The sequence below is a fragment of the Hyperolius riggenbachi genome, chromosome 11 (assembly GCF_040937935.1).
Source record: "Hyperolius riggenbachi isolate aHypRig1 chromosome 11, aHypRig1.pri, whole genome shotgun sequence".
NCBI classification, from domain to species: Eukaryota; Metazoa; Chordata; class Amphibia; order Anura; family Hyperoliidae; genus Hyperolius; species Hyperolius riggenbachi.
The window spans coordinates 25,848,722-25,920,810 of record NC_090656.1 but is presented as its reverse complement, the minus strand read 5'-3'; the positions used below and the strand labels follow the sequence as shown (position 1 = coordinate 25,920,810).

General features: G+C 45.0%; 1 long non-coding RNA gene across 1 annotated transcript; it reads right to left on the bottom strand.

Moving 5' to 3' along the window:
- Nucleotides 1-26,960: 26,960 nt before the first annotated feature.
- Nucleotides 26,961-43,149, bottom strand: LOC137537687 (uncharacterized). The gene is made up of 4 exons (XR_011024657.1): nt 43,069-43,149; nt 38,065-38,229; nt 36,577-36,648; nt 26,961-27,025 (listed from the first exon to the last, which is right to left on the bottom strand). It is a non-coding gene; the product is annotated as an uncharacterized lncRNA (long non-coding RNA).
- Between the last annotated feature and the right edge of the window lie 28,940 nt (nt 43,150-72,089).

The following is a 72,089-nucleotide window of genomic DNA, read 5'->3' as shown; positions in this document are numbered from 1 at the left end:
AGCTTCCATATACCCCTCACTACAGGTCTCCTTTAAGGTCTCGCTGCAGGGCCGTACAACTCAGAGCACACATGTGATTTCTCCCCCCCCCCCCCCCCCTCCCCTTTCTGCCCATCAACAGAGTTGGTGAGCTATGATCGCTCCCAGGATGTTTATTTTTATTTTTTTAAGAAATATTTATATCTTTATTTTTGAAATTAAAATTACCTTTTTTTTTTTTTTTTTTTGTATACACCCCTCACTCCCTCCCCCCGCCAGCCAATCACTGTGATCAGCTGTCATAGGCTTCAGCCTATGACAGTGGATCACCACTGAGCGAGCTAGGGGGACAGCCGTGTCATACGGCTGTCCCCGGTACAGCGCTACCTTAGATCGCAGATTCGCAGTGCTGTACGGAGTAAATAGACGGCGGTTTTCTAACAGTCTCCAGTCGCTGGAAGATTGATGGCAGAGCGGAAGTCCGTCATCCAAGCGGATGCGCGCGCAATCTCCTGCAAAACATGCCCCTAGGACTTTTACGCCAATTGGCGTTGTGGTCCTGGGGCTGGCGCTGCGTCCACACCCATCGGCGTGATGCGGTCGCCAAGAGGTAAATGTATGCTTTGACTTCGGCTCTGAAAATGAGTCACCACCTTGGCAGCTCTTGTATTTCTGCACCGACTGGTCCTCTATAAAATCCAGGAACATGATTCACAGAGCACTCCAGCCCTGTAGAAGGCGGTGGAGATGTATGGCAATGGTTGTACAGGATGTCACACACGCGGTGGAATGTGTAACGGTGATTGCACATATAGTGGTTGAGATGGAAATGGAACATCGAGGAACCTGGGCTCACATTTAAGATGATGTTGGGAATAAAGAGAAGAAGTGATGTACATCTCTCACGGGCTTCATCACAGCTGCTATGATCCGTCACTTTCATCTACTACACATGCGGATCCTCTACATCAACGCTCTGCTTGCCTTGTACGCTTTAAGGGTGTGAAGAGACTCTCACGTTTTCCTGTATTTTATTTTATGTTTTTTTTCACCTATTTTGCTTCCGGCAATCCTCGGGAGAAACTGGCAGGAGGTGCTGTCATGTGTCCATTCCTAGCAGAGGCGATCTTTGCTTTCATTACAGCTCTTAATTAAGCAACATTTCTTGTTTTATTTTTTCTTCAAAATAAGCATTTTATCAAAATGTAATGTTAATGACGTAATAACTAAAACCATTTTCTATTAAAATCAGAACAAAACAAAACAAAAAAAATAACCCCGGTGTCTACTTACTCCCAGTCCATGTAAATTCCCTGCCCCTAGCAAGCAGAGAGGGGAGTGGTTACCTGCTGTCCCCTTTAACTGATACAGTAGGTTATCATTACTGTCCCTATTTGAGATGTGTGGCTTCAGACTGATGAGGGTAATCAATTGAGCAGGCATTTGGATGTTGCTGAGGATCTATGAATTAGTGCCACAGGTCGTTCATTTTCTTTTTTAACGTTACATATTTATTGACCTTTTTTGAAAAGGCAGATTCAGTGGGGTAACTAGAAATCACTGGGCCCCCCTGCAAAACTTTTGATGGGGCCCCTTAGCCCACATTTTGTGCATACAATGCATTCAGAAAACAGACAGACAAGTGATTTCCCAGCCTCAGCTTATTATACTCACTCTGTCCATCTCTGATGGAGCAGAACTGGCTCTGCAGACTCCTCCAGCATCACTACAGCACACAGCACTTGGGGAGGGGCAGAGAGGCTGGGGGCGGGGCTCTGCAGACTCCTCCAGCATCACTACAGCACACAGCACTTGGGGAGGGGGTGGAGAGGCTGGGGGCGGGGCTCTGCAGACTCCTCCAGCATCACTACAGTACACAGCACTTGGGGAGGGGCAGAGAGGCTGGGGGCGGGCTCTGCAGACTCCTCCAGCATCACTACAGTACACAGCACTTGGGGAGGGGTAGAGAGGCTGGGGGCGGGGCTCTGCAGACTCCTCCAGCATCACTACAGTACACAGCACTTGGGGAGGGGTAGAGAGGCTGGGGGCGGGGCTCTGCAGACTCCTCCAGCATCACTACAGTACACAGCACTTGGGGAGGGGCAGAGAGGCTGGGGGCGGGCTCTGCAGACTCCTCCAGCATCACTACAGTACACAGCACTTGGGGAGGGGTAGAGAGGTTGGGAGCTGGGCGCACTGAATAGGACTGTCTGATTTGTTATCAGTGGCTGAGCAGATGCAGTCATTAGAACAATTGTGCAGAGAATAGAAGAAGTTTTTTCTCTCCATGCCCTTAGTTGTCAGTTGTCTCAGGATGGGGCCCCCTGTGGCTTCTGGGCCCCCCTGCAGCTGCATCCCTTCCAGGGTCTATTGTTACGCCCCTGGGCAGATTACAAGCATGTCAAACAATTTGTCTAAAATAAAGTGGACCTGAACTCTTGCACAGGACAGAAGGAAAACATAGAGAAATGCACCCTGTATGTATTTAGAGAGTTTAGCCTGTCTAATTACCTGTCATTTGTGTCTAATCACAAATTGTAATTTGACCTCTCCCCCGTGTCACATGACTGCCACGACAGAGATGGCAGATAAGCTCATTTGAAAGCACAGGATGTTAGCAATATGTCTGCTTCCATAAATCAGGAAGTAGAAACAGTGAAGATTTGTTTTAGGATTTGTATCAGATGTAACAAAGAATTTTTTTTCTTTAAAGGTTATTATGTGTGTGTCTTTTAGAGCAGAGAGGAAGTTCTGAGTTCAGGTCCGCTTTAAGACAGAGTTATAGAAGATATTATTACAGCAGAGCAATACATATATAGAATGAAAGATCATAACCAAGACCATACTAACAGAAATTTCAAATAGGAATGGTGAACAGTTAAAGATAAAAAAAGAAATGTTCAGAGGAAAACAGGATAAGTTAGGATTAATCATTAAATTATAGACATTGATAATCTAATTAAAAGAAAACTTAAACCCAAGTGGAATGGTCTAACTAAACCAAGTAGTTAGACAAAATGTTTAGTACAAATGTGTTGCACTCAACCACTAGGAGTGTATTATGCATACCTCCCAACTTTTTGAGATGAGAAAAAGGGACACTTAGGCCATGCCCCTGCCACACTCTTGAACACGCCCCCACCATGCCCCTAGTCGGACATACCATAAAGATTTCATAAGAAAAATATGTTGTTTTATAATTCAAACCACACTGGTCCTTTCTATCCTGCTTCATTTTCCTTCATAGTAACATTTTAAAATTAGTAATCTATAAATTTAAAGGATGGGAATAAAGTTTAGTATATAAGCATTTTTTAGTATATAAATATATATATATGTATATAGAAAGAGGGACATAGTCCTGAAAGAGGGACAAATGAGGAGGAAAGAGGGACAGAAGGACAGGGCTCCCGAAAAGGGACTGTCCCTCCGAAAGAGGGACAGTTGGGAGCTATGGGTGCGTAAAGAGGCAATGCACACGACCAGGGCCGGCCCGCTCATGAGGCGGGGTGAAACATTTGCCTCAGGCGGCATTTGTGGGGGGGCGGCACCCACCTGTCTATGGGTGCGGGGGGGCCGCCCGCCGAGCTGGAGGGGTAGCGGGCAGAAAGGGGGTATTGGGCCTAGCGGTGGGGAGGGGGGGTCTGACCCCCCCTCCCTCGCCTGGGTCCCCCGATCTGCGCTCCCCTCCAGCTTTAAAAAGTGAAGTACCAGCTCTATGATTAAGAGGCAACGAGCGGGGATCACTCACCTCTTCCGCGTTCCAGCGTGCGCTCCACTGACGTCACTTCCTGCAACGCCGCCCACTGTATTGTAAGTGGACGGTGTTGCAGGAAGTGACGTCAGTGGAGCGCATGCTGGAAACCGGAAGAGGTGAGTGATCCCCACTCGTTGCCTCTTAATCATAGAGCTGGTACTTCACTTTTTAAAGCTGGAGGGGAGCGCAGATCGGGGGACCCAGGCGAGGGAGGGGGGGTCAGACCCCCTCCCCACCGCTAGGCCCAATACCACCTTCCTGCCAGCTACCCCTCCAGCTCGGTGCCCCCCCCCCCCCCCCACCACCCATGGAGGGGGGGGGGCGGCGATTTTTTTCTAATTTTTCCTCAGGCGGGAAAAAAGTCTAGGGCCGGCCCTGCACACAACAAGAAAAGTCCTCCCATATATGAACAGGTGCTATGCACCTAAATGCTGTTTGCAAAAAGTGTATTAACGTTTTGCTTTAGCCAGAGACCATATGGTCTTTTGTGAACTTGTGTTCCACGCTTTTTGTTTATTTCCAGAAGCTTTACACTTACTACGTGGCCAGAAGTACATGTATTTGGTTTCTTTTGCGCTCCACACATTGCTAGGTTCACGCAGCCAGGAGTATGCGTTCACGTCGCGTCCGGGTGGTCACCTGACCGCCGCATCCTTCATTTAAAAGGGAACCTTAACTCTAAAAAAAAAAAAAAATTTGTTTCACTTACCTGGGGAATCTACAAGCCCCCTGCAGTCATCCTGTGCCCTCGCAGTCACTCATAGCTCCTCTGGTCCCCCACCACCAGCTGGTTTCGTTTTTGCCGACTCGGAGTCGGCGGGCTGCCACGCATACCTGTGCATGCATTTCCGCTGGTGCAGGAAGCTAACATGGACATTAACACAGACATTTTACGCATTGCAGGTGCAACGCTTAAAAATGTACGTGTCCGGGGTTGTGAAAGTGCAAGGCAGAGCGATGGAGGAGGAGTCTGGGGTTTTAAAGGAGCAAGGCAGAGCAATGGAGGAGGAGTCTGGGGTTGTGAAGGAGCAGGGCAGAGCAATGGAGGAGGAGTCTGGGGTTGTGAAGGAGCAGGGCAAAGCAATGGAGGAGGAGTCTGGGGTCTTGAAGGAGCAGGGAAGAGCAATGAAGGAGGAGTCTGGTGTCGTGAAGGAGCAGGGAAGAACAATAAAGGAGGAGTCTGGTGTTGTGAAGGAGCAGGGAAGAGCAATGAAGGAAGAGTCTGGGGTTGTGAAGGAGCAGGGCACAGCAATGAAGGAAGAGTCTGGTGTCATGAAGGAGGAGGGCAGAGCAATGAAGGAAGAGTCTGGTGTCATGAAGGAGGAGGGCAGAGCAATGAAGGAGGAGTCTGGGGTTGTGAAGGAGCAGGGCACAGCAATGAAGGAAGAGTCTGGGGTTGTGAAGGAGCAGGGCACAGCAATGAAGGAGGAGTCTGGTGTCATGAAGGAGGAGGGCAGAGCAATGAAGGAGGAGTCTGGGGTTGTGAAGGAGCAGGGCACAGCAATGAAGGAGGAGTCTGGTGTCATGAAGGAGGAGGGCAGAGCAATGAAGGAAGAGTCTGGTGTCATGAAGGAGGAGGGCAGAGCAATGAAGGAGGAGTCTGGGGTTGTGAAGGAGCAGGGCACAGCAATGAAGGAAGAGTCTGGTGTCATGAAGGAGGAGGGCAGAGCAATGAAGGAGGAGTCTGGGGTTGTGAAGGAGCAGGGCACAGCAATGAAGGAGGAGTCTGATGTTGTGAAGGAGCAGGGCACAGCAATGAAGGAAGAGTCTGGTGTCATGAAGGAGGAGGGCAGAGCAATGAAGGAGGAGTCTGGGGTTGTGAAGGAGCAGGGCACAGCAATGAAGGAGGAGTCTGATGTTGTGAAGGAGCAGGGCACAGCAATGAAGGAAGAGTCTGGTGTCATGAAGGAGGAGGGCAGAGCAATGAAGGAAGAGTCTGGTGTCATGAAGGAGGAGGGCAGAGCAATGAAGGAGGAGTCTGATGTTGTGAAGGAGCAGGGCACAGCAATGAAGAAGGGGTCTGATGTTGTGAAGGAGCAGAGCAGAGCAATGATGGAGGGCAGAAGGCTGTTGTTGAGTTGTGATGAATTAGAGCAGGGTAGCGAAGGATAAAAGCAGGGCACTGAAGGACTGTGAAGAAGGGCAGCAAGCTGGGAAGGAAGAGATCAGAGTGAGGAAATGTAGTGAGACGGACCCTGAAGAAGAGCAGGTCCATGAAGAGAGCAGGTTAGGAGAATAGCTTTGGAGGAGAGGAAAGTTGTGAAGGTTTGAGCAGTACAATAATGGAGCACTGGCGGGGTAGAGAGAGTGAAGAGGGAGGGAGATAGATGGAGGGGAATGAGTTGTGGGAGAACAGAGAGAGAGAGTGTGTGTGTGTGTGTCGGGGGGGGGGGGGTGGAAGGATTAGATAGATAGATAGATAGATAGATAGATAGATAGATATTGTTAGTGGTGGAAAGAGAGAATTTTCTACCTTACATTTTTTTGCCAGTGGTAAGAGGGCCAAACACGCTAAATAAATACCAATTATGAATATTATACTCATTTTCATACATGTTCTTCTTTATTTTCTGTTCCTATTTCACCATTTTGTGAAAGTGACATAACCTTCGTCTTAATGAATAGCGGCCAGCATTTGGATAAATACGATTATTATCAGGATAATCGGGGGGCCTACAGAGCGAGATTTGGTGACACAAAATGCTTCAAATCAAAAAAATATACAAATAACTGTAATTAGGAAAGCATAAATGCTGTATTTACCACACAGGGTCCAGCCGAACTCGTGTCCTCGGCAAACGTTTGTACTCAGCATGGAGACCATTTATTTTCACATACCAAATCATCGCCGCATTCACAGAGAAAAGCTCACCATTCTCTGGGCTCAGCTGGTTGCACATCACCGCCAGAGACAGAGACAATTTATACCTCCATTATTCCGATTATACAACTTCTTTTCCGGTATATTTACTTATACAATATATTTAAAGGAAAACTAAAGTAAAAATAAACTTCTGAGATAATGAGTTGTAAGCGGGGGTGCCTGGTTCACCAGGCCGTCTAGACGGTCGCCTGGGGCGCTGTGTGGGTTGGGGGTGTGCTGCCGTGTGGGGGGCGTGTCCACTTGCGTGTCCACCTGCCCAACAGAATGTGGGACCCCCAGGTGGTGAACTGGCTTGTGGTGTTGCCAGTTCACTCCCCGCAACCCGCATCTCACCTACAGGAAGATTCCGTCCGAAGCCCTGCACTGGAGACTATTTGTGTCTCCAGTACAGGGCTTCAGGCGCCATCTTCCCATAGCCCTGCTCTCTGCCTCTGTCAGCACAGAAGTTTTGTAGCTGTTGGCTGCGAGAAGATCATCAGGGGAGCTGCACGCCAGGAGAGAAGTCTTCTGCAGTTGAGTAAATGCTTTATGTTTTACAGGTGCACATTATTTTCTAGTGAAACACTGCCCACATTACGATTATTTTCTAATGAAACATTGCTGCATTCAATTATTTTCTGGTGAAACGCTGCCTACATTATGATTATTTTCTGGTGAAACATTGCTGCATTACAATTATTTTCGGGTGAAAAATTGCTGCATTACGATTATTTTCATGGGGGGGGGGGGGGGGGGGGAGGGGGGCACAAAAGTTTTTCTCACCTGGAGTGAGAAAATGGCTGGAGGCGCCCCTGATTGAATGTGTAGATGAGGCTACGATGTGCCTTATCAATCGAGCTCGATTGATAAGATCCGACAGGTCAGATCTCTCCACCGTCTATTCCCTGCTCATTCCCCACGAGGAGACAATGGCAGGGAATCGAGCGTAAGATAAGCGGCGCCGGGCGGGGACGAGGGCTGATCGAATGCGACGCACGCGCGGGCGAGCGGTGACGCGGCGAGTACGCGCGGGGATGCGGAAGAGGCGATCCGGCGGCTAAACGAGCCGCCGGATCGCTCCGATGTAGCTCCGTGTAGATGGGGCTTAATAATAGAATGTTAGCAGTAAACATATTAGTCTCATATTGTTTCCAATACAGGAAGAGTTAAAGGGGATCGTCAGCCTGAACAAACATACTGTCAATTGTTAATTAAAATAGATACAAACAGTAGCAGATAAGCGCTCAAAGTAGTCCAGTCCTATATTATTCACTGGGGTACCCCTTAGGGCTCGGCTGTTCATAAGTAATTAATCATCCAGGGATAATAGACACACAAGGGTCTCCCCCCTAATCCTTAACGACTCACCGGATGGTGCGGCCTACAGGGCCCGTCCTCGCAGCAGGGGTATCGACCACCCCTCAGCCTCTCTGGCAAGTCTCCACAGCTGGGTCCGTCACAGGATAGATGCACCTCCAGGAAAAAATATAAAAGACGCTTCACATAGCGTAAAAGGGATTACTCCCGTGGTTTATTAAAAGTTTAAAAATGAGCAATGCTCAATACAGAGTTCTAGTACAGTTGGGGCTTGAAGCTATGCATGCAGCCCGTCAACCAATGATGGCGCCCGTCAACCAATCACCGCGTCCGGTGACGTCACCGGACGCGGTGATTGGTTGACGGGCGCCATCTTTGTTTTTGATCTAGCGGCGGGGATCTTTTTTGCTTTGCGGAGGACACTCCGGCGGCTGCCTTTGAGCTTTAGGCTGCATGCATAGCTTCAAGCCCCAACCGTACTAGAACTCTGTATTGAGCATTGCTCATTTTTAAACTTTTAATAAACCACGGGAGTAATCCCTTTTACGCTATGTGAAGCGTCTTTTATATTTTTTCCTGGAGGTGCATCTATCCTGTGACGGACCCAGCTGTGGAGACTTGCCAGAGAGGCTGAGGGGTGGCCAATACCCCTGCTGCGAGGACGGGCCCTGTAGGCCGCACCATCCGGTGAGTCGTTAAGGATTAGGGGGGAGACCCTTGTGTGTCTATTATCCCTGGATGATTAATTACTTATGAACTGCCGAGCCCTAAGGGGTACCCCCAGTGAATAATATAGGACTGGACTACTTTGAGCGCTTATCTGCTACTGTTTGTTTTTATTTCTTTTACTGATAGCGCTCCACCTTACATTTATGGTGTATTGGTTGGCCAGTTTTTGATGACCATTTATTCTGTTTTAATTGTTAAGCGCTTATATACTTGTGTATTTGAATTAAAATAGATAGGTAATATAATCTCTTACCCACCTTGTTTTAAAAGAACAGGCAAATGTTTGTGATTTCATGGGGACGGCTATCTTTTTAATGGGGTCAGCCATCTTTTTGGTTGAAAGGAGGTGACAGGGAGCATGAGACACTGTTCTAACTGTCCTGTGTGGCTTCAAATCTCAAATTCAAAATAACAAAATTTCACCAAAACAGCAGAACGAGAACAACAACATCAGAAATCTCATCATGCTTTGCACAGCATCAGGGGAAAAATGCCCAGGCAGTTTTCTTCCGTGCAGCTAAAAATGAGGCTTGGGTAAAAATAAACAAAGTTCTGATACTGTGAAACTGTTAAAGAAACACCAAGACTTTTCAGTGCTGCTGAGTAGATTTTTGGTCTGGAGGTTCTCAGACCCAATAAAGGGAGGGGGGACACCAAGAGCCCAATAGTGTGATATTGTATAGATGATAATTAATAATGAGTAATATAACAATTTAATACTCACAAACCAGGGTTACCATTAGGCAACCACTGTGAAGGCAGGTGGGGAGATTAACCTGACCCCACTCAGGATTAAAAGTTGCTCTCTGTAGATGGGAAGAAGATGGGTACAACCCTCCACCAAGGGTGGACTTATCAAAATGTAGAAGCTTTCCAGAGGCGCCAATAGAATAAAAGTCACTTAAACGAGCTTAAAACCGATGGGGCAGTGGTGGGCCTATCCCATCCATGCAGACAAAGCAAACAAAGGAAGGACTGTGGCATCAACAGTCAGAACAATTTTATTTATACTCCACAGTAAAAATAGGCAACGCGTTTCACGGGCTTAATCCCGCTTCATCAGGCCAATCAAAAAGGAGCATACAGCTTAACAGCATCAAAACCACACTGAGCGCCTCTGTCTGTCTGTCTCTGTCTATGCTGTTAAGCTGTATGCTCCTTTTTGATTGGCCTGATGAAGCGGGATTAAGCCCGTGAAACGCGTTGCCTATTTTTACTGTGGAGTATAAATAAAATTGTTCTGACTGTTGATGCCACAGTCATTCCTTTGTTTGCTTTGTCTGCATGGATGGGATAGGCCCACCACTGCCCCATCGGTTTTAAGCTCGTTTAAGTGACTTTTATTCTATTGGCGCCTCTGGAAAGCTTCTACATTTTTCTCAGACCCAAGTTGGGTCAGCTACAGTGTTGTTTTCTGAAGCACTTATACATCAAAGAAACAGTGAAAGGCAACTTCAGATAAGGATTTACTGCAGGAAAGTTCAAAGGTTCATTAGCTCTGCTCTCTTTCCTAGTTTAACCACTTCACCCCAAGGTGGTTTTTACCCTAACGGACAAGAGCAATTTTCACCTTTCAGTGCTCATCCCTGTCATTTGCCATTAGCTTAATCACTACTAATCACAATGAAATGATCTATATCTTGTTTTTTTCATCACAAATTGGGCTTTTTGGGGTTGATATTTGTTTTCAGTAACTACTTTATTTTCTATGCATTTTAAAGGGAAATACAAGGAAAAAATGAAAAAATACACTATTTCTCCAAATTTCATCCCCTATGGTTTTAATATAAACACTGTGCATAAAACCCACACATTTTATCTGCCTATTTGTTCTTGTTATCACAAGATTTTAATTATGTCCCTAGTACAAAGTATGGTGACAATATGTTGTTTGGAAATAAAGGTGTATTTATTTTTTTTTTTTTGGTGTTTTTTTTTCACAATTTTCACATGCGCGGGGATGCTCGTGCACCCGCGGGAGCGCGCACGCGCACAGCGGCAGCAGCACTGTGTGACTTATAAAAACGTCCTGGAGCCATTAAGAGGCTCTAGCAGGACTTTTTTATAAGTCAACTTGTCATTAAGTGGTTAAAATACAGAGTGTGACTTCTAAACTGCAAATATTAGAGAATGATGCAATGTAATACAAAACCGCTATATAACTGAAAATAAAAATGTGAGACTCTTTTCTTTGCTACTTATGTTCTATTAATTATCCGTACTACCCACACAGTTCATTATATGATAATTTTTTTTTCTGCTTCTGTGTCTCTGTAATCACTTTTCCTTTTCAAGACACAAATGTTTCCCAGGCCCTGTGCAGACATTGAGTGGCAGGGCCTATTTTATCTACCTAGTGTTAGGCTTGGTGGGCTTATTCTCCACCGTCAGCATACAACACATAAGCTGACGTGAAGGAGGTACACACACCAGCACAAGGAATCAGGATATCCCCAGTTTAGTGGAGGAGAGGACTGACTCCAATAGGAGATTGTGGCGCACAGAGCTGGTGCAGATCTGAACAGCCACAAACAATACTTCGTGATAACGTCTCAGCGCAAAGTAGCGCTGAGCGCATAAACCAGGACTGAGGAGATCAGGACAGGTAGACAGAATGAACGCTTGCTTAACTAGCCACTACTTAGTGACAGCAAGCGTCCACAACAAGACAGACTGAAATGAGGCAGCCAATGCGTTGCAGCGATGGCGTGCCTCACAGGACAAGATAGTCAGGAAATAGGAGGATCAAGATAGATGAACGTAACACAGACTAATATACAATAAGTATGTTTTCCTAGCGTATTACAATTACAGCTATCAATGAAACTATTTGTAACGTCTGACTAACATATGTATATATCGGCAATGAACCGATATATGACATAAGCAGGAACACTGACTAGGACTGGAGCAATACAGGGAACAGGACTCAGAAGGATTCGCTATCTCTTCGCAGAGATGAACGCAATCCACAAACAGAACCAGGAGCAGGATAACTAACTCAGCACGGGTGATCACGATACGCGCAAACTACCAAAACGTGCTGGAAAGCTGACTAACTGAACACAGGATATAAACAGTTCGTGTACGTATACATCAGCGACACTGATGTATCAACGTAACACGAATACAAGGAAAATAACAAAACGTGCAAGTATGCGTATATATTGGCGATGAACCAATATATGACACAACACAAGCAAAGTAACAACTTCTAGAAACAAGAGCAGAACTAGGAGGACTCGCTGACCCCTTCGCAGGAGTCAGCGCAGTCCACACAGACTAGGAACGAGGTGGGAGCCGCACAGAGTAACAGACAGAATCTGAGACTATGGTAGCCCATGGAGCATTGCAGGAAGCAGTTCTTTATACTGAGGTCATCCAATGGGAGCAGACATGCAGATTCCCACACAAGTGAATGGTAATTAATCACAGGCTGACAGCAGGAAAAGGCAGACAATGATATGCAACCTGCAGGAAAGGGATTGCCACTCCATTGCAGCAGACAATGTTTGTTTTCACAAAAGCATATTAAACTGTCATTAACTTCAGAGCGACTGCAGATGGAATCAGCAACTAGTTTAAGTGCAAACCAAACTATGCAAGCAAATTCATGTAATGACATCAGAACTGCTTCGGTTGCAATACCACTGCAGCCAGCAGACAGTAAACGCTGCAGAAGCGATCGTAACACCTAGAAGCTCCTTGATTAGCTGATGTCAGATAAATCCATGTTAAAGTGCCTCTACTCACCTATCTGGGACCTGTTATCTGATGACACATTTTGTCTAATCTTCTCTGCTCTTCTCAACCAATCCCTTTGTATATCCGTCCTTATATTATCTGTTTCCAGACATGATGTGCAGATCACAGATATGTGAAGGCTCCTGTCACACTCTGCTATGGGCAACCGGACAATAGGGAATGGCAAGGGAAGCAGGCAGAAATGCGGCATCACTGATGTACAGTGGTGGACAAGTACAGAGTACTGTCAATACGGACATTGAGCTGTGCAAAATTGTAAGATTTTGTCTTCTAAAGGTGAACTTACACTACTCGAATTGGCGGCCTATCGACCGTCCAATTTGATAATCAATATCGAATCAGGTGTAAAACTATGCAGCCAAGAGCATGTCATCGACGATGCAACTAATTTCAGGTCAAAATTGGTCATGTGTATAGATCAGACATACTACAAGATATCGGGCTGTTGTGGTCAATTGGGAGCGAGGCGGTTACAGCGATCGTTATCGGGATGAGCGACAAACTTGACGAGCTGTCAGCAGCTCATGGAAAAGAGGTCTAGCAATAAAAATAAAGTGTTAAAGATAAGAATTCTAATAACGGATGCAGGAAATATTTCACACCTTCATTAGCGCGAGTTTCAGAGAGTTTACAGCGGCAGATAGCCACGGAGGAAGGTCCGGAGTAGTAAATATAAGGCATTTAATGAGTCTGCATTTATTGAAGAGAAAAGAACCTGTCCTGGAAATACATGTGCTTCCCTCCTCCTCCCCACCCCCAGCTGAATCTTCCGGAGCCTAAAAAAACTTTTTGTATATTTTGGTAATTGCTTCTGCTGTTTCTCCGTAGCAGATCATGCCACAGTAACAAGAAATCAAGTTTTGCTAATTAGACTGTCTCATCCGGAGAACATTTATATGGAGGTAGAACAAAGAAGAAAGATTCACAAAGATAAAATTAAAACAGAAAAAGGGATTAATGTATTAGTTAAGGCTCCATACAGAGTCCTGTGTATGGAAATGTTTCTGCAGGCAGATAGCTTTCTGTGGTGAATAATTAAGTTTTTTGCTAAACCAATGGTTTGATGCTAGGGAGGGTAGAAAATGTACCCCTCCAGGAGCATAACCAGAGTGGCATCATTCACAAGGCAACCTAGGCAAGTGCCTGGGGCCTAGAGGGCATCAAGGGGTCCACCTGGCATTTTTGTTTGATGCCTCTTTACCTCAGCTTATGATAGGGGCCATAGGGGGCCCCAACGCTACTACATTGCCTAGGGCCCAACTTCATATTAATCGATCTCTGTGACTAACTATAGTCTGAGCAACTTCTATTGGGCCCAGTGGTAAAGGTAGAACCATTTCACTGAAAGGGCGCTTCCCCTAAAGCTGGCCACACACTATTCAACTATCACTTGGTTTTGTTATCGATCGATATTATAATTCATACAAATATTTCAATTGGTAACAAGCTGAGAGGGCATGGCAGAAAATCTTGGTTGCAAAAGCTGATCGGGTGCACAGCGCTTATCTGGGACAGACGGGGATTAGTCGATGGTCGGATGAGTGCGCTTTCTGGTTGCTTAAAGGAACACTATCAAACCAAGTGTTCTAAAATGACAATGTACAAATAACAAGTAGCTGTATAAACATTTTCCTACTTTTCATGTTAAATTAAATATCAGAGGCAAAAGCTTTAATTCATTGTGTGTAGGATTTAGCTCTATTGGGGAAATTTTCAAAAGGAGTGTCTGCATTAATGCACAGCCAGTGTTCTCTCTGAAAGCAAAAAAAAAGTATGAAAAGCTGTGGTGTCACAGACAATTACACATGTTTATAACAAGTTACATTTCATCTGCTCTCCTCAGACAGTTAAAGCGGACCTAAACCAAACATTTTTTAAATTAAAAATATTTAGTTGCACCACTCTGACACATACAAACATAAATAAACACTCCTTCAAACCTATGATCATTTCAGTGCATGCTTTTCACCCTTCTCTGTTCATAACTAGGGTTATACTGGGGGAAGCCATTAGCAATTCCTCCATTGCCAGACACCATCTACTCCACCAGTTTGCCGGAAAAATTCCGGCAATTTGAAAGGAAGGGAGGGGTTCCTCCAATAAATGTAAAATATTTTATATTTGTCATCATGCAGCTGAAAAAAGGCTGCTATTTATTATTATAATTTAGAAAATAGATTTTATTTCTGAAATCTTGTATTTTTAATTTGGGTCCACTTTAAGTCAGAGCTTTCTCACACACACACAGGGTTAACAGATGCACTGTGAGGGAATTCCCCCTCCCTTCATGGTTAACTCTCCCGTCAGATAAGAGCAGTTTTCAGTAAGTTTAGCGTGAAAGGAATTTGATACAGTAAACAAAAGAGATGAGCAAGCAAATTGTATACATCATTATTTACTAGCACTTCAGTAACTCCCTTAATCCCAGGTTAAAAAAAAAATGTTAATCAATGGTGCACCTTTAAGGCTAGTGTCACACTTACCATATTTTGTAGCGTCTCGGTACTCTCCTTGTCCACAGCTTGTCCCAAGGGCAATGTAAGTCCATGGAGATTTACACACTATCCCGAAGCGATACGGAGGTAGCAAAATCGACACAAGCATGCCGCAAAATCCGCAGTGTGTTGCCCCATGATCCGTGCCTACCGCACGGATTATGCAGCAATGCAAGTCTATGGCGATTTGGTAAGTGTGCACAAGCGATCAGGGTAGAGGCGCGGCATGCATGCTCAGAGCGATGGTAATCAAGTGACTTCCTGTCCAGCAGGATGTACATCACTAAGAGGGGGGCAGCGGTACACATATTAGGCGGCATTACACATATTATTCTATTGGATTAGTGACTATAGAGGCGGTCATGCTCCTAACATAGTTATTGTACAGGCACTTGTTTTTTTCTATTGACCTGAGGAAGCAGGCAGTGCCCCGTGAAATGCATTGCCTTTTTCTAATCGTGCTTGAAGTCCTATCCAAAGAAAACCTCTGTTTCTGGGTTTTACATTTTGAGATGTAAGATACTTCTCTTTCTAATTCATTTTATACTATTTTTATACCTCAAAACTTTTGGTTGCCTCCACCCCCAGTGTTTGCTTACCACACCCTCTCAGGAGGTGTTAGTTTTTGGTGTGGTGTTATCCACAACTACAAGAACCCTAGGAGAGCGACCATCCAGTGCCATCAGGATTTGGAACACTGAGCAGGGATAGTTATTCTCCTGCAGGCCATACATGGTGGTTGCAGGGACTGCAACCTACCTTTGTGAGTATAATTCACCTTTGAATACAGAGCAACGCTAAATACCCAAACTATACTGCACCATCAGGCTCCTGGTCTCTCTTTGTTATACAGCTGACCGTGACCCCTCCCCCTTCGGAGAGACAACCACCAGTGACCTTTACTACCATGTATGTCCAGAGGTAAGGCCACCAGGTGCCCCCTTGGGCTGCAGCCACCCAAAGCTGGGGCCTTTGTGATTATAGCAGAAATCTGTCCCTCAGAGCAGAGACACTCATTAATACTGTATCTGAAGCCTCATGCACACACTGGTTCTCTTGGTTTACGTTCTGTAGCTCCTTTACATGAGGAATGTGATTGTCATCTTCAGAAACACTCTAAAATCATGCCGGTGTCTGGTGATGAGTACAAATAATCTCGGGTAGTGCTCGTTGCTGAGGCACGGGGTGCGCCAGTGAATAAACAGTTGGAAACAGGGCCCATTATACCGAGTTTTCCGCAGTTGTTCCGGCTTTTGTGCGATTCCTGTGCTCTCAGAACAAAATCTACTGTAATTACAGATTACCGGCAGCAGCAAAACTATACATTATCTGCCATTCAAGTTCTCCCCGCATTGTTAAGTGAACGCAGGACCTGCATCTCTTTACCGAGGAAACCAAACATAGAATTATCCAGTGCATGCTTCTAAAGCACGAATACTGTTTTATACCTCTGATCTGAAGTGCACTTCATTTTTTACAGGGCTGTAATTTCATTTTTCTTTTTTTAGTTTGCATTAAGGCTTCTTTTGCTATGTACTGTAACATAACTCAACATCATCCTTATACAATGCCACCACAGCTATTGGCTGTTGAGTATTGCTGTTGGCAAACGTCTTTACGCTAACCTAAAGTCCTGTACACTTGCTAGCCCACTCAGTTGATCAAACCAGGCTTGTGTACAGCAGCCCCCAACCATAGCCCTGACCAGCAATTAGCCAAGTGGGTCAACTCAGCCTTGTTGTCGCCGCTCGGCCCGTCCATCGTGTGACGTCATGTCTGCACTGATTAGTTGGCCCTCCGCCTCCCCGCCTTACAGCAGAATGCGTAGTAAGCAGGACAGTACAGACTCAGCTCAGTGGTTCCAATCCCTGTTGGGCAACATGAATTCAGCGTGTGTACGGAACCTTTAGGCCTATCACTAACCTCTTTTGACACAGAATATTACTAATCTTTCCAACCTCCAGGATTGCCATACCATAATTAGCATGTCCCGATAATCACAGTGGTGTACTCAGTGGGGGAGCAGGCCATGCAGGCGCTGGGGAGCTCAGAGGCTAGGGGTGTCCGCTTCGCCCTCCCTCTATCAGGGCCAGTTAAACTCCAATGGGGCCCAGGGGCAAAGGTAACCTGGGGCCCCAATCCCACCCCGCGACAGAGCCCCGACCTCCCCCCTAATGTACTGTCTCGGCTGCTGTGCTGGAGCTGCTTGCCCGTATTCACTCCACTTCCTGTGTGAACCGACGCATCATAAGATCACTACTTTGTGGGGCTTTAGCAACACTGTAAAGATGAACTTCAAATTCATTAAATATGAGCCCAAAGACTATGCCTACAGATCCAAAATTGTGAGAGTTGTAGGGAGTAGGGACCCCCGAAGCTACTTCCCTGCAGACTTCCAACCCAAAGACTCTTAAATATATGAGAACAATTCTTGGGAACCAAAAAGGCTGGGGGTCTGCAATTTGGCATGGAAGTAGCTTGGATGCTCAAATTGGGCTGCATCTATTTATCCTTTCGATATGCACGCCATAAGTCTGTTCAGTGTTATCTGAGCTGCCTGGGGTTCTGGCCAAAAGGGACAAAGAGCAGCGCTAGCTCATAAAAATGTCCCTAGTACACATCTCCAAAAACAGCTGATCCTCAGCCAGTTTGGAGAACTGGAAAAAATGGAGTATGCAAAAAATGACCATAACAAAAAACTCCTCGGAAAACAGAAATCAGCAGTATCGGTAATTGGCATTAGCCGAAATAGGTACTTCCACGGAATTGGAAATCTGTGTTTTTCTGACTATCCCCATTGAATAGCTCAATGTAGACACCCACCCAGTAAAAATAAACAAGAGTTGGCACTCAGCTATATAAGCCCCGGGCACCCAGTGCCACTGAATAGCAATTCTCCATTGGGCTCCAGCGCCCAGTTTAAGCTGAAGAGCATGGGCTTAAATCATATGCTTTGGTGCTGAGGTTCTGACTCACAGAACCTGCTATTTGAATCCATGAGGATCCGTTACTCATTTCACAATTTCCACCACAATCAATGAGGAGATGTAGCTTAGTATGGATGGACAAAGTCATATTGAGACTAAATAGTGCATACCGCCTAAGAATAGTGTTTAGTAAACATGTTGATGTAGCTAATCAAGATGAGATAATGGAGCATACTGTGGCTTCCAGCCAAGTTTGGCAAACACATCAGGGAACTGTCAATATGAAGGAGGGAGATTTCCGTAGTTTTGGACTTTCGTGCCATCCATCTTCCTTACCTGAAGGGGCAATCCATATTCCTGGGGCCATCATTATTTACTGCTAGGTTCAGGTCATTACACATACCTGACACAATAATGTCCTCCATGGTTCATGTGACCTCCATCTCCTGTTGATTGATCATTGGAACCAAATAACAAAGCATGCATTGATTTAGCATGGATTCTTGGTGGTCTCTCCATTATTGCCAACAAGAAGTTCTTTCTTGAGGCATGGAAGCTAATAAGTTGTGCTCAATATATTTCTGTGAAAGAATACAGTAGGTAAATGACCTGTGAAGAAAGGGAACATTATATATAAGGAAGTAGTCTATAAAACAAGAAAGGCACACCAGACTTAAGGGTTCCACAGGTTGACCTCACATGTTTTTGCTTTATACAGTGCGTAGTGTAGCTGAATCCTGAATGGGATGACTTCAGGTGGCCAATGTAGTTACCTACTGACTTCACTGGTAACATTTCCTGAACAGAGAGCAGTTGTGCCTAATAGAGTTGGGCCGAACCTCCGATTTTAGGTTCGTGAACCGGGTTCGCGAACTTTCGCGAAAGGTTCGGTTCGCGTTAAAGTTCGCGAACCGCAATAGACTTCAATGGGGATGCGAACTTTGAAAAAAAAAAAAATTATGCTGGCCACAAAAGTGATGGAAAAGATGTTTCAAGGGGTCTAACACCTGGAGGGGGGCATGGCGGAGTGGGATACACGCCAAAAGTCCCCGGGAAAAATCTGGATTTGACGCAAAGCAGCGTTTTAAGGGCAGAAATCATATTGAATGCTAAATGACAGGCCTAAAGTGCTTTAAAACATCTTGCATGTGTATACATCAATCAGGTAGTGTAATTAAGGTACTGCTTCACACTGACACACCAAACTGTTCACTGAACAGAACAGGTATACAGTGGCGGGTTCACTGAACAGAACAGGTATGCAGTGGCGGGTTCACTGAACAAAACAGGTATACAGTGGCGGGTTCACTGAACAGAACAGGTATGCAGTGGCGGGTTCACTGAACAGAACAGGTATACAGTGGCGGGTTCACTGAACAGAACAGATATGCAGTGGCGGGTTCACTGAACAGAACAGGTATACAGTGGTGGGTTCACTGAACAGAACAGGTATACAGTGGCGGGTTCACTGAACAGAACAGGTATGCAGTGGTGGGTTCACTGAACAGAACAGGTATACAGTGGCGGGTTCACTAAACAGAACAGGTATGCAGTGGCGGGTTCACTGAACAGAACAGGTATACAGTGGTGGGTTCACTGAACAGAACAGGTATGCAGTGGCGGGTTCACTGAACAGAACAGGTATACAGTGGCGGGTTCACTGAACAGAACAGGTATGCAGTGGCGGGTTCACTGAACAGAACAGGTATACAGTGGCGGATTCACTGAACAGAACAGGTATGCAGTGGTGGGTTCACTGAACAGTACAGGTATGCAGTGGCGGGTTCACTGAACAGAACAGGTATGCAGTGGCGTGTTCACTGAACAGTACAGGTATGCAGTGGCAGGTTCACTGAACAGGTATGCAGTGGCAGGTTCGCTGAACAGGTATGCAGTGGTGGGTTCACAGAACAGGTATGCAGTGGTGGGTTCACTGAACAGGTATGCAGTGGTGGGTTCACAGAACAGGTATGCAGTGGTGGGTTCACAGAACAGGTATGCAGTGGTGGGTTCACAGAACAGGTATGCAGTGGTGGGTTCACAGAACAGATATGCAGTGGTGGGTTCAAAGAACAGGTATGCAGTGGTGGGTTCAAAGAACAGGTATGCAGTGGTGGGTTCACAGAACAGGTATGCAGTGGTGGGTTCACAGAACAGGTATGCAGTGGTGGGTTCACAGAACAGGTATGCAGTGGTGGGTTCACAGAACAGGTATGCAGTGGTGGGTTCACAGAACAGGTATGCAGCCAGGGACAAGCTAAGCCTAACTAATCTTTCCCTATGAGAGACAGTCTGCAGCAGCTCGCCCTACTCTCACTAATGCAGGCACACGACCGTAAAGGTCGCCGCTGCCTGCCTTTTAGTAGGGGGGGAGTGGCTCCAGGGGCTAGTGTAGCCTAATTGGCTACACTGGGCCTGCTGACTGTGATGTAGAGGGTCAAAGTTGACCCTCATGGTGCATTATGGGGCGAACCGAACTTCCGCAAAAGTTCGCCTGCGGGACGCGAACGCGAACCACGGAAGTTCGCATGGAACCGTTCACAGGCGTACCGTTTGGCCCAACTCTAGTGCCTAACTTGAAGAAAAAGTCTCCCACCAGTGCCCTAACTCCTGGTTACTAATAACTTTTTGTTCTCTGTAGCTTTACTACACTACAGTAAAACTATTTTAAAACATTTAAAGAAAAGGCTGAAGCCACCTAAAAACAAAATTAGATACCTTTGGAGAGGGACGGCTCTAGATCCCATATAGAGCCTTCCAGTTCTCTCCATGCCCTCGGTCCCGCTGTCCCTCCCCATTGCAGTTACTCAACTTACTGGTCAAATATGCCTTTGGGAGTCCTCAGAAGGCTTTGAAAGCACTTTGGCACCTGAGTGTTTCTAAAGAAGAGCTGGTTCATACTGGGCAGTGTGGACACAAGCAAATGCGTGCTCAGGCATACTCAGAACACAGCTGTCTATCTTCAGAAACACAAGTGCTTCTGAAGCCTTCCAAGGACTTCTGAAGGCGTGGAATTTCAATGGGGACAGTGGTGGACCAAGGGCTCGGAGAGAAGATGGGTAAGGCTCTTATTATTATTATTTACAGTATATAGCGCCAACATATTCCACAGCGCTTTACAAAGCACAGTAAGACAACACAGGGAGCATAGGTACAACCAAAAAAATTACAGCAGAGTCTCAAGCAGCACAAATATTGCAACAAAAACAGTAAAGATTAGTAGGATGACTCTGCCCGTGCGAGCTTACAATCTAAAGGGAAGTGGGAGACACACTAGGTAAGGAGACGTGTGTGTGTGTGTGGGGGGGGGGGGGGGATGGATGAGACAGTGAGCCTTTGCCTCTGATTACATTGTGAACAGATAAGTAAACAGGGGCTAAAAAAATGTTCTAAGCTTGTCTGAAAAGGTGTGTTTTAAGGCCCTCTTCGGGATCCAGGGCCTTCCCTCTACATATGTGGGCATGTGGGTTTTACAGCCCGCTGCACATTTGCTTTAATATATTCCACAGTCAACTCAGCAGGCAAGCAAACGTACAAATGTTCACTTGTGATATTTATTATTTTCCTTTTTTAAAGCAGCAGGGACAGCCATACTATTCCAGGAAGATAAGTAGATGCATACTTGTTCTACTTACATAAGTATTGTACTGTCCAAGTTTTGATTTCAGTGAATTTTATTTTGTAAATAAAGAGAAAACTGTTCCAGGCATTTTCCATCTTCACTGCCTTTAACTGAAGCCAATCCTGATGTCATTTCCTCCCTTACTCTTTTTTTTCTCTCCAAGAAACCTCACTATAAACTCTAGCTTGCTTTGTAAACACATGTGAGCACAATATCGATTGTATTTCGGCAGCTTCTGCAGAGGGGTGAGGTGTATTATGTCACACTGAACTTCCCTCAGCCAATCAGTGAGGAGCAGGAATGTGGGAGGGGAGATACCAAGCTTCCCTCTCCTAGTATCAAGTAGAGACAGGCTGACTGAGATCATATTTATTACAGCATAAACATTTATGGTTATACTGGAGTGCTTGCAATGCAGCGTCAGGTTGTAGACTGCATCATAAACACAGAGCAGTGGGTAAATGGAATTTGATTTTATGGCTGACAATCACACTTTAAGAAATCTATCTATCTATCTATCTATCTATCTATCTATCTATCTATCTATCTATCTATCTATCTATCTATCTATCTTGTGTGTTTTAGCACTATAATTAAAATAAATAAATAAATAAAACAAAGGCAGAAATACAAAAAATAACTATGTATTCCCCTTAAGATGTTCACATTTCCATTTGTTCATTGTTAAGCAAAAACAGAGATGTCTATTTGGCAGACGAGAGGAAGTGTGGCTACCGCTGAGCGGAGCATCATAATGCCGACTTTCCTGGGTGTTTCTTGTTAACAAATCGTCTGGAATGCAAACAGCAGAAGATGGGAAGCGGCGTGTCTCTCTAAACAATCATCATCGCCTCTCAAACACCCCGAGTACATCTTTCCTGCTCGTTAAATATTTACACAGGGCTGCAGGTCCGGTGTCAGGGAATATTGATGACCAGTACGATGGCGGCCAGCACTTGTTTTGGCTGCAGTTGCTTTGAAATGCCAAATGGTTATTTAGGGAAGTCTGGAGTTAATTTGCTGGGTTTTTTTTTACTGCTTATTTGCTTATTTTCAGCGTTATTTTAATTATTTTAATTGCAATGTGAGAATAAGGTGAAACAAAATCTGGGAAGAATAATCCCGCTAAGGAGGTTAAGGCTGGTTTCACTCTAGAAACAAGCGTCAGCGTCAAATAAAAAAAACCAGCGTCATCGTCAAAAACAGGCCTTCAGGGAACACGGCACTGTTGCGTGGTGTTCCCTGTCTGGCCACCGTCCAAGCAGGAAGTGACGCATGTGTGACGTGCGCTTGCTGTCATTTCCTGCTTCGGGTATGCGTAAGTGCACGGAAGCTTATTGTTACAATATGCTTCCGCATATGCATGCCAAGATGTCGCGTTGGTGAATTTTTACAAATCCACGCATCGCCATAGACTAACATGACTTCCGGGCCAACACAGATCACAGCACGTCAACGCAGATGCCGCAGCATAATTCTTGACCTGTGTTGGGTCAGCTTTAAAGAGACACTGAAGCGAAAAAAAATGATGATATTATGATTTGTATGTGTAGCACAGCTAAGAAATAAAACATTAAGATCAGATAAATCAGTGTAATTGTTTCCAGTACAGGAAGAGTTAAGAAACTCCAGCTGTTATCTCTATGCAAAAAAAGCCATTAATCTCTTTTAAAGTAGTGGAGAGGGCTGTCTTCTGACTTTTATTCTCTCAACTGTAAGTAAACAGTTTTCTTTTTATCTGCCAGAGGAGAGGTCATTAGTTCACAGACTGCTCTGAAAGAATCATTTTGAATGCTGAGTGTTGGTAATCTGCACATATTAGAGAATGATGCAATGTTAGAAAACACACTATGGCCTCGATTCATCATTGTCTTTGAGATAACTTTTTCCAGTTTGTTAAATTACCGAATTCGAAGTTTAGCGATTTCTAGTTGTATTCATCAAGGTTTTTCGGCATTCGGTGTGAATTCGATAACAATTCGGTAACCATTCGGTAACGTGTCGATATTTCCATTTTACAGCGGTAATTTAACACAAGGCCATAAGATTCCCATGGAATTGTGGGTAAAAGGCAGTCCTTTGAGCACTACATAGCAACATTCTGAATAGGGCTTAACACCTGGACCAGGATTCTGGAAGTGGTTGGGACAATCCCACAATTTGATAGGAGCCTTTTCTAAAAAATTATAGTGCAGCTAGCAAAATTAGTTAACCCTGGCACTGCCTGTGTTCTCTTACAAGATGATTCAAGAGAAATGCAGATGTCGTGTTATAGCAAATAAATCTATTCTCTTACAAATGTATATGTTTGCAGACCTTATTCTTGCCCTTCTGCGCCTTTGAATCACTCTCAGCTGATACATAACCACTTCAAATGGCTCCATCTTCTCTGTCAGCAATGATCTGACAGGAATAACGACAGAGCAGTGAAGGAGATAACTAATCCTAAATGTAACGCTAAACCACGCCCACTTTCTTTTTCATGAATTGCACTTTCTTCCGTTTTAGCGAATCGTTACCGAATCGTTAACGAATGTTCGCTAACAGCTGTAGATAACTTTGATGAATCCTGAAATGAAGTTAACAAATTCGGTATTTTACCAAACTGTTGTTAACAAATTTGCTAAGTGTTGATGAATCGAGGCCTATATACCTGAAAATAAAAATATAAGAATATTTTCTTTGCTGCTAATCGTCTAGTAATTATTCATAGTACACAACCAATTCATTATATCATACATTTTTTTTCGCTTCAGTGTCTCTTTAAATCTATATATATAAAATTGTACATGTGTATGTATTTCCGATTTGAACGAAACTTGGTATACAGATCCCTTACTACCTGGGATGATATGTTCTGGGGGTCTCGTGTCCCCCCTGCACACCTGGGCGGAGCTACAAACAGCCAATCAGATTTCACCCATTCATGTCAATAAAAAAAAATGTAAAAGGCTGCCATTCTCACAGCAATGAAGTCAGAGTCCTCAAACTTGGCACAGTTGATCACTTGGTGACCAAGGTAAAAAAATTCAGGGGAAGTGGGCGGGGCTAATCAAATTTCAGCAATTAGGGATTGGTGATTGGGATTAACCACTTTACCCCCGCGCGTACGTATTTCTCCGCCCCTTTTTCCATCCTTTAAAAACCAGGGACGGAGAAACACGTACTTTCCGCGTTCCCGACGCTGCCCGCGCTCCCGCTCGTAAACACGCCGCCCGCCGCTAGTAAACACGCCGCCGCCCGCTCGCCCAGAGATCAATGAACGGGAAAATCCATTCCCGTTCGTTGATCTAAGCCCCGCAATGATCAGCTGCTCTCCTATGGGCAGCGCGATCATTGTGAGAAAAAACTCACGTGTCCAGCCTCCTTATTCTTCCTCCAAGCTTCCGGAAGGAAGCTTGGAGGTCGCATTAAAACAAAAAGTTACTGTGGCCATCTTGTGGCCAAATAGTAAACTACACCCTACACATTTTTCACATACAAATAAATGACTTTTACACATAAAATTAACTAATTACCTCCCACACTCCCCATTTTTTTTTTTTTGTAATTAAAAAAAAATTAAAAAATTTACAATTAAAAAAAATACATAAATAGTTACCTTAGGGACTGAACTTTTTAAATATTTATGTCAAGAGGGTATAACACTGTTACTTTATAAACTATGGGCTTGTAATTAGGGATGGACGCAAAACTGAAAAAAATGCACCTTTATTTCCAAATAAAATATTGGCGCCAAACATTGTGATAGGGACATAATTTAAATGGTTTTATAACCGGGACAAAAGGGCAAATACGTTTCATGGGTTTTAATTACAGTAGCATGCATTATTTAAAAACTATAATGGCCGAAAACTGAAAAATAATTATTTTTTTCCCCACATTTTTCCTATTTTCCCATTAAAACACATTTAGAAAAAAATAATTCTTGGCATAATGTCCCACCTAAAGAAAGCCTAATTGGTGGCGAAAAAAACAAGATATAGTTCATTTCATTGCGATAAGTAATAATAAAGTTATAGACGAATGAATGGAAGGAGCGCTGAAAGGTGAAAATTGCTCTGGTGCTCAGGGGGTAAAACCCCTCAGTGGTGAAGTGGTTAATATTCAGGAAAGTGGGTGGAGTCAATCAAAATTGACCTATTGACTTTCAAGGACAGTAGTTAAACTGCAACCATTCTTACACTGTTAACAGCAGAGGCCTCAAACCTGCTACAGTTCATTGGGGGACTGGGGTTAAAATTCACTAAAGGGGTGGATCCACAAACAGCCAATCAGATATATTTGCTGGATAAACTGCTTCCATTAACACATTTTTGATGCTAGGAACCCAAAAGCTCACTAACTTGGTCACTAAGTGACTGTGTGTCAAGGTTAGAAAAAGTGGGTGGAGCCAAAAACAAATTTCACTGGGAAAATATAAACTGCAGCCATTCTTACACTGCTAATGACAGGGTTCTCAAACTTCACACAGTTGGCCAATGGTTGACTGAGATAAATATTCAGGAAAATGGGAGGAGCCTACAACAGCCAATCAAAATGCACCTGTTCATTTTCAAGGGGAATGTTTTGAATTGCTGCCATTCTTGCATTCTGGAAAAGGGACGGAGCCACAAACAGCCAATCAGATTTTTTTTTTATTTCAATGGGAAAATGCAAATGATTGATGCCAAGGAAACGAAAGCTCATAAACTTGGTCACTGAGTGACTGTATGTCAAGGTTAGAAACCGTGAGCAGAGCCAAAAACAGCTAACTTTTTATATGGGAAAATATAAACTGCAGCCATTCTTACACTGTTAATGGCAGAGTTCTCAAACTTGGCACAGTTGGCCACTGGGGGACTGGAATTGATATTCAGAAAAGTGAATATTCATTAAAGTTCGCGTTTCGATGCAAACGCAAACCACCAGCGTTCATGCGGATAAGTCCGTGGCAGAACCGTTCTGGACAACTCTATCTACAACAGCCAATCAAAATTCCCCTATTGATTTTCAAAGGAAATAATTAAATTGCTGCCATTCTTACACTCTTAATGGCAGAGGCCTCAAACCTGGTACAGTTGGTCACTGGGTGACTGGGATTCAAATTCTGAAAAGGGGGAGGGGCCATAAACAGCCAATCAAATTTGTGTTCATTTCAATGTGTAAATTTAAATTATTGATGCCAAGGACCACAAAGCTCATAAACATAGTCATTGAGTGACTGTGTGTCAAGGTTAGAAACAGTGGGCGGAGCCAACAACCAAATGCATATGCGGGCAATGCGGGGTCATCAGCTAGTAAGATAATATAATGTAAATGTCAGTGCAAACCGAAGAAAGAAAATCAATATAAAAAATAAAATAAAATGTAATCGTCCCCTTTAAAAATAATAGTAATAATATTTAGATCAATAGGAGTTATACATTTCATACAGTACCTTTAAATGAACCTTAGCTGGTAAAATAGTTTGATCCAGTTTGACTTTTCTTTCTGTATTACTTTATTATATTTATTTTTCATTCTTTCCTTTCTTACTTTCCTTTTTTTTTTTTTCTTCTTTTCAGTTTCAGTTCAGAGAAAAGTAATTAGCTAACGGAAAGAACACAAGACATAAGTGTCGAACATCCAAAGGTATTATCCACGGCAGGGAAGCCGAACATAAATAATATGAAAAAAAAAAAATTCCCTGAACTTCCGCTTAAATATAAATAGCAAATGGATGATAATTATCCAATAATTGTGCTCACAGCAGGGCAAATAAAACAAAAAGTCCAAAACAGAGATGTAATAATTATACTCCGTGAGTGGCGACAATGGCCATTATACGCCGTGTCTGAATCTGTCGCCTTCTTGGGAGACAATAAAGGTTGACACCAGGACTGGGAGAAATTCATTATTTACGTCGGGTTCAATAAAGTTTTCAGCCTTGAAATAATGATGGAATTTGTGGAAAACAAACTTCACAGAAATTAGTCACAGCGGAAGTTGATAATGACATCGCCCCTTTGTATTTTGCCCCTTTCTGTTCTTCAAGATTCAAAAACGGGCTCATTTCAAAAGCATTTGAAAAAAATGGTACATTGTACAGGATGTCAGTCACTAGTGAGGAAAAGCTTTAGGCTGGGTTCACATATGACATAGCGGGAAAGGCTGCGTTTTATGTCATGTTTTATGTTAATGTTGTGTGTTTTTTTACTGTGTTTTTGGAGTGTTTGAATGCGTTTGCGGTTCGCATATACTGCCCCGTTTCGGTCAAATACCGCTGTTTCCCCGCTGAAGGGAGGCTTTGGAAATGCTTTGGGAGCTCGAGTGCTCCTGAAGACGGGCCGCTCTGCACTGCGCACGTGTGAGCGCCCTCTATGACGCACTCGCGCATGCGCAGTGTGGAGCCGCCTGTCTTCGGGAGGACTCGGCTCCCGAAGACTTCCCCGCGGCGGGGGATTTAACCGGGGGAGCCAGCGCAGCACCGAAGGCATGGGGGAGGAGAGGGAAGGCTCATTAGGACACGAGCCTTCCCTCTCCTTAGGTGAGTATCTGACTTTTTTGTATTTAAATATGGATTCCCATTAGCTTTAAGCCTGTGGCAGGGTGTCACTTACAAGCCAGCGTGGCTGCAGAAGGCAAGAAGCCTAAGATAGAGTTGATAGAGACTCAGAAGGTTGTATATTTTGTGCTGTGCCTACAGTGGGATTACTAATACCCAGAGTGGTGTATTTTGTTGCTGTTTATGGACACTGTTTTCACTGACAATACAGCTGGATTGTTTTGTTTTAACCCTAAAAAGACTCACTAGCCAGTATATTGTGACCCTTGATGATGCTGACCTACTCTATCAATGAGCTAAAATCCCCAGAATATCACAGTACCTACAATGGACTCTCTGGCTATCTAAACTGAGGGCTCTCTAGTTACTTACACTGGTGGATGTGGCTCTTTAACTACCTATATTGGAGATGTGGGTGTTATTTTTCTGGCTACCCCTACTGTGGGGGCTTTCAGGCTACCTAAACTGGGGACTCTTAGGCTAGCTGTACTGGGGGTTGCTGTCTGGATACCTATACTGGCAGGGAGGGGTGGGCTGCATCTGGTTGGTTACCTAAAATTGGAGTCTCCTCTGGTGACCTATACTGGGGGGGGGGAGAGGGGCATTGCATCTTGCTACCTAATACTGGAGCCTCCTGTGGCTGGTCATATTGGGCAGCACCTCTGGCTACCTACTGCTGTGGGCTCCTCTAGCTGCTCCTTATGGGCAACACCTCTGGCTACCTAATACTGGGGGGGGGGGGGGGGGAACCTAATACTGGGGGGCTATCACAGTGTGTCCAAGTCTATGAGGGAGGGATTTTTACACCACCGCTGTGGGAGCTCCATATCTTACAACCTGCCCTACTTGTCTGTTATGGACAATCATTGGACATTTGTGTAGATAACAGATTGAAGATATGTGAAAATTGTGAATGATTCTGTCCCAGCACTCAGCCATGTACTATCCAATCCAGCGCTGGTAGTGTTATCTATTCTACTGAGATTCTCACCTCCAGGTCTTCTTCTGCAAATTGTGCCGCTGCTCTTAGGATTACACTAAGCATCTTCCCCATTGACAAATATGCTTTTAATTAATTAGTACATGAGGAACCAGGGATATTTGGCAGGTGTCCACAATAAACATTTACGTGCAGGATGAAAAGATTCATTCAGCCCAGGTGTGTCAGATCAGTATTATTATCATTACTATTATTATCTGGCTCACAAATGACTGTCTATGCAGACAGCTTAGGCTCTCTCAGATTCAGTAATTGGTAGTAGGATGAAGTATTCACACAACAAGAGTTATATTTCTGCAAATGCCAAACTGAACAGGTGGGTTTTCAGTCTGGATTTAAACACGTCCAGGGATGGAGCTGTCCTGATGAGATAAGGAGTTCCAAAACGTAGGGGCAGCATGACAGAAGGCTCTTGGACCAACAGACCAACAGCTAGATCCAAATTTGTTCACGTAGAATGGTAGTAAAAGGAACTAAAGCAGTCAACTGTGGGGCCTCCAATCCTAGCCGAAGACTGGTGTGTAAATCATATACATACAAGAACTTCAGTAAAAAACTGTTCCTTGCCAGGGCCAGATTTGCCACAGATGCTGTCATCATATACCAAGTGGGAGAGATGCAGGGATCTCTGGGATTCAGGCAATACAAAAGCAAAGCAGGAAACTTTGACATGGGACCCTTTTATCTTGCCAAGACCAACGCCCTTCTGCTTTTTCCCAGAAATATGGTCCTTCTCCTTGCAACAATATGAAAGAATGGGCAAGCATAACATCACAAAAAAATTAATATATAAAGAAGAAATGACTATCCCCTACTGCTAGTGATGACCGTAATTTACTAATTATGATTACGCAAAATGTTGCATACATTTTTGCAATTACGAGCACACGTAATTACAATTTGGACATTTACCAGATTTTGTGTAATCCATTTGTATTTCACCTAATTTTCACCTAATTTTGCACCAACTTAAAGGGAAGGTTCGCGCAGGATATAAAAAACAAACTGCACTTACCTGGGGCTTCTTCCAGCTCCTGGCAGTTGATCGGTGCCCTCGCCGCAGCTCGCCAGGTTGGCTTCCGGGTCGGCTTCATATGCGCTCCACGGCGGGGGGTCACGTGGTGTAGGGACGTCATCGGGTCTCTACTGCGCAGGCCGATGACGTCACTTCCACCACGTAACCCGTGCCATGGAGCGGACATGAAGCCAACCTGGAAGCCGACCTGGTGAGGTTGGCTTCTTCACCGCTGGACGCCGGGAGGGAGAGGAGCTGCGGCGAGGGCACCGAACGACTGCCAGGAGCTGGAAGAAGCCCCAGGTAAGTGCAGTTTGTTTTTTATACCATGTGCAGCTCTTCCCTTAAGGGGTTAAAGCCCGCCATACATGCAATTATCACCAAAACTGCTACGTATGTTAATGGAGAAGGGTAGGAACTAGGCAAAAACATTTTTCCAAAAAGACAATTTTTCCATTTGTATTTTTTAAATCAATTTTCGAAAAAAACTATTTTTTGAAAAATTCTTTTTAACCTTGTTCCCATTAACCCCTTAACATACGTAGCAATTTTGGTGATGATGGCATGTACGGGGACTTTACTATGAACTGCCAAAGTCAGAACGAAAGTATGTGAAAATTATGCAAAATTGAGAAATTACGGTTCCTGATTTCATTTACAAAGGAAATTAGGATTTTATCTGAAATTTCACATTACGATTTTGCATTGCAGTAGTAGCAAAGCATTATGCATTACCTATTTCCGATGGTGGGGCAGGTCCTCCTCATTCTTCTGCAGTGCAGCAGCGCAACGTGCAGCCAATCACCACGCGGCTCCCATCTCTGCCTGTCATGTGACAGGGATCATGAGCTGTATGGTGATTGGTTGCCAGTCATGTGGCTATGCTGGAGAGGGGGGAAGAGGACCTATTCCACCAGCGGAAGCAGGTAATGCATAACTGATCTATGCTGCCACCAATATGCATTTAACGTTGCATTTGCCCTGCCACAAATGATGATCATAATCTGTTAATTATGGTTACGCAAAAGTTTGCATACATATTTGCAATTATGGCTATGCATAATTATGTTGTGGACATTCAACTGATTTTGTGTAATGTAATTTTACATAATTTTGCATAATTTTCATGTATTTATGTGTTGATTTCACTGGTTAGTAGCAAAGGCCCCACACAAGGCATCGTCATAAAAATTGCTATGTATGTTAATAAGAAGGGTGGGAATAAGTAAAAGAAAAAAAATTTCAAAAAGAAATGCAGTTTTGGAGAAAGTCGATTCTAAAAATGCAAAGGAAAAATGTTTTTTATACGCAGAACAATGACCGTTTAAAAACATTTTTTTTGCCTTGTTCCCACTATTTCCTTTAACATACATATCAATTTTGGTGATGACAGAATGTATGGGAGCGTTGTTATTATTGAAAAAACCCTCCAAACCCCAAACTCCAAACCCTTAGGTGAAACGGGGGAAGCCGGCATATATGGTGAGCTGTCCTGATGCCCACTGCTCCACAGTTCTCCTGTGCCTACCTCCTTACATACCTAAAGCCCCCCGGCAGCTTCTATCGGGTCCCCGGAGCAGGGCCTCACTGCGCAGGCTCTAGCCCGGCTTGCACGTGTCCCTTTAGCGCGTGACTGCGGCTTGGAGTGCTCTGCGCATGACTCCCAGCCGTGGTCACGTTCTGAGGGACACACGAAAGATCCTGCGCAGTGAGGCCCAGCTCTAGCGACCCGATAGAGGCTGCTGGAGGGGATTTAGGTATGTAAGGAGTGGGACACAGGAGAAAGGGAGGAGCGGTGGGCATCAGGACAGCTCCTATAAATGCCAGCTCCCCCTTTCTCCTAAAGGTTTCAACTTTGGTGTCCTTTAACTGCTGAAGTTGGTACGAAATTATACTAAAATGACCCAAAACTGCAAAATTACAGGTCCTGATTACATTTACAAAAGAAGTTAATTACGATTTCACCAGAAACTGCAAATTACTTTGTGAAATTACAATTATGCAAAGTTTGTGCTTATCGCTACCTGCCACTCAGATCAGGGGTCAGTGGGTATGTAAGGTGGCTGTAAAGCACCTATATACTGTCACATGTGTGTGTTTTTGGGGGTCCGGCTGGGAGATCTTTGCTGGGGGGCCCAGCACATCAAAGGGGTCCGGAGGTATGTAAGGGGGCTGGAGTGCACCTATATACTGACACGTGTCTGGAGAGCCCAGCTGGGAGATCTTTGCTGGGGGGCCCAGCACATCAAAGGGGTCCGGCCGGGGGTATGAAAGGGGGCTAGTGTGCACCTATATGCTGTCACATATGGGGGAGAGCCCAGCTGGGAGAACTTTGCTGGGGGGGACCAGTACATCGTAGTTACCCCCCTCTGGAAATGGTGCTACCCATTGAGTCCCCATGCTACCCTGTCCATATGTGTGACAAACACAGGACCAGATTTGTACTCTTCACTGCCCAAGGCCACTGTCAGCAGCCGCCCCCATTCAGTATATATACCCTGATGACCCCGCCCTTCCCCTCAAGTATAGGTAGGTACCCTGATGATACCCCTCTCACCTCTAGTATAAGAATCCAGATGACCCCACCCCTTCCAGGTGACCCTTCCCCCTAGTATAGCCTGCTGCCCACCCACCCTTGATACTGTGGTGCCCTAGGCCATGGCCTATATGGCCTTGGCTTAAATCCAGCCATGGACATTCAGGAAGTATACAAAGTAACTGTGGGATACAATATGGCTCCCTCCACACTTACATAACAGACAATAGAACTATGAGGGGAAGACGGGGAAAGAAGCTACCATTTTACTATTGATGATACAGTCTGCGAACAGAATAGATAGAAACTGCACAGTTTAGATGTACTGTTAGGAACTAGCGTAGAGAAAATGATATTTATGACACAGTGCTGGGGGCGTCGTCCTCTGTGAAGATTGCCTCTGGGGGGAGAAGTTAGGGAAAATTGCTACACCGGTGTCACAAATGCAGCTTCATATTTCTATGCATTACACAATGATTCTCTGGCATGAAGGAAATTTTACAGAACAAAGAGCTCATAAGAGGCCTCGGTTTTTTATAGATGATTAAACATCAGTAACTGTGTTGCAGGTAATATCGCCTGCTCGGCTTCATAATGCTAATTTTAATGGGAGTTGAAAATTGCTCTTTGTGTCTGTTCGGGAGAGCGTTTTCCGAAAGAATCGTATTTAAAGGGAAAATACATTGTTACTGGAGGCGTAAAATTCAAAGGCAATTGATTTTCCTTTCTTTTTTTGTGTGTGTTTTTTTATCCTTTTAAATGAATTTCTCAGGGAGAAATTATGGTGGTGCCATTTTGAGATAACTTTTCTTAAAGAAAACGTCAATTTTTTCTCAATTTCTCACTTTGAAATTTAACATTTGAGAAAATGTTGAACATTATAACATATTCCAAATCAAAACCTTTTTTTTTTCACCTGTATTATCTTTCGAACGTACTAAATCCCCTTACATGTAGCAGATCAACAAAACATTGGTAAAATCCACAGTCTTCTCCAATGTTCTCCAATCCTTTCTCCCCCAGTGCACTTTACTCTTTTTTTTAAGAGACTCTGTAACAAAATTGTCATCCTTATTTCTTCTATCCTCTAAGTTCCTATGCCTGTTCTAATGTGGTCTGGCTTACTGCAGCCTTTCCTACTTGCACAGTGGCTGTGTTATCTCTGTTATATCATCTAATCTTCTTTCTTCTGTCGGCTCTGTCAGGCTCAGGCAGTCTGGCTGGAATGTGCAGGGCGGCTTGTGATTGGGTAGAAGCTATACACACCCTCTCCAGGCCCCCTGCAAGCTCTGTGTGACTCACACACTCTGCTTACTTGAGCCTATCACAAGCTTTTAGCAGCCATGTCTTTTGTTTGTAAACACTGCCTAAAACTGGCAATTACAAGCCAGGATTGCAGCAGGGAGTGGCAGAAACAGCAGAGGGGCCCATGAGAACATAATGAATAGAATGGTATGCTTTTTATTGTAAGAATTTTACAGTACAGAATCTCTTCAAATAGTATTCCCAAGCAATCATGTAAGCAAAGAACCAAAAAGTAATAAGAAAAATGCTGCAAGCAGAGATTGGGACTTGATCCCTTGGGTGACAGTTCAGGGGTCAAGTGTTGTCGAGATGTATTATGAGGCTATGGTCCTGCAACGCATTCTGTATGTATGGATGGGTAGGATGGACAGGGGCATGGTTCACTGCGAAATGCCTTCCAGTGGAGGAGAAAATGGGGTTGATTATAATAGCTAATAGCGTAAATCGCGGTACTGCGAGCGGAAGTAAGGGAAACATTGCTGTGCGCTGTCTGTTCACAGCTACACCACTGCAGGTAAGTGAATCAACCACATTGACCTTGGCTGAGATGATCTGGAAAGTAGGATCTCCTGGTGACACATGGGAGAGGCTGTACCATGGCCATTTTTATAAATAGACAAACCAGGCAGATGCCTGAGGTGACAGCTGCTGGAGGGAGGGGGCGCTAAGGAGCTATTCTTAGCTAACTGTGCTTTATGGAATTCATATGCACAACTGCAAGTTCCATTAGGACAGGGATGAATGGTAATTTTAAAGCATGCATGTAATAAAGGGAAATAGGGCGCAGGGGATTGCCGGTAGTAGAATATCAGGAAGGTGACTGATATTCTACTACTGAATTCCGAATTCTAGTAATCTTTACTGATATTTTACTATGACTAACCTAACCCTACTCTCATACAGAACCCACCCTTTACCGATGTCCAACCCTTAAACCCTTAATGCCCCTGGCCACGCCTAACTCTTAACTTCCATTGGTGGTGCCTAACCCTTAAACCCCTTCCATAGTGCCTAAACCTTAAGGGCCCATTTCCACTTGTGTGGTGCGGAATCGCCGCGGATCCCCCGCTGACAAAATCACATGCAAAATTCCGCATGCGTATTTTACCGCGATTTCGCATGCGATTTCGCATAGGTTAGTAGTGATGCGATTTTAACCATGTCACTACCTATGTGATTTAACATTACTTTCTATGCAAAATCGCATGCAAAATCGCAGTAAAATACGCATGCTAAAACCGCATGCGATTTCCCTATTAAATACATTAGTGGAGATTCGCATAGCGGTGTGCGGGATGCGAATTCTGATGGCTCTGCCGTGCAGATTTCTCCTGCACAGAAAAACGCTCAGGATTACTGACAAGTGGAAACAGGGCCATCCACTTGTATTGGCTATGCGAATCCGCATGCGGACAACGCATGCGGATTCACGATAGTGGAAATGGGCCCTTACACACATACCCCACAATGCAAATCGGCAATGTGAGGAGTGTAATGTAAAGCCATACTTTGCATAGCGGGAAGACTCAGCACCGGTCATTTTATCAGGTGCCTTTGGGCACCCAAATTTCCTTACATTGCCCCAAATCGCAGCTTTTATAATGGGTGCCTATGGCAGCACCCTTCTTCCGGCTTCTTTCCTGCTTTGAATTTTAAGACCTAAATGGGCACTACTGATTAAGATAACAAAGGTTGCTGTAAGAATCTGTGAGGTTCTTGCAATTAATTCCTCATTGATTTAGAACCAATATTTCAGCAGAAGACTTTATGCAGAGTTCTACCTTAAGACATACATTCTGGGGGAACTAATTCTAATGAAGCAATCTTGTTAGAAGGAAGCTCAGCTCTCAACTACATGTTAAAGAGACTCTGTAACAAAATTTTGAGCCTTATTATTTTTTCTATCCTACAAGTTTCTATACCTGTTCTAATGTGTTCTGGCTTACAGCAGCCTTTTCTAGTTGCACTGTCTCTGTAATAAATCTTATCTTCTTTCCTCTATCGGCTCTGTCGGGCTCAGGCTGGAATGTGTGGAATGTGCAGCACTGCTTGTGATAGGCAGAAGCTTTACACACCCTCTCCAAGCTCTCCTATCAGCCTATCACACTCTGGTTAGCAGCCATGTCTTTTGTTTGTAAACACTGCCTAAAACTGGCAATTACAAGCCAGGATTGCAGCAGGGAGTAGCAGAAACAGCACAGAGGGGCCCAGGAGTACATAATGAATAGAATGGTATGCTTTTTAATGTAAGAATTTTAGAGTACAGATTCTCTTTAACCTCCTTGCTGGTTATCCCGAGCTCAGCTCGGGGTAACCTGCGCAGGAGGATTTCTCAGGCCCCGCTGGGCCGATTTGCATAATTTTTTTTTGTTACATGCAGCTACCACTTTGCTAGCTGCTTGTAACATTCGATCACCGCTGCTACCCGCCGATTCGCCGCTACCCGCCACGCCGAGCCGCCCCCCCCCCCCGCCCCAGACCCCTGCGCAGCCTGGCCAATCAGTGCCAGGCAGCGCTGAGGGGTGGATCGGGATTCCCTGTGACGTCCCATCGGTGAGCCCTGGGCTCGCTACATGATTTAATAAAAAAGAAAAAAGAAAAAAGTTCTGCGCTGCCTCCTTGCCGGCAGGAATTAGACCGGCAAGGAGGTTAAGAAAAAAAGAAGGGAACACCAAGAGTCCAATATAGTGTAGTATGTACAGTAATGGGTAATGAGAGGTATATAATTGAATATACTTACAAGTCAAGGTTACCGTATAGGTAGCCACTTTATAGGCAGGCCTGTCCTCACTCAGGATTAAGATGCCGCTCTCTGTAGATAGGGAGAAGAAAAAAGGGATTCAACACCCTCCACCTGGGGTGGATGCTGATATTGTAAGGAGGACAGAGGCGCCAAAAGAATAAAATGTATTAAAAGAAAACTTTAAAGAGACTCTGTAACATGAAAAAGATCCCCTGGGGGGTACTCACCTCGGGTGGGGGAAGCCTCCGGATCCTAATGAGGCTTCCCACGCCATCCTCTGTCCCACGGGGGTCTCGCCGCAGCCCTCCGAACAGCCGGCGACTGTGCCGACTGTCAGTTCAATATTTACCTTTGCTGACTCCAGCGGGGGCGCTGTGGCGGCTTTCCGTTCCGAACTACACGGAAATACCCAATCTCATTCGGGTCCGCTCTACTGCGCAGGAAACTTGCGCCTGCGCAGTAGAGCAGATCCGGCGGCGATCGGGTATTTCCGTGTAGTTCGGAGCCGACAGCCGTCAGAGCGCCTGCGCAGGAGCCAGGAAGGTAAATATTGACGTCACCGCTGCACGGACTCCACGGAGGGCTGCAGCGAGACCCCTGACGGATGGAGGACGGCGTGGGAAGCCTCATTAGGATCCGGAGGCTTCCCCCACCCGAGGTGAGTACCCCCCAGGGGATCTTTTCATGTTACAGATCCTCTTTAAGATTCCTTGGGAGGTGGTGGTTGACTTATCTCCCCGAAGTAGACATAATACCGTCAATTTTAATACAAACAAGTTTATTTATATATACTCCAATAGCCAGTGCAATGCGTTTTGCAGGTATATTCCCGCTTCTTCAGGCAATAACAAATAGGAGTACACACAGTACAGTCTCAAGGTCACGATAGACAGAGGCGCTTATCGCCTCGAATTTTAAAGCTTTTAATACATTTTATTCTTTTGGGGCCTCTCTTCTCCTCAAGACAAGACAAATAATGTTCGTGCTTTTTCTCCTGGCGGACTCAAAGCGCCAGAGCAGCAGCCACTAGGGTGCGCTCTATAGGCAGTAGCAGTGTTAGGGAGACATGCCAAAGGTCTACTGAATAGGTGCTGGCTTACTGAACAGGCAGAGCTGAGGTTCGAACCCTGGTCTCCTGTGTCAGAGGCACCATTACACCATCCAGCCACCACCTCAACTACATGTTGTTCAGTTTGGTTGACGCCAGAACACATTCCGGGAGTTTCCCAGCCTGAATAGAACACTGTTTTCCATGAAATATGAGGGTGCAGGTCAGAATTAACCCAAAACAAAGTTGGGTCTGACTAGAATGTGCTGGGCATTGTACATCACTCGCAGAATCCAATAGATAGCTTAACACCTATATTCCACCCACTGCCCACCTACATTGGCATGTGACTAAGTAACACTTGCTAAGCTAGAGAAGTTTACTGTATATAAGATGAATTCATAATGTTATAATTAGATTACTTCACTTTAGCTTACTTTATCTCGCTGCATCATGATATGCTATGATATTCTTGCTTCCTGATTCCTGTAAGATGAGTACTGAATGAACACCTTGTATCGTTGCTTGATGCAAATAAAAACTCCTAAATTCTCTGAGCGTCTGAAGGCCTGTGTATCTGCTAACAGCTGTGAGGACGTCCACTAGATAGAGAGATGAGTTATGATTATTGGTGCAGAAAGTTATTTACAAGAGCACGATGGCGTAGTGGTTAACGCTCTCGCCTTGCAGTGCTGGGTCCCCGGTTCGAATACAAGCCAGGTCAACATCTGCAAGGAGTTTGGGAGGGGGGTCAGTAAGGGGGAGGGAGGAGCAGAAAGAGAAGGGGGTTTCTGTAAGAGGAAGGGGGGGGGGTCAGTATAGGAAGGCAGGATCATTAAAGGGGAAGGGGGTAGAAAGAGAAGGGGGGATCAGTATGGGAAGTAGGGATCTGTAAAGGTGTAGGGGGGCATAAAGAGAAGGGGGGCTTCTACAAGAGGAAGGGGGGTCAGTATGGGGAGGTAGGATCAGTAAAGGGGAGTGGGGAGGGCTAGAAAGAGAAGGGGGGATCAGTAAGAGGAAAGGGATCAGTATGGGGAGATTAGTTCGGTGAAGGGGGAATCAATCATTTCATTACTAATCAGTGATTTTTACGTCAAAAAATGTAACAACTTATACATTAGAAAAGATCAGTACATTTTGAATTGAAAATCCTGTATATTTTATATTTGTAATACAACAATTACATGGTACAAAAAAAAAAAAAAAAACACGCAGCACACTATCAGTGTAATGATCTGTAACAGCTCTTAACAGCACGATAGTCAGTACTTTATTCAGAGTGTGATCACACGTGTTTTTAGTGCACAATAACACAGGAGTACTCCTATGTGATAGCCCTTGGCTGTAGGGACTATCACAATAACACAGGAGTACTCCTATGTGATAGCCCTTGGCTGTAGGGACTATCACTATAATGCAGGAGTACTCCTATGTGATAGCCCTTGGCTGTAGGGACTATCACTATAACGCAGGAGTACTCCTATGTGATAGCCCTTGGCTGTAGGGACTATTACTAGGTAGAGTGGTCGTACAGGCAATGTCGGTAACAGGTCGGTCGGGAGGCAGTACAGAGTCGTCAGGCAAAGGCGTAGTGAGAAACAGGCAAAAGGTCGGTAACAGATCAGATAAGCGAAGGTACAAAATTAGGAGGCAATATCAGAGTCAAGGTCAGGCCAAGGTCGGCAACAATCAGATAGGCAGAGCACAGAATCAAGAGGCAGAGAGCGGAGTCAAGAGTTTAAGGCAAATAGTCATACACAGATAATCAATACAATAATGAATATTATTATTACAGCTATCAATAGTATTCCTAGCTATGTGTGAATCCCCGGGGTCCTGCCGGTTCAAACACACTGGGAACTGACTAAGGTCTGAGAGCTTAACCACAAAGTTTCAGCAACAGCAGACAATGAGGCACTGATCGCTCAGGCCTTAAATACAACAGCACATTCCAAAAGTTCCGCCCTGCGGACTTCAGCCAATCGGCGGCGAGAGCCAGCCCATTGCTGTCAACTGACCGGCCGGTCAGCTGACCCGCCTCCTCAAAGCATAAAGGTCCTGTCTCCTGGTGCGCGCGTGCTCTGCCCTGCTTTGATGCACCCTGGAGAGACCTGTTCTACCGGAAGGGAATGCCTGAGATGATGTGGCGAGATCCGAGGTGACGTCAGACGCGGGAGTGGCTGCCGCAACGCTCCCCGCTGCAGAGGTAACTAACTACATCAATCCTGACAATCAGTCTGTTTACTCTTCACACACATCTCTGTACAGCAAAGGGAACAATCCAAATGTTTGCTTCCAGAACTGTTTATAACTGAAGGAGAGGCAGCTGCAGACCTGTCTGCCCGAAGCTCCTCCCCTTATCCTGTCAGCATTCCCAGCCTATCACTGAGCAGAAGCTGAAGGAGGTGTGTCACGACTGAGGTCATGCAAGCCCTGTGCTCACAGAAAGACACAGCCCAGCTGCTATAGTGAGCTGCTGCATAGACGAGCACACCACACTGTTTAATGACATTTCTGACAAGTTATTGGCACTATTATTTACAGTATGTGATCAATGGCAGCAATGTAATGACATGGACACCTTTGTTTTCTGACTATAGTTCTGTGTTACATTAAAAGCGACATTTACACAATAAGCATCAGTGAAAGAAAACACTGCTATAAACAGTCAGAAGTTTTTTCTCACATTTTCATAGCGCTGCCTACACATGGCTTCATTTGATTGTGAGTCTCAATAGGGGACTATACACAAAGGACAAGAAAGGAATCCTTTGTTTCCTCGCCATACACTGCATCAAATTACGCCACCTAGTGCCTCTGCCTTTATTACAATCCTTTCACATTCCCATCTCAATACAATTGTGTCTCTAAGCAACTCTCTAGTTTACAGTCTTTTATTTTTCCGCATTTATTACTGATGGCTTCAACTTCATGGATTTTATTTTGAACGCTTGTAAAAAAGAAAGTGGGCTTATTAATGTAGACACTGCTTAAAGTGAACCTAAACTCTTGCACAGGGCACAAGGAAAGCAGAGAGAAGTCCACCCTGTGTGTTTTTAGAGAGAAGAGCCTGTGTAATTCCCCCTCATTTTTGTAAGTAATCTCAGGTGTAATTTGATCTCTCAACTGTGTCAGCTCAGGAATCTCGACAGTTCTCTGCACCCTTATCTAATTTGTGAACACAGGATGTTAACCCTTTGGCTTTTTCTATTTAAGCAGGAAGTAGACACACTACAGATTTATTGTAGGATTTGTATCAGCTGTAGCAAAGAAATGTTTTTCTTTAAGGTCATTATGCTGTTGCTTATCTTTTATAGCAGAGAGGAAGTTTTGATGTCAGGTCCACTTTAAAATAAAGTAAAAAAAAAAAAACACTTGTTAACCCCCTAAGGACTGCATTCCTTTTAAAGAAAGCCCGGGGTGGGCTCAAAAAATGACAAAAAAGTAGCTCAGTCCCGCAAAACGCAGCCGCCATGGGCCATAATGGCCCACTTTCACTTTGGTGACCTACAGGTCACGATGCTGCACTGAGAGCCTGTGTGTCTCTCATAGCATGCAGGGAGGCGGGGGAGCGGCAGGGGGCGCGGCCAGGGGGAGAGAACTGCCCGATGGCAGCTCAGGAAACTCTGCTGGAACACCCCTGGCGGGAGTTTTGAACAGGGAATGCCTCTCTCCTGTGTTTTTCTTCTGCAGCGTTGTATATTGTCTTGTCACTTAACTGTCCTACCATAGTCATATGTCTATGTATTGTATGTATGGTGTAGTGTATGTATCGCAGTCTATGGCCAATTTGGGCGGAAACCAAATAACTTATCTGTATGGCTTTGGAATGTATGATGAAACCGGGGGGCCTGGGGAAAGCCACATGAACATAGAAAATCTGTGTAGATCAGATGAGCAGAAACTACGCCAGTGCAAATTTACGTATCGTAGTTCGCATCTATGCATCATAGTTCGTAGGTGAAGTTTCAAAACTATGCTTACGAATTTACACGTAGGAAGTACGGCTACGCGTAGCTTACGCCCACTATGCATAGTTAACATGTGTATTGCGTAGTGAACTACGAATGCGTTACACGCGTCTAATTTTCCGCGTGTGACTGTATGCTTACAAATTTACGCATTGGAAAGGGGAATGTAGGCATAGAAGAGTTCCCGGTATAAGCATTCAGAGAGGAATTAATGCGTAAAACTTTGCTTATGCATGCGGGCATAAGCATCCGCATACACTACACTTCCCACTACGCGTATTTGCGTATTTTAACGCATAGTCTACGAAATGCATACAAAGTGAATATTTGATTTCGAAGCCGTAGTTTGCCGAAGCGTAATTGCGTAAAACTACGCGTAGTTCCAACGTAGCGAAGTTGGCTGACTACGACCATCCCTGGTGCAGATAGTGCCCTGGCTGGGCTTGCCATTAAAGATTTTGCTCATCCCTAATGAGGGATCCCTGATTAAAGCTCACATTGAGGCCCACAGTGACTTAGCTAAGCCACTGAGTTAAAAAATTGATGCGACTTTGCATAGCGTACTATAAACCCTGCCATACTTCTCCGCAGCACCACAATTCAGAAGTACCAATTATCGCATGTTTTCTCACCGCGACAGCACAGCTGCATCTAAGGAGTCCATAACTCATAGCGCACATGAGTGGGCTCTGCCTATAGGACCATAGAGAAGAAATCCCCTTACAGTGTGGTGAATAAATCCCGCCGTGTCAGATGAGTGATTAATAGGCACGTAAAGTTGAGATGCTCTGACAGCCCTGAGACTCTGTAACACAACTGTACGGTATACAGTAAAATACCCAACACATTCTGCGCACAGTCAATATTTTCCCATGTAACAGGTTAGGCGGACGTGCTGTTGACGTGGACCGTGCTAATCAGTCATGCCTTCAGGGGGAAATCTGTGACATTGGAGAAAATCCACTAGAGCTGCATTGCCCATGTAAAACATGACATTTCACACAATAGACTGTGCTAGAAGAAACGTGTGACTTTGCAATGCTCTACAGACAAACAACAAGTGGAGTAACTTCAAATGGACACATTTCTACATTCTACATATAAGACATTTTATTACTGATATTTGTTTAGTGTTTACCATACATACTCAAATTCAAGTCGACCTCATGTATAAGTGGACTCCAATATTCAACCCTCTGGAGCTGGCATTTTGTATTGACTCAAGTATAAGTCTAGCCAGCAAAGTTAATGGCTGCACTTGGGGATCAGGACTGGGGAGTTTGGGGACAAGGAGGGGTTAATGACTGCACTGCATACAGTATTGCAGCCATTAACCCCTTCCTGTCCCTTAAAGAGGAACTGTCGCGAAAATCTTAAAATGTAAAACACATACAAATAAGAAGTACATTTCTCCCTGAGTAAAATGAGCCATAAATTACTTTTCTCCTATGTTGCTGTCACTTTACTTACAGTAAGCAGTAGAAATCTGACAAAACCAGCAGATTTTGGACTAGTCCATCTTCTCATAGGGGGGTTCTCAGGGTTTTCTTTAATTTTAAAAGCACTTAGTGAATGGCAGTTGGATGAATGGCAGTTGCTCCATTCAACTGCCAAAATAGTGTGCAGTGAGCAGGGAGGCTGGCCAGCATCTTTGTATTAGGCCTCGTTCAGACTATACGTGCTGCCGTCCGCATTTTGGCAGCGCGTATAGTGTGCGACATGCAAGAATGGTAGAAGGGCATAGACAGCCCTTCTACCGTTCCCATCATATGCACTGCGTGGCAGCGCGATTGCGCTATCGCGTGCTGCACGCATTTTTGTGAATCGCAGCGCAGATCTAATTCATTGTAATGAATGTGATCTGCAGCGCAGCGCATAGGAGCGCAGATGGCATGCGATTGGATGCGTTGCGTTCCGATCGCACAGCCATCTGCGCTAAATGATGTGAACGAGGCCTTAATCATTTTCAGGGAATGTCTTTATAAAGAATAAATGCCATGCTAAGAATCCCCCATGAAGAGATGGACTAACACAAAACCTGTCAGTAATGTCAGATTTCTACTACCTACTGTAAGTGACAGCAACATAGGAGGAAAGTAATTTATGGCTCATTTTACTCTGGTAGAAATGTACTTCTTGTTTGTATGTGTTTTATATTTTAAGATTTTCACGACAGTTCCTCTTTAAAGAGAATCTGTATTGTTAAAATTGCTCAAAAGTAAACATACCAGTGCGTTAGGGGACATCTCCTATTACCCTCTGTCACAATTTTGCCGCTCCTCGCCGCATTAAAAGTGGTTAAAAACAGTTTTTAAAAGTTTGTTTGTAAACAAACAAAATGGCCACCAAAACAGGAAGTAGGTTGATGTACAGTATGTCCACACATAGAAAATACATCCATACACAAGCAGGCTGTATACACCCTTCCTTTTGAATCTCAAGAGATCATTTGTGTGTTTCTTTCCCCCATACACTGAAGTTTCAGGCTGCTCTTTTCTTCTTGCAAACAGCTTTGCCCTTGTTTGTAATTCCTCAGTATGTGAAAGCCCAGCCAGCTCAGAGGACGATTTATCCAGCTGATTAGAGCAGCTTCTCTCTTCTCTCTTATCTAAATAACACACAGGCAGTGTGCATAGAGGGGCCAGAAAGGGTGAGTTCATAGCAGAACCACAACACTGAAGAACTTGGCAGCCTTCCAGACACAGGCCGACAAGTCTGACAGGGGAAAGATACATTGATTTATTACAGAGACTGTCATAGTAGAAAGTGCTGCAGTTAGCCAGAACACATTAGAATAGCTTTTGGAACATGTAGGATGATAAAAAACAGGATGCAATTTTTGTTACGGAGTCTCTTTAAGTGCACCAATACCTCCTCCAGGCCCCCAAATGCAGCAATGATTCCCTCCCTTTTATGCAGCCCAGTATTTCCCCCCTGCGCCTTTCCTTGTTAACTGTTGTGGCCAGGACTTTCCGACCTGCGTTTTCCTGGCATTTCCTTGATCAAGAAAGTGTCACTTAACACGGGGTAAATTGCTGCTAATGGGACCGTCACTAATAGTACACACATTACTCAGTGTTGCCCGTGACTCATGTATAAGTCGACTCCTATACTTTTATGATGTGAATCAGACCTACATTTCTAGACTTATACTCGAGTATATACAGTATATAGCATTTCATGTTAAAAGGTAGTGAAGGGGGAACTTGCTGCTGTTTGGTTTTCTGACCAAATGATGGACCTATGAACTACTGTTCAGTTCCCGCCAAACCACACTACAAGTTGGGCCATCACAGTAGCAGCCTCCTGATCCCTGGCCGACACCTCTCTGTCTGTGGCCCCGCCCCAGTATGCCTGCTCACTCACCTCACAGGAAAATGGGCCAAACAGGACAGCAGCCACTGTGACTCCTTTTCAGCACCTGGTCTTATCCATTGACTGACAGCAAATCTCAGCATTGTTATCTGCCACTTTCTGCTAGAAACATTGTGAAATAACTGTCTTATATGAACATAAAAACAAGGTAAGCAGGCTGAAAGGATGTTTGTCATTAATACTTTTAATATCCAGAGTTGTGCTTTAAAGAGGAACTGTAACGACAAAACGGCCCCTGGGGGGTACTCACCTCGGGTGGGGGAAGCCTCCGGATCCTAATGAGGCTTCCCACGCCGTCCTCCATCCGTCAGGGGTCTCGCTGCAGCCCTCCGTGCAGCGGTGACGTAATATTTACCTTTCTGGCTCCTGCGCAGGCGCTCTGACGGCTGTCGGCGCCGAAGTAGGCGGAAATACCCAATCGCCGTCGGGTCTGCTCTACTGCGCAGGCGCAAGTTTCCGGCGCCTGCGCAGTAGAGCGGACCCGACGGAGATCGGGTATTTCCGTCTATTTCCGTGCCGAAAGTCGCCACAGCGCCCCCGCTGGAGCCAGCAAAGGTAAATATTGAACTGACAGTCGGCACAGTCGCCGGCTGTTCGGAGGGCTGCAGCGAGACCCCCGTGGGACAGAGGACGGCGTGGGAAGCCTCATTAGGATCCGGAGGCTTCCCCCACCCGAGGTGAGTACCCCCCAGGGGATCTTTTTCATGTTACAGAGTCTCTTTAAGCAGGTGTCATCTAACAGAAGTAGAATTTCCCTTTAAATTTGCAATTGCCATTTTAAAATAAAAGCTGTACCGCAGATCAGGTAGAGCTGAGTAATTAAAATGCTACTCGAGGCACAAACTCAAATTAACCTGTGGGGAGAAAACAACATAATCAACAAAGATTATTCATTAATTAAATTCCAGAACCTGATAACCCAGCTCCATATTCTCGCATATGAGCCAAATTACTTGTCCAGAAAATTTTGGCTCATCCATCACGCTAGATGGTCCGCGTCGCCTGATTGTCTTTGTGTGTGTTCGTTCCAGCGCTGTGAGAGGAGCTGTGAGTGGTCAGGGTGGTTTGTTACTTTGTGCAGTCAGGGCGGTTTGTTACTTTGTGCAGTCAGGGCGGTTTGTTACTTTGTTACTTTGTGCAGTCAGGGAGGTTTGTTACTTTGTTACTTTGTGCAGTCAAGATGGTTTGTTACTTTGTGCAGTCAGGGTGGTTTGTTACTTTGTGCAGTCAGGGTGGTTTGTTACTTTGTGCAGTCAGGGCGGTTTGTTACTTTGTTACTTTGTGCAGTCAGGGAGGTTTATTACTTTGTTACTTTGTGCAGTCAGGGCGCTTCGTTTCTTACTTTGTTACTTTGTGCAGTCAGGGCGGTTTGTTACTTTGTTACTTTGTGCAGTCAGGGTGGTTTGTTACTTTGTTACTTTGTGCAGTCAAGGTGGTTTGTTACTTTGTTACTTTGTGCAGTCAGGCGGTTTGTTACTTTGTGCAATCAGGGTGATTTGTTACTTTGTGCTGCCACTCTGTAGCTGTGAAAAGAGCAACAAAATGTTCTGAGCAGTACAGCAAGTTCCCCAGTATCTGGCACAGGCTTGGATTGTCTGATGCTGGTTACATGTGCTTGCTGGCTGCTTGAGCAGCCAGCCGAGAATAACCCCCCCCCCCCCACACACACACACACACACCACCACCACCACTTGAAGACGATGCAACTAACCAATCATCTGGGGGCCATCTTCTATACTTCCTGTATCTCCCATCAGTTTTATGGTGTCCTCTGTGTACAGGTACTGGCATGTCATCTGACCCGATGTGTGCCGAAACTAGGCGGTGCCATAGTAGTAATGTTACACAATCGTTGGACCCTGAATTACTCCTCCCTCTGAGTTGCTAAGACTTGGAGGGGGAATAGTATTTAACAAGGCCAGGAATCTGAGTGGTAGCAGGTTGAACCAACATTCGGCTCACCCTGCGCCCAACTCAACGGTGGCTTCAGAACTGGGCCTAAACCAGATAGAAAACTGATGCAAAATGGACAGGACTGGACTGGACCAGAAACGTACAGATTTATGTGTGACCCATGCCTTTAAGTAGATAAATACTTGCTCTACTTATGTAACATATGTATTGCACTGTCCACGTTTTGATTTTAGTGATTTTTCTATAGTACAAAAATAGAAAATGCTTCTTAGGATGTTTAATTTTGCCTGCGTCTATCTTGAAGCCAATCCTGACATAATTTCCTCGCTTACTCTGTTTGTGTATCATTGCCCGCCCACCTCCCAGTCTTCAGACACTCCCACCCAGTTCTGCAGTAGAAAGTGCATTGTCTTAGCATGAGAAATATTGGCCAATCAGAGAGGAACAGATGTGTGGGAGGGGAAAACAGGAGGGAAAGAGGCTTCAGCCAATCAGGCTGCATTAGTTATGTCTGAGGGGAAATTAAAAAAGAAAACCCAGCATGCCCTACAACTTCCGTTGTGTGACAGATGTACCAAATAAGAGCCAGGGAAACAGGGGAATGATGTTTTATGGAGAAGAAAAGTTGAGTGATTTTTTACTTTTGGATTGCCTGGTTAACATCCTAATTACTTGTTTACCAGATAAAAATAAAGAATTGATTTTTGATTGTATTCCTGACAGTTACTCTTTAAACTAACTTCATGATAAACAGTATGTTCAAAAACAGAAATACTTTTCCAGCTGTCCTTCAAAGCACATTGAAATCAGTGGAAAATAGGTGTGCAGGAAAAAAAAAGGGCGCAGTGAAAAAAGGGCCCGGCTGGATAACAAAACATCGCCGGTGGATAACGAAATCTGATAACAATAAAAATGGATAAATACAGTTTTAAAAACAGACAGGAAATAATAACGAAATTATATTAACGTTAAAAATCATTATGTAATTCAATAATACAACTTGACCAAACCCTACTCTCACACAGAACCCTCCCTTGATGGTGCCTAAATCTAACCAATCCCCTGGTGGTGCCTAACCCTTACCACCACCATGGTGATGCCTAACCCTAACCAACCCCCGGTGGTGCCTAGCCTTAACCAACCTCTGTTGTTAACTTGATAAAGGGAGGGGGGACACCAAGAGCCCAATAGTGTGATATTGTATAGATGATAATTAATAATGAGTAATATAACAATTTAATACTCACAAACCAGGGTTACCATTAGGCAACCACTGTGAAGGCAGGTGGGGAGATTAACCTGACCCCACTCAGGATTAAAAGTCGCTCTCTGTAGATGGGAAGAAGATGGGTACAACCCTCCACCAAGGGTGGACTTAGCAATATGTAGAAGCTTGCCAGAGGCGCCAATAGAATAAAAGTCACTTAAACGAGCTTAAAACCGATGGGGCAGTGGTGGGCCTATCCCATCCATGCAGACAAAGCAAACAAAGGAAGGACTGTGGCATCAACAGTCAAACAACAATTTTATTTATACTCCACATTAAAAATAGGCAACGCGTTTCACGGGCTCAATCCCGCTTCATCAGGCCAATCAAAAAGGAGCATACAGCTTAACAGCATCAAAACCACACTGAGAACCTCCGTTGTTAACTTAAACTAACTGCTGCCCCGGTGGTGCCTAACCCTAACCACTCTCCCTGGTGGTGCCTAACCCTAACCCCTCCCTCTGCAGAAACCAGGGATGGTCGTAATCAGCCAACTTCGCTACGCTGGAACTACGCGTATTTCTACGCAAATACGCTTCGCAATCTACGGCTCCGAAATCAGCCACTTCGCTACGTTAGCATACCGTAGACTACGCATTAAAATACGCAAGCTTCACGTATTGCGTAGCGTAGTTGATGCGACCGCTTATGCCCTTATGTGGAAAAATTTCCACAATAATCTGCTAACTATGCGCATACACAAACTGATATAAGCATATATTCCACCATCCAATGCGGAATTGTATGCGTATAAAGGGCAATAAAATTTCTGTGCATGCACAATGACCCCTATAAATGCAGTTACCGCACGCGTAGTTGACTTCGCAATACATACGTCAACTACGCGTAGCGGGGCTACGACTACGCGGAAATGCGTACGTGTAGTTCTTAACCACTTGAGGACCCACCCTTTACCCCCCCCCTTAAGGACCAGCGCTGTTTTAGCTGATCTGTGCTGGGTGGGCTCTGCAGCCCCCAGCACAGATCAGGGTGCAGGCAGAGCGACCAGATCGCCCCCCTTTTTTCCCCACTAGGGGGATGATGTGCTGGGGGGGTCTGATCGCTCCTGCCTGACGGGTGTTGCGGGGGGGGGGGGGGGCACCTCAAAGCCCCCCTCCGTGGTGAAATCCTCCCCATCCCTCTCCTACCTGGCCCCCCCTGGTGAACCGGGCTGCACAGGACGCTATCCGTCCTGTGCAGCCAGTGACAGGCTGTCCCCTGTCACATGGCGGCGATCCCCGGCCGCTGATTGGCCGGGGATCGCCGATCTGCCTTACGGCGCTGCTGCGCAGCAGCGCCGTACAATGTAAACAAAGCGGATTATTTTGGCGGCCCGCAGGCTATTCACGGAGCCCCCCGCCGTGAATTGACAGGAAGCAGCCGCTCGAGCGAGCGGCTGCTTCCTGATTAATCAACCTGCAGCTGGCGACGCAATACTGCGTCGCTGGTCCTGCAGCTGCCACTTTGCCGACGCGCGGTATAAGCGTGCGGTTGGCAAGTGGTTAAACTTCGCCTATGAACGACGATGCGTAGTTGCGTACTATGATGCATAGATTCGCGCTGGCATAGTTTACGAGCAACCCTGGCAGAAACACCCTTTTACACATAGAAGCGATAATATCTTTGAAAACGTAAAATCTGTACCTACAAACAAAATAATATGACAAAAACTATAACGTTGCATGCTTCTAAAATGAAACATACTTAAAAACTCTAATGTTGCTAATGATATTTATTGCGACACTCTTTTTTCCTCGTATTAATGATAATTGCATTAGAGTCTATGGCGGCGCCCTTTTCGTCCACCCTCAGCCGGCGTCCTTTTTTCCTGCTACCGGAAAATAATGTTCAAGGAATAATAGATGGCTACTATTCTCTTAACTCCAGGAATTATTTATAACTTCTCCTTAACCTTGTGCAGGTGATAAGTGAGTAATGTGCATAAAAACTATCTATATACTAAACACCATATAAAAGTGCAAAAAAAAAATCCTAAAGCATTGCAATTATACCCTCTAATAGATCATGAAAAGGGCCGTTGGAGCGAGTGGATTCGCTCTGCACTGATAGAATGTACACATGCTTCAAAGCTCCTTGTGTCAGATTCATGGGTTATTTTTATAATCCTCTATAACATAAATACTATTTTCATCAAACTAATTTATTACCACAATTAATTACCACTCCAGGTTGCTGGAAGGATTACAACTCATCACAATAGTTTGCCTTTCCGACAAGACGATTAAAACATGCCCATTAGCTCAGCGATAAGATAGCATCAAACGTTGAGAGAAGTGACATGGAAGTATGGAGGGGGCACCCCGATGACCCCTCCAAAGTCCAAATTATCTGTTCTCAGTCGAATATTGTGATGAAGATGTCACATTTTGCTATATGGCTAAGGCTGGATTCACACCTAAGCTACGTACACACATGCAACAACGATCGTTCGTTGTGAACGACAAACGAACTTTTAATTGACGAACGAACGACCTAAGTAAAGTTAGTTTTTAAAGGTGTGTAACGATCTGATCGTTAGAATGAACATTACATCACATAAAGCAACTATTGCGCTTGCGCATAAAAATGAAAAGTTCCATGGAGAAATAGTGAAATGTGCATGTCAAGCCTGGTACGAACGACCGTTTTCCAACAATGTACTACTTTTGCAAACGATCGTCATTGGGAAAAATCCGCCAAGCTAGATCGTTCGTTTTTAACGATCTAGCTCGTCCGTCATTAGACTTAATGGTCGTTGGCTGCTTTTTTCAAAATGATCGTCGTTTGAAACGATCGGGGAACGATCGTTTCAAACGACTATAGTCGCATGTGTGTACGCACCTCTAGATTGCGGGGAGCGGAGACACAGGCAAGGGAGCGGGACAGAGCAGACACACAGGGGACAAAAGTGGGGACACTTAACATACACGGAGAGCAAAGACACAGGCGAGGGAGCGGGACAGAACAGCCACACAGGGGACATTTAGCATACACGGGAAGCAGAGACACAGGCGAGGGAGTGGGACAGAGCAGCCACACAGGGGACACTTAGCATACACGGGAAGCAGAGACACAGGCCAGGGAGTGGGACAGAGCAGCCACACAGGGGACATTTAGCATACACGGGAAGCAGAGACACAGGCCAGGGAGTGGGACAGAGCAGCCACACAGGGGACATTTAGCATACACGGGAAGCAGAGACACAGACGAGGGAGTGGGACAGAGCAGACACACAGGGGACAGAAGGGGGGACACTTAACATACACGGAGAGCAAAGACACAGGCGAGGGAGTGGGACAGAGCAGCCACACAGGGGACATTTAGCATACACGGGAAGCAGAGACACAGGCGAGGAAGTGGGACAGAACAGCCACACAGGGGACACTTAGCATACACGGGAAGCAGAGACACAGGCCAGGGAGTGGGACAGAGCAGCCACACAGGGGACATTTAGCATACACGGGAAGCAGAGACACAGGCGAGGGAGTGGGACAGAGCAGCCACACAGGGGACACTTAGCATACACGGGAAGCAGAGACACAGGCGAGGGAGTGGGACAGAGCAGCCACACAGGGGGCACTTAGCATACACGGGAAGCAGAGACACAGGCGAGGGAGTGGGACAGAGCAGCCACACAGGGGACACTTAGCATACACGGGAAGCAGAGACACAGGCCAGGGAGTGGGACAGAGCAGCCACACAGGGGACACTTAGCATACACGGGAAGCAGAGACACAGGCCAGGGAGTGGGACAGAGCAGCCACACAGGGGACACTTAGCATACACGGGAAGCAGAGACACAGGCGAGGGAGTGGGACAGAGCAGCCACACAGGGGACACTTAGCATACACGGGAAGCAGAGACACAGGCGAGGGAGTGGGACAGAGCAGCCACACAGGGGACACTTAGCATACACGGGAAGCAGAGACACAGGCGAGGGAGTGGGACAGAGCAGCCACACAGGGGGCACTTAGCATACACGGGAAGCAGAGACACAGGCGAGGGAGTGGGACAGAGCAGCCACACAGGGGACACTTAGCATACACGGGAAGCAGAGACACAGGCCAGGGAGTGGGACAGAGCAGCCACACAGGGGACACTTAGCATACACGGGAAGCAGAGACACAGGCCAGGGAGTGGGACAGAGCAGCCACACAGGGGACACTTAGCATACACGGGAAGCAGAGACACAGGCGAGGGAGTGGGACAGAGCAGCCACACAGGGGACACTTAGCATACACGGGAAGCAGAGACACAGGCGAGGGAGTGGGACAGAGCAGCCACACAGGGGACATTTAGCATACACGGGAAGCAGAGACACAGGCGAGGGAGTGGGACAGAGCAGCCACACAGGGGACACTTAGCATACACGGGAAGCAGAGACACGGGCGAGGGAGTGGGACAGAGCAGCCACACAGGGGACATTTAGCATACACGGGAAGCAGAGACACAGGCGAGGGAGTGGGACAGAGCAGCCATACAGGGGACACTTAGCATACACGGGAAGCAGAGACACAGGCGAGGGAGTGGGACAGAGCAGCCACACAGGGGACACTTAGCATACACGGGAAGCAGAGACACAGGCCAGGGAGTGGGACAGAGCAGCCACACAGGGGACACTTAGCATACACGGGAATTAGAGACACAGGCAAGGGAGCGGGACAGAGCAGCCACACAGGGGACAGAAGGGGGGACACTTAACATACACGAAGAGCAAAGACACAGGCGAGGGAGCGGGACAGAGCAGCCACACAGGGGACATTTAGCATACACGGGAAGCAGAGACACAGGCGAGGGAGTGGGACAGAGCAGCCACACAGGGGACACTTAGCATACACGGGAAGCAAAGACACAGGCGAGGGAGTGGGACAGAGCAGCCATACAGGGGACACTTAGCATACACGGGAAGCAAAGACACAGGCGAGGGAGTGGGACAGAGCAGCCATACAGGGGACACTTAGCATACACGGGAAGCAGAGACACAGGCGAGGGAGTGGGACAGAGCAGCCACACAGGGGACACTTAGCATACACGGGAAGCAAAGACACAGGCGAGGGAGTGGGACAGAGCAGCCATACAGGGGACACTTAGCATACACGGGAAGCAGAGACACAGGCGAGGGAGTGGGACAGAGCAGCCACACAGGGGACACTTAGCATACACGGGAAGCAGAGACACAGGCCAGGGAGTGGGACAGAACAGCCACACAGGGGACACTTAGCATACACGGGAAGCAGAGACACAGGCAAGGGAGCGGGACAGAGCAGCCACACAGGGGACAGAAGGGGGGACACTTAACATACACGAAGAGCAAAGACACAGGCGAGGGAGCGGGACAGAGCAGCCACACAGGGGACACTTAGCATACACGGGAAGCAGAGACACAGGCGAGGGAGTGGGACAGAGCAGCCACACAGGGGACACTTAGCATACACGGGAAGCAGAGACACAGGCGAGGGAGTGGGACAGAGCAGCCACACAGGGGACACTTAGCATACACGGGAAGCAGAGACACAGGCGAGGGAGTGGGACCGAGCAGCCACACAGGGGACACTTAGCATACACGGGAAGCAGAGACACAGGCGAGGGAGTGGGACAGAGCAGCCACACAGGGGACACTTAGCATACACGGGAAGCAGAGACACAGGCCAGGGAGTGGGACAGAGCAGCCACACAGGGGACACTTAGCATACACGGGAAGCAGAGACACAGGCGAGGGAGTGGGACAGAGCAGCCACACAGGGGATACACTGTCGCCGACAAAGAGCGGTTTATCCGTTCGAAATTGCGACAGTCCGTTGTGAGTAGAATTGAGCAGCAATGGAGGCGTAACCTATTCTGGAGGAAGTCCTCGTGCCATTGTATGCAGCTAAGAGCTATACTTACTACTAAGAGCTATAGTTACATTCTGGGAGTCCGGATGTCATGGCTATTTTTATTCACTCTTTTTTGTGAATAAATATTCTGCTTTTTAAGAATTGGCAAGTGCTGGTCATCTTTACCTTTTTGCTTGCATCAAGTCTGTATCAGCCACACAGGCTAGACCTGGGCGCAGCCGTTGAAGCAAGATAGGTGTGCTGTCCAAGAAGTATGAAACGTGTAATCCATTCATAATTTCGCGTATTTATCCTGTAATTTTCATGTAATTTTGTGCCGACTTTAGCTGTTAATAGCAAAGCCCACATACATGTTATTGACCTCAAAATTGCGACATGTTAAGGGGAATGTAAATAAGTAATGGAGAAACCGCGCCACTAAAATATCAGCTGCTCAAGTGGACTGGGTATTCCTCCAACACCTTAATATTCAAATAATAAATGGATGTCCACTGCGCTAAATCATATATGAAACACTTTTATTGTTTTGCAATAAAAACCAATGGTAAATTGAAGACCTTAAACTATAACAATAGCACCTGTCCCTTTCGACCACATCTATTCACAGACACACTCAGACTCACTGCAGTGAGGTCACCCGTAAAAAACTAAAAAAAAGGAATCCCGGAAAAAGATCAAAAAAGTCCAATGGTATCCAGTAAAATCAATGTTATCCAGTTGCACACCTTAATAGGATTCGTCCTTAAAATACAACTAGAGAAGCAAATATTTGTCACAACGCTGTTAAAGCATGTAGTTGAGTTAAGCAGCAAACATTTGGCATGCAGGATTAGTATTAGTACACAAAGTCCTGTGCAGCAATTTGTCCAATTAGAAAGGCTCACTGAATGTCCTTCCAGTAACAGTGAAATGTATATATTGGCTTCTAAACACCCGTCTACCTTACCCTCCTGTAGATCGGGTTGTTCACAGTTTTCCGCGTTGTTCACAAGTTTCCGCGTTCCTTCAATCCTCCACTCTAGTCGGCCAACACACAGAGTGAGGAGAGGCTGATCCAAGACAGCGGTATCGGGGCAGGAAAACAGAAAGAGTCCGGAAGGAGTCCTTCACTCTCCGTTCATACGGACTAGATTCTCAGCACTTGATCGTGGTAGGGGAGTTCCTTAGTGACGTCACTACTCCGTATAGCGAATGGGCGCTTACGTTTCAAGGGGTACGCCCCTCTTCTTCAGAGCTACCCATCAACCTTCTCCCTCCACTAATAAATGCTCTTCATTCCATATGGTTCCTCCCCTTCACCATGGAAACCGGCTAACGCTATTTTTCCTCCTATATTCCGTCCACCTCTGAAAATCAAGTAGCGCTGATCTTATTGTGAATTCATATCTTGGTAAAATTCTACAATTTTATTACGCTTCGTATGCCAAAATGTTTCAAGCTTCACATAATAAAACTAATCAATTTAAAAAGGCGTAAATTTCAAAGTCACAGTTTAAACCTTTTGGGGTCATAGTGTCCAGCTTGTAGATCCATACTGATTCTGCACGTGATAATTTTTTAATGTAGTCTCCTCCTCTCCAATCCTTTTCCACCTTTTCTAGACCACAGAAAATGAACCTTGTACAGAACAGTTATGAAAAGTTTTGTAATGCATTGATAATGGATGCTTTTCATATCCTCTCGTTATATTATAAAGATGCTCCCCCAGTCTCTTCTTCAGAGTTCTTTTTGTTCTTCTTATATACTGTTTTTTGCACGGACAACTAATCAAATAAACGAATCATTTTGTTGAACAGGAAAAATTCCCCTTTATCTGAAATGTATTACCATTATAGAAAGAAGTCACTTCCTCCACAACTCTCATACCTCCCACAACATCACACATTCCACAGTCTCCACATCTCCTGAATTTCTTACCCTTACTCTTATTTAAAAAAAAAGGATTTGATACAGTAGGTGCTATAATTTGTCCCACATTAGCACTCCTCCTATAGATAATCTTAGGAAATTCCTCTAAATGTGCATTCAACATCTCATCTTCTCTTAACAAATTCCAGTGCTTATTAATAATTCTTTTGACTCTTTGGGCCTGTCCACAATAATCAAATAGTAGGACCGGGCAATCCCGAGTCCAACTCTTTTCTCTTCTTTTTCCTGTTATGAGCTCTTCCCTCTCTATAGTTTCTATATTTTCCAGAGCCATGTCAAGCGATCCCTTCTCATAACCCTTTTCTAAAAAACGACTGCTTAAGACATCAGCTTCCTTTTTAAAATCTTCAGGTCTGGAACAGTTCCGCTTTAAACGAAGAAATTGTCCCTTGGGTACATTAGTTAGCCATCTTGACAGATGGCAACTGTCAATATCTATAAAACTGTTGCAATCAACAGGTTTAAAAAAGGTACAAGTATGTATAATATTGGATTCAATAAATATCTTAAGATCCAAAAAGTTAACCGATAATTCACTAAATTCCGCCGTAAATTTAAGATTGTAGCAATTGTCTCCAATTGCTTTCAAAAACAACTCCAGAGACACATTGCCTCCACGCCATATAAAAAAAGCAGTATGTTAAGGGGAATAGTGGGTCCAAATAAGAAAAATTACATTTTAAAAATGCAAAGGGAAAATGTTTTTAAAGTATCATTTTTCTGAGTTTAAAAAACATTTTTAGTTTGCATTTTTAAAATTAACTTTCTCAAAAACTACACTACAAGTTTTTTTTTTTACTTGTACCCAATGTTATGTGTTTAACATATGTCAAAAGATTTGTGACAATAGCAGCATGTATGGAAGCTGTGCAACCGCTTTAAACCGCTAAAATCGTCATGAAATTATGCAAAAATAACGTGAAAATGCAAAATTACGGTTCCTGATTACAATTACAGACTAAATTATTTAAGATTTTCCCTGAAATTTTACATTACCATTTCACATTGTAATTGCAAATTTCAAAGCAAAATTACAACTACACAACACTTGTGTTCATCACTTAACTTGTATGCAAATTCATGCAGCATGGAAACAGACCAATCAAAGGCATAGATGTAAGAGGCAGCATAGTTCTCTGCATTGCAGCCCATCCCTGATTGCTCAGGTTTGAGTGAACTCCAGCCAGTTGATTCCTTATCACTTTGGAGCAGCAATGAACCCATTTAGTAGCACCTAATGATGTACAGGGAATATTTCCAGTCTTTAGGACAGTCGAGCTAGGGCATATCGATTCCCCAGGCCTCAGTAATAAAGCGTCAGCTGGAGGGCACAGCGCCAGGACTTTCCGGCCTCCGGAGTGCTTTGTCCTTATTGGGAGCTTGTAAACCTCTAACAGGATTGTTTTGGAAGCTGTCCTCTTTACTCTGCCTCAATGATGGCATTTGATTTAAGGTAAAAATTGGTTCACCCAGATTAAAAGGTCTTTTTCGTTTCGGCTACAGCACTTACATTAACTCCCGGCATTTTAGCACAGGGGAAACTTTTCAAAGACTAAAATAAAAAGGAAGACTTGAATTCATTTTGAAGAGGAACTTCACTAAATAGCAAGCCTGTGACTGCGCCAAACTAAAAAAAATAGTAGATACTTAAAGGGAAGATCCACAGAGTTTAAAAAAAAAATAAAAATACTAATCCACTTACCTGGGGCTTCCTCCAGCACAAGAGCCCGACCTGGAAGCCGGCCTGGCCAGGTCGGGTGAGCAATCGGAGAAGACCGGGAGCCTCCGGAAAGGTGTCGAGGGCACGTCCTGCCTGCCACGGGCTGGAGGAAGCCCCAGGTAAGTGGATTAGTATTTTTATTTCTCCGTGAACCCTCCTTTTAAAGTGAAGGGCCAAGCTAAATTAAAAAAAAAAAACTCCACTTACCTGGGGCCAAAGACTAAAAATAAAAAGGAAGACTTTAATTCATTTTGAAGAGGATCTTCACTAAATAGCAAACCTGTGACTGCACCAAACTAAAAAAATAGTAGATATTTAAAGTAAAGGTTCAAGCTAAAAAACCAAACAAACTTCACTTACCCGGGGCTTCCTCCAGCCCCTGGCAGTTGTTCTGTGCCCTCGCCGCAGCTCCGGTGGCTCCCGGTGTCCTTCGCTGCAGAAGCCGACCTCACCAGGTCAGCTTCCGGGTCGGCTTCTTGTGCGCTCCACCGTGCGGGTCACGTGGTTCGGCCGACGTCATCAGGATTATACTGTGCAGGCACAGATCTACTGCAGCTGCGCAGTACAATCCTGATGACGTCAGCCAGACCACGTGACCCGTGCCGTGGAGCGCACAAGAAGCTGGCCCGGAAGCCAACGTGGCGAGGTCGCTTCTGCAGCGAAGGACACCGGGAGCCACCGGAGCTGCGGCGAGGGCACAGAACAACTGCCAGGGGCTGGAGGAAGCCCCAGGTAAGTGGAGTTTGTTTTTTTAGCTTGGACGTTTTCTTTAAAGAGACTCAAAGATGAGTCATGCCGCCGCTTTTTTACTTACCCGGGGCTTCCTCCAGCCCCATAAGCATGGATGTCTTCCTCGCCGTCCACCTTAGCACCTCCATTTAGCCGCAATCTTCTCCGGTAAGCAGCTCAGTGACATCAGCGGGGGGCTTCTGCGCATGTACAGACCTTGTGCGCAAGCGCAGAAGGCCCCGGCTGGTGTCACTTGGTCAGACTGAGCCCGACTGTGCCGTGTACCGGGGATTGATTGCGGCTGAATGGAGGATTCCGTGACGACTGCGGGAGGTCGGCAAGGGGGACACATCCATGATTATGGGCCTGGAAGAAGCCCCGGGTGAGTAAACAAATGGCAACATGACTCATCTCTGAGGCCTTGTTCACATCATACGCACTTCTGTGCACATTTGGAAGCATGTATGACGTGGGGAAACGCAGGAATGGCAGAAGGGCATAGACAGCCCTTCTACTGTTCACATCTACTGCGCTGCACAGCAGTATGATGCCCTATGATGCGCATGCATACTGCTGCCTGCATTTTGCCCGCAAGCGCAGAGCTGATCCCATCAATGGACGGGATCAGCAGCGCAGCGGGTAGCTGCGCAGATGGCGTGCAATCGTACGCGTTGTGTTCTGATCGCACTGCCATCTTCGCTGAGTAGATGTGAACGAGGCCTTAGTCTCTTTAACTCAGAAGAGTGAAGCCTTTGATTCCTCCAGAGGTTTTTCTGATCCTCCTGCAGCTAATGATAAGCACGAATTTTTCGCATCATCGTAATTTTGCATCGTAATTTGCAATTACGATGCAAAATCGTTATGCGAGATTTCAGGAAAAATCATAATTAATTCCACCTGTGATCGTATTCAGGAACTGTAATTTCGCAATTACACATAATTTTGCATAATTTTTGGGTAATTTCCGTGCTGACTTTAGCAGTTAATAGCAAACCCCCAAACATGCTATCGTCACCAAAATTGTTACATACGTTAACTCCTTGGGGACCAGCTGCCTAACCTCCCTTAAGGACCAGGAGGTTTTGCATGGGGGTCGCACTGGGGGGGGGGGGGGGGGGGGGTCAGGCAGCCCTATTAGGGCTTGCTGGGCTGTGTGTCCCCGTGTGGCCAGGTGTCTCCCCTGTAGCTGGCAGTCTTTACTCACCTCCCAGGCTCCAGCGATGAGCCGCAGTAGACCCCTCCGCTACGGCCGGCATCCCCGCTTGTACTGACTCTCAGTTTTGGATCGCGGCTTGATGATGTCATCAAGCCAGGACCCAGCACTGACATCAGAGCAAGCAGGGATGCCGCCCAGAGCGGAGGGGAGCGTGAGTGGATCCTCTTCTTGCTACCCTACCGCCGCGGCTGTCACAGTGATCACTACGATCGGCCGGCAATCATAGTGATCACGTTATCAGAAGCCATACTCGATGGTTGCTGATCACTGAGGGGAGATGTCAGCTGTCACATGACAGCTTAATCTCCCCTCTCGGGTGCGCACGATCGAGTCGGGAGCGAAAATGGCGGGTGGCGTAGATCCTACGCCGCATCAGGTGAGAACAGCTACAAGTGCTGCATAGGATCTCATATAGGCAGTCCCCAAAAGGTTAAGGAGAATAGTGGCAACAAGTCAAAAAAAATAATAATAATTTTTCGAAAAGACCCTGTATTTTTTGAGAAAGCACATTTTAAAAATGTAAAGGAAAAAATGTTTTTTGAACTGTAATTTTTTTGCTGAATGCCCTGTTAACAGTCTCCGACCAATGGTACTCTCCTAAGTATAGCTTAGGAGCTCTGGGCCCCCATGCGAGTTTTACATTGGGCCCCCTCAAGAGCTCTATACATAACAATTGCTGTTGAGCACCAAAACCTGCTAAGGACAGCTGCAGTGTCAGAGAGGTGAAAGCTGGGGAGGGGACAGCTGCAGTGTCAGGGCAGGGGACAGCTGCAGTGTCAGAGAGGTGTAAGCAGGGGAGGAGACAGCTGCAGTGTCAGGGCAGGGGATAGCTGCAGTGTCAGAGAGGTGTAAGCAGGGGAGGGGACAGCTGCAGTGTCAGAAAGGTGTAAGCATGGGAGGGGACAGCTGCAGTGTCAGAGAGGTGTAAGCATGGGAAGGAACAGCTGCAGTGTCAAAGAGGTGTAAGCAGGGGAGGGGACAGCTGTAGTGTCAGAGAGGTGTAAGCAGGGGAGGGGACAGCTGCAGTGTCAGAGAGGTTTAGGCAGGGGAGGAAGAATAGTCTATTAATGCTTACAACTAATCCAAGCACATATAGAGGTGATTGTTACCAACTTAGCAGCAATAAAGAGCTAATAAAACGGTTTAAGGAGGACCCATACTGGGCTCCTCTGGTCCACTAGAGGAGCCCAGTACCTCCACTTAGTATAAACTACTTTCACAACACTTAGCCTTAACTTCTCTACCTTATCCACTAACCCCAATCATAATAATCATTGATCAACACCAAACCCCAACCTATAATGTTTACCTTTCATCATATTTATAGTTTAGGCTTAGGTGCCGAGGTCACCTGCACTCTGCCAAGCAAGAAAGTGGTATGTAGCCAAATTTCAGAGCCCAAAAAAGCTTGCACTCAGACCACCTGCTAAGCTCCACAACCCCTTTTTCCTACGCCAATATTAGTTCATCCAGTTGTTATTTATATTCCTTTTTCCCATGTGCCACAGATATCTGGACCTTAGCCAATCTCCACACCAAATGCTCCAGCCAACGTTCGATAAACTTTCCCAAAGCTACTCTCATCCCTGAACCATCACTGATGAAATTCAAGACAAATCGTTAACGCTTCCCAAGTGAAATATATTTCTTTTATTGGTTCTGGAAACTCCATATGTAACTAAACACCCCTACTGTATCCTTTTCATGACTTTACAGCCGCTAAAGCAGCACAGAAGTAAAAAGTAATGATGAATGGCCACCGTCTCAGCCAATAATGGGATTCCAGCGTTCTCGGAGATGTGAGGCTCTAAAGCTGGCCGGGACAGATTAATAGTGATGCTTGATGAGCCGTGACCTGGGGTATTGCTGCAAGCGACCCAGCAGCTAATCAATAAAAAAACAAACGTTTCACCATACCCACTGGAAAAAAATACACAGAGCCTGTGCCCAGCAGATTTACTTTACTCCACAGCTGAAATTAAATCCATATTTTATTATCAGCCTCCGGGGAATAAAACATGTCACAACATTTATAGACACATAGGAGTGAAGATGCTTTGGGTTTGTATTTCATGTTTTGTTTTTATAGAAGTCCAGGAGAACTGAAAGTGGTGGCGCCTTCCCATCGGTTGAATGAAACATAACTTCAAAGAGTGGAAGAGACTATTCTCCAGTCAAAGTTTGTAGCATGTGTCTAATTTATTAAGTAGATACCAAGCTTTTAATCTTTAGAAAACATAAAAGAGTCTTCAAGCTTGGCCTGAATTTCTTAAAGTGACATTGTAATAGGTCTCTTTGGTGGAACTCTCTGACTGTAACTTTGCCCATCAGCAGCACAACCCCCTTCCCAAAATGCCCGTCATGACCTGTGATCTAAAGTTATTTGGCCAATAGTGATGGAGACCGCCATGGATGTGTTTGTGAACCAATGTTCCTGGCGGGACATGTTGGTTTTCAAACGTCAACGGTCAACTGATTTAAGGTCAGAGGTCATTCTGGGCATTATGGGATAGAAGTTTGCCACTACAAATTCCATTACTACTGACAAGTCCCCATCTCATCAGAATTCAACTATGGACTTGGATAACAACACCCTCTCCACTTGATAGCTACCCACCCTCAGCCAGGGGAAGGTAGCATTAGGCTAGCAGATGTTTGTGTGGCAAAGGCAGATGGAAAAAAATGGTTTAGGCCTAAGGAACATTGCCAGGCTTCTGTACCAGGAAGTCCAGGCAAACTTTGAGGTTCAGCAGGACCTTTTTCATTACATAGACTCTCTATGGTAAAAATTGAACTATGGCTGTGGTGGGACATTAAATTATCACTATGGTAGACTATGAGTGATTAGGACATTAGTTTATAACTATTGTATGACATAAGACTATGACTGTGGTAGGGATATTAAAAAAGTAGGGAGATTAGGCTCCTCCTATGGTAGGAAATTAGATTATTACCATGGTAGGACATAAGATCAGGATTATAGTAGACATAGTATAACACTATGAGTGTTAGTCTATGAGTGTGGTAGGATATTAGATTATTATTATAGTAGAAAATTAGACTATGGGCTTGATTCACTAAAGCCTGATAACTCAGTTATCACGTGTAAAGGCTTTGCGTGCGCAAAGCATTATGCGCGTGAACAGTTTCCACTGTTCGCATGTTACGTTTTATCGCGTGAACGGCGTTAAGTGCAGAATGCCATTGCTTATATTAACATGTGAGTTAATGTAATAAGGTGCGCGCAAAGTTTAACGCGTGTCGCGTACAGTAAAAATTAATTCTCTACATAACATTTGCGTGATCTGCAGTGACTTCACATGATAATGATACTTAGCACGTGATAATGATACTTTGCGTGCAAAGCATAACGCTGTTCACGCAGTCATACCTTTACTCGCGCAAAACTTTGCGAGCATGATATCACGTGCAAAGCGGCTTATCACTGTCGTGCTAAGTGTTAGCATGCTTTAATGAATCAAGCGCTATGAGTGTGGTAGGACATTAGACTATGAGTGTGGTAGACTATTAGATTATGACTATGGAAGACATTAGATTAGGACTATGGTATAACATTAGACTATGACTATGGTAGGACATTAGACTATGAGTGTGGTAGGCTATTAGATTATGACTATGGAAGACATTAGATTATGACTATGGAAGACATTAGATTATGACCATGGAAGACATTAGATTATGACTATGGAAGACATTAGATTATGACTATGGTAGGACATTTGACTATGCGTGTGGTATGATATTAGATTATGACTATGGTACAACATTAGACTATGACTGTTCTGGGTACAATCGACTATGAATGGCATGGGACATTAAACTATGGCTGTGGTATGGTCATCAGACTGTATGCTGCTACAAGGGACAACTAGTGACATGAATAGTTGTATGTATTAGATTAGGTTTCCACTTCACCTCCCATTTTGCAGTCCATTTGGAAAAGAGTGAAGCGGACCAGTTTATTGTCTGCTCCACTTTATGTTGGCACGTTCATGTCTGGGGCGGATGCGTTTGCATACTCCATAATTACCCATTAAAAGGTGTTAGCAAAAGCAACTTTTGCTATTGTGACAAAAAGGGCTTGATTCACTAACCGGCGCTAAGCCGGTTAGTGTGCCCTAAGGCCCCGTTCACACTTGCGGTTTTGTAAAAACTGGAACGGATGTCCGGACCGCACCGGATCCGGACCGGACCTAATCCGTACGGTTCCTATCCGGATCAGGTCCGGATCCAGTCCGTTTGCATCCGTTTTCCGTGCGGTATGAACACGGTTGCGGTCCGGATCCGGTTTCTTAAAGAGATAACAACCTGTAAATACCTGGGGTCTGGGAGGTCAGCAGAAGCTCTGGGGTCATTGTTGGAGACAGGTGGACGTGTGGAGACCATCCGTGGATACAGAGACTGCAGTTGGGACCATGGATCCAGTCATTTTTTACTCGTACCTGGGAATTCTCTCCTTCCTGTTGTTCACCTACTACTATGTGGGGAGAAGGCCTCACCTCCTCGTTATCAGACATATAATCAGACATGTTGCTGCCAAAGAGCTCCAGCATGAAATCCCTGCTGCTCCACTCTGTGAACGCTTGGCCCATGTGGTCCCCATCCAAAATGGCCACTAGAAAAAGCATAGGAAGTGGGGTAGAACGTCCGTTTTTTATAGCCAGTGTGTTGTGCGCTCTCCGGTTCTCATTGGTTTGTATTGGCCGGATGCAACAGTCCGGCTCCGCTCCAGATACGTCTGCCGGAGGAGCCGGACCAAAAAATAGCGCATGTTGGATCTTATGCCGGAGTCCAGATCCGGTCCGGCTCCGGTCCGGACGAAACGGACGCATAGACTTTCATTGCTATGCCGTGCGTTCGTTCCGTCCGTTCTGCATGCGATCCGACTCCAGCACGGCGATTCCGGACGGCGACCGCTAATGTGAACCGGGCCTAAGTGTTAGCGGACGCAAACCACAGCGTTAGGTGGTTTGGCGCCCACACAGTAGAAACAAGTCCGCTCACTGCGCGCGCAGCTGGTAATAGTGCGCGCAGCTGGCTTTTAATAGTCGCACCCGATGCGACGAAAATGATGCATCGGGTGCCCGTTAAGCAGCGCTATGATACGCCACTTTGGGGGCACCCGATGCGTCATTTTTGTTGCATCGGGTGCGACTTTTAAAGGCCAGCGGGTGCAACGTTATCCTCTAAGATCGGCGCACCTGCGCTGCGTGTGCAGTGCACGGGGCCCCGCGCAAAGTAGCTTTGCGCGCACTAGCGGCCAAAAAGGGTTTTTCACTCCGGCGCTAACACTTAGCGCCGGTTAGTGAATCAAGCCCACAGTGTATTTCTAGAGCTGCAAGTAAATAAACAATGTGGGGAAAAGATGCCAAAACTACCACTGAAAATACAATTGGATAGCCAGAATAAGAGAGTTCCCATAGCCAATATAGATGAGCACAAATTTCACATAATTATAATTTGCAATTACGATGCCAAATTTCTGTAAAATAAAACGTAATTTATGTTGGTTATGACTGTAATCAGGAACCGTATTGTTGAAATTTGCTTCATTTTCCAAAAATTGTTTGCCGCCTTTAGCAGTTAATAGCAAAGCCACTACATGCTGTAGTAAAATGTGGTACATATGTTAGTGGAAGTATTGGGAACGAGTCAAATTTTTTTTTTCAAAAAGACCTTGTAGTTTTTGAGTAAACCAGTTTAAAAATTTCAAAGAAAAATTTTTTTTAAACTTGGTAAAATTACATTTTGCTGAGTTTAAAAAACAGTTTTCCTTTGATTTTATTTAAAAATTATTTTTTCTCAAGAACTACTCTCTTTGAATTTTTTTTTTTTTACTTACTCCTAATATTCCCCCGTAACATACGTTGCAATTTTGGTGATGATAGCATGTATGGGGGCTTTGCTATTGACTGCTAAAGTTGGCAGAAAATGACATGGCAATGAAGCGCAATGACACAAAATCATGAATAGATTACGCAAAATCAATTGAAGTTCCAAATTTTAATTATGTAAGGACCGTAATTTTACACAAAATTTAACGTAGTTGTAATTAACAGATTACGATCATCACTACAAGCCAATGACAAGTCTAGTCTCTCTTTACGTACTTTAATATACAGCATTGCCATTGACCTTATTCATTACATAGTCTAATAACTCTACCACAGTTATAGGCCCAGTGCACACCAAAAACCTCTAGCAGATCTGCAAAACATTTTTGAACGGTTTTTGAAGCCGATTTCAGAGCGATTCTAGGCATGTTTAGAGACGTTTACTAAACATGCCTAGCGTTTTTTGGAGCGTTTTTGTGTAGCACATTTCATATTTTTACAGTACAGCTGTTACTGAACACCTTCTGTAACAAAAACGCTTGGAAAACCGCTCTGATCTAGCGTTTTTCAGAGCTGTTTTCTACTTTCTTATACTTTAACATTGAGGCAGAAACGCCTCAGAAATCTAAAAAATGCTGCAGCCCCCGAGTTTGTGCTGCAGACCCGCTCTGGTGTGCACATCCCATTCACTTTCATTAGCTATTCGGTTTTCCCCCTGCAACCGTTTTAAAAAATAGGTCCTATGACACAATCGTCACAACCAGGGGTGTAATGAGAGTCATCCGTAGTATAGCAAAATGTTATTCTCCTCAAAGGAGATCTTAACCCAACTCAAGATAAAATTTCAAAGCGGGAGGAGCAGATATGTGTAGTAGGCTGTCCTCACTGTCCTCATGCCCACCTCTCCCCCTGTTCTCCTCCATCCCCCTCCGTTATTCTGTACCGACCCTCTGAAGCTATCCTACGGTATCAAGGATGCATGTTGCTGGGCAGCGCCTACACAGTAGTGTTGATTGGTTACTATGGTAACTGGCAACAAAGAGCCGCGCGCACTGTGGAAACCTCCACTACCACAGCCATCCTATCTCATCATACGTAGGTTACATCTCCTACCTTACTATTTACTTCACAATCTTAGGCTGAGGGAGGGTTCAAAAGGATTATCTTTCTGTAAAAACAAAACATAATGTATAAACAATAAATCATAAATACAAAGCAAGATGTCAATAGGCACAGACATCGCATTGCATAAACGAGGTCAAATCCAATTCCCTATTTAAGCCCATGGAATCCAATTTTTTTATCCAATATGCCTCCCTATACAATAATTTTTTAACCCTATCACCTCCTCTTCTAGGGGGGGGGGGGGGGCACTTGTTCCAAAATCATATATTTTAGTTGGCTAACTGTATGAGATGCCTGGTTAAAGTGAAATGGTACTGCTTGTTCAATAAGTTTTTCCCTAATCGCATGCTTATGAGATGAAAGTCTAACCTTCATTTTTTGTGTAGTCTGGCCGATGTAGACTAAACCGCAGGGGCACTTCAACGCATAAACAACAAACATCGAGTCACAAGTGTGACAACCTTTAATTTTAAATTTAGTATCCCTATGGGGGTGTGTGATAACATCACCTTTCATGACAGAACTACAATGAACGCAGTTAAGACACGGAAAAGTGCCCCTGCGGGTCAGTCCACGCTGGCCCGTCTCCCCCTTACTACTGTCCGCATGTACCAGTTTATCCCTCAACGATGGTGCTTTTTTATACGAAAAAATAGGGATATTTTGAAATTCATTAATGTGTGGAAAACTCTCAGACAGTAGATGGCCAGTGTCGTTTTATAATTTTTGATATATTATCACTAGCTATATTAAATTTAGACACAAAAGGCAACCTGTCGGAGAGCTGTTTGCGGCGTCTGTGCCCAGTGACATCTGCCATTCTGGCCATCGCCCCCTCGACAATCTTATCAGGATAACCTCTCTGTGAGAACGTATTTCTCATTTCTCCTATCCTAACTTCTCTCTGCTGCTGATCAGACACAATAGAGTGCACTCTCTTAAATTGACTTAATGGAATTGACCTCTTAGTCGCCGGCGGATGAAAACTCCCGTAATGAAGCAGGGAGTTGACATCCGTCGGCTTAGTATAGAGGTCAGTTTTTAACAAATCTCCATCCTTAACTATCATAACATCCAAAAAAGGTATCTGTCTCTCAGAACTGTGAATAGTGAACCTTATGTCTCTATTACAAGACATGACTTCAGTCACAAAGGCATCTAGGGCCGAATGTGGCCCTGCCCACATGCAAAATATATCATCAATATATCTAAACCACTGTAGGGCGTGCTTTTGAAACAGGGAGTTAGTATATATATACATATCTTCATATACACCCATATATATATTTGCATAGGTAGGGGCCACGTTCGACCCCATCGCCGTGCCTTTCACCTGTAAGAAAAAATCGTCCTCAAATCGAAAATAGTTATTCCTCAAAACCAAATCCAATATTTCACATATAATTATAACCTGTTCCGAATTGAAATCAGAAGCTGTCTCCAGCATAAACCGGACAGCCTCTACACCCCCATCATGTGGGATGGAGGTGTAGAGGCTCTCTACATCCATAGTTACTAACAGATAATCCCTATCCAAGGGCTCCAAATTTCTAATCATATTAAAAAACATCTGAGTGTCCCTTAGGTATGACTTCTGTCCTGCTACATATGGTCTTAATATTTTGTCCAAATACTTAGCAATCGGAGAGAAAACCGAATCCACCCCAGCCACTATAGGGCGGCCCAGTGGATTAACTAGTGTCTTATGAATTTTTGGACATGTATATAAAACTGGAGTGATCGGTTCTTTTTGGATCAAATAATCAGCAAGTTTCAGATCAATCACTTGGCTTTGTAACGCATCAGATATCAGGACCTGAATTTTCTGTTGTATTTCTATAAGAGAATCTCCACACAACTGTCGATAAGTCCCCACTTCTGCAAGTTGTCTTCTGATCTCATTTTTATAGGACACAGTGTCCATGATGACAACAGCACCCCCCTTATCTGCCGGTTTTATAGTCAATAGTGGATTATCTATCAACTCCTGTAGTGCCTTCTTTGCAACCCCCCTTAAAGATTATTAGAGGCTAACATACCTATTCTATCTGTTCTACGTAGCATTGTATCTATCTCTCCCTGTACTTTTTTTATGAATAGATCTATAATCTGACAAGAGGAAGGTTGAAATGTAGATTTTGATCGAAGTCCTGTATCCTTTAAGGTAAGTAACTCCTCCTCATTCTGTGGGGGTACTGTCATCTCAAAGTCTCTAGGTGTAGAGAAATAGTATTTTAACTTAATATTCCTGAAGAATTGTTGGAGCTCTATATCTACTTCAAGGGGATCAGGCCAGTTGGTTGTTAAAAAAGATAGTCCATAATTTAAAGCAACCCTTTGTGTCAGTGTCAGCTCAATAGATGATATGTTAACCACTACATTCTCCTCTGGTAGGGGCGTTGCTGCCGGGGCCTTAGTCTGAACTTGATGGTGCCTCCTCCTGCGCCCTCCCCTGCGTTTCCTGGAACGTCTGACAGACCTTCCTGCGAGGAGCTGGTAAAAAAATCTGTAGACTCAGGTTGTGAGTCATTTTGCCCTGCATTAGGACCCTTTCCTCCTCTGGGTTTATGACGTATTCGTGGTCTGCCACCCGGTCTTTATTGTAAGTGGACGGCGTTGCAGGAAGTGGCGTCAGTGGAGCGCACACTGGAACGCGGAAGAGGTGAGGGATCCCAGCCTGTTACCTCTTAATAGTAGCGGATGCTACTTAACTTTTTAAAGCTAGAGGGGAGCGGAGGTCGGGGGACCAGGTGAGGGAGGGGGGGCGGACCCCCCTTCCCTGCCGCTTTGCTCAATACCCCCTTCCTGCCCACTACCCCCTCCAGCTCTGCGGCCCCCCACTTCTTGGGTCACCATAGACTTCAATAGGGTTCGGTGTTCGGTCGAGTATGCCGAACATCTGGATGATGTTCGGCCGAGCCGACCTGAACCCGAACATCTGGGTGTTCGATCAACACTACTGCACAGCAGTCACTTACCCTTCCAACCAAGAAGTGACTTCAGAGGGCCGGTACAGAGTAACGGTGGGCGCCGCCGCTGTGGCTGCTCTGCAGAATTTAAAGGGTACCAGGGGAGACGGAGACTTGGGGGTTGGGTCTCAGGAGCACACATATGGTTTACACAGAGTCTCATGGTGGAGGACAAGAGTTTGGGAGGCGGGAGCACGCACAAGGAACCTGCTCCAGCACTGAGCCCCGTAAGCCCCAAGGCCCCCTTGCGACAACAGAGGTCACGGGGGCTATTGTTACACCACTGCACTTAGCAAATGACAGGGGAACTGAGGCTTTTAATTGCCTCTGATTGCAACTGCCATACTCACAATCTTTTATTATTATTATTTATTGTATGAATAAAGCGCCAACATATTACACAGCACTGGACATTAGTTAAGGTTACAGACAATATTTAGGGGTGACATACAGCAATATGACAATACAGGAATACAAGAAAGACCAGATCACACAGCACAGTATGAGTACCAGGTAATGCTTAGTCAGTCACTGGAGGGGAACATGGAGATTAGGCAAGTTAGGTTCACTCCGATCCATAGGATGGATGTACGGTGATGGAGGTGTGTGAACAGGTAGGAGACATAAGGAGGAGGGCCATGCCCAATAGCTTACAATCTATAGGGAGAGGTAGGGACACGAAAGATAGGGGACCAGAGTTCAGCTGCGGGTTTAGAGCACTAGTGAGGGAGGGTAGGCCAGAGTGAAAAGGTGAGTTTTGAGGGTCTTCTAAAAAATGTTGAAGGAGGAGGAAACCTTATAGGATACATTCAGGCACAATTTTAAAAAATCCACTTACCTGGGGCTTCCTCCAGCCCCTAGCAGCTGTCCTGTGCACTCGCCACAGCTCCGGTGGCTCCCGGTGTCCTGCGCTGCAGAAGCTGACCTTGCCAGGCTGGCTTCCTGGTCGGCTTCTTGTGCGTTCCACCGCGCGGGTCACATGGTCTGACTGATGTCATCAGGTCTGTATTGCATACAATCCTGATGACATTGGCCAGACCACATGAGGGCACAGGATGCTGCTAGGGGCTGGAGGAAGCCCCAGGTAAGTGGATTTTGGTTTTTTTTTATTTTGCCCGGACCTTCCCTTTAATGGGGGGAGGTAGGGAGTTCCATAATGTTGGAGCAGCTCTTGAGAAGTCCTGGAGGCGTGCATGGGATTGGGTATACAACATAGAACAAATTTATACAAGGCAAACGGTACAAGCTACATAAATATGCGATTTTGGGCTGGTTAGGTAGGCCCAGTAATACAAGTACGAGGCTGTATAGGAAAGGAGCACACGATCATGTAGAATACACTAGGGAAAGGAGGACCCTGCCAGAGGCTCACAATCTAAGACATTCTGATGTTTTGCCTCTACCCTATTAATGTCCTTAGTGAATGGCTCTGTAATGTTCTTTGAGCTGCAAGATCTGTTTAAGAGCCGGTTGCAACTAGACCTCTCAGTTACCATAAATCCCTTCTTCCATTATATCACGCTAATCGTAATTGACACTGGCAATGGATATTTGCTATGATATGCTCAAAGACTTAAACTTGGAATTAACCTCCAGCTAAGAACTCTGACTGGCTAATTATAAGAAATAAATGAATCTAGCCTGCTGCAATCAATGTTAAAGGTTTAATTTGCGGTTTGATAAGGGAAGACGACAGGAGCTGACACTCCTATTGGATGAGAGGAACAAAAGGGAAGACCCATTGTTGAGATATATAATGGCATTTGCATTTGTGGCTTTCTTTTTCATCAAATTGTAAAAATCTTGGTCTCATCACTAAAAGCAGAATTAAAAGCCAAGTTAGGCCTTGTTCGCAATGAAATGAACTATATCTTGTTTTTTCCGCCACCAATTAGGCTTTCTTTAGGTGGGACATTATGCCAAGAATTATTTTATTCTAAATGTGTTTTAATGGGAAAATAGGAAAAATGTGGGAAAAAAATTATTATTTTTCAGTTTTCGGCCATTATAGTTTATAAATAATGCATGCTACGGTAATTAAAACCCATGAAATTTATTTGCCCTTTTGTCCCGGTTATAAAACCGTTTAAATTATGTCCCTATCACAATGTTTGGCGCCAATATTTTATTTGGAAATAAAGGTGCATTTTTTTCAGTTTTGCGTCCATCCCTAATTACAAGCCCATAGTTTATAAAGTAACAGTGTTATACCCTCTTGACATAAATATTTAAAAACTTCAGTCCCTAAAAAAGTACGGATTTCTCCGTCCCTGGGGGTTAAAGGATGGAAAAAGGGACGGAGAAATTCGTACGGGTGGGGGTAAAGTGGTTAAAAAGTAGATTCAAACATAAAATAAAACTGTGGAATGTCTTAAAAAGTCAGTTTTAGGAGAAGGAAGATAGATACCATTGTTTATCTCATTAGTTTATTTTTGCCTCGGGTGTCCTTTAAGTGAATAAAAGACCAGGAAAAGTGTGAAGGCTGGCGGATAATTAAAAGTTTTTTTAAGAAAAGTTCTAGAAAGCCCTCAATGAATCATGAATATGTAACAATT